Consider the following 72089-nt stretch of genomic DNA (forward strand, 5'->3'; position numbering starts at 1 on the left):
CCAAGCCCGCAATGCTCCTGCTGAGAATTTGGAACAACAGGAGGTGGATAACTACTACAAGCAGGATATACCTCATCCAGTCATGACCTTTTCTGATATGCACTTGGAAGAGTTGCACCCGAACCTGAGATTTGACAGACTTTGGATAGATTATCCAAAATATCAACGGGGTTTGCATACTCTTCATTTCAAGGTTGTTGAGGTACCGAGGGTCATAGAATGGGGACCCTTAGAAGCTGTAGAATTGGCCGGGCCAATTAGGGAATTACTTGTACAGAGGTATGGTAATTCTTCTTTTAATGACTGGGTATGTTTATTCACCATACGTAGACCTGTATATAAAGTATGGTGTGAAGAATTGTTATGTAGTATAGAGTTGAATGATCGGGTAGCTAGTTTAACCGATCGTTCTTTTATTAGATTTTTGTTAGGCGGTTCGATGCGCCACATGTCTTTACTGGACATGGCTCAGGCTTTACGTATATATACGCCTGAGGAGTTAGCGTCTGCCGATTGTAGAGGATTGATACTAAACGGTAGAAAGATAGATGAAAATTTTGATACACACGGTGTGTGGAGTCAAATGACAAGCCATCACCGTTTCAAAGGGGGAAATTACTCTTATTTGGATATAGATAGAGCCGAATTAAGAGTGATACATAGGTTTTTAGCTAATTCGATTACACAAAGGGGTAAGAACAAAGAAAAAGTAAATGAACAGGATTTGTTTTACCATATGTGTATTTGAGACCCACAAAGCGCTGTAAGTATACCATATTGTGTGGGTTATTATTTATCAGCTATGGTTCGGGGGATGCGACCACATAGCATAATAGGAGGTGGTATTTTTATTACTTTGATTGGTGAATATCTCGGTGTGGATATAAGTCGGGGGGGATTATTAGTAGAAGAACCAGAACCCCGCGATACTATAGGTTTAAATGTATATCATGGTGCGAAAGTTTTGAAGAGGCGAAATAACGCCGCAGTACGATACCATGGTAGACATCCACAGGTGGAGAGAAACCAGCAGCAAGGTAATGTAGGAGGGGGGAATGAGATGCAAGAAATGCATAGGTTTATAGCTTCTCAGGAATACGAAAATGCTAGACAGAGAGCATTTGAAGATTGGCAAGTTCATCAGAACCAAATCATAGCTCATTGCCAACATATAGGTAGAAACTATATTCCTACACCGAAACCCATCTTCCCTCCTTGGTCTATAGAGATGCAGCCACCATATCCTACGTATGACCCTGCCGAAGCATTCTATAGCACCTATGGTTATGCCTGGAACCCCTATTGGTACCAATATCATCCTTAGTTTACTTATTATTTTTTTTTTATTTTTTATTTTGTAATTTGTATTATTGATACATTTAATACTTTTGTTAATATTGTAATCATTTTTATAATTGTCTAACTTTTATTCTTAGATTTTAATAATTTTTGAATGTGGGGTAATATACCAAACTTCAAAAATATGTATATATATTTGCAGTTTATCTTATGTACACAACAGGGTAAAACAACGCATTTTCAAAGACTGACATTAAGTCCAGCAAAAGCAACTAATTTTGACGACAAGATGCAAAATATATGTGAAATAACAACAAGACGGAATGAACAAATGATGTGCACCATTTATCATTCAGCAAACAAACGCCAATATATTTGGAAACTTTGGTAAAATTTAATCATTTTCACACTAATCACCCTCAATAATTTAAATTGTTACTGATTTCTTGCAAATGAGGGCATTGCAAGATCTTAAGTGTGGGAAGGGGTTAAATTCTTTCGGATTTTAAAAATTTTTATCTTAAACACTTGGTTACCATTAAAAATACTAGTAAAGCAGTAGTTGTATTAGAATCTAGTGCTCTCTGATAATAAAGAACAGCCCTAGTCTTATATACTAACTACCCAATTCTAGTAAAATTTTTAATGAAAAAATTTTTTTTCAATTAAATGAACTCAAAATCATGTTTATACATATTTATGAACGATAAAACTAGGTTTTAACACCGAAATTATTGTTACCTCGGAAAGGACATAAATTGAGAAACAAACTAAAATGTTAAAATTCATTTAAAATGGAATAGAGGACGATAAAAAGGAAAATAAAAGCCAAGTGTGGGAAAATTTACCAAGTTATCTTAAACATATGTCACATATATCTGTAACAAATAACTGAAAATACTTTTGCTTTGGACTAAACTAAACTGTTTTACCCAATGAAAGAAAAGAAGAGATGGATCTACACGATGAATCAATTCCATCATTAAAAGGAAGTAAAGTCTTCCGAAAAAGACACGCGCTTCTTGATTTAGGTCATGAAGTTGTCGTCCAGACCAGCTGTAGGTTGACGAAAAATCTAGAAAAGTCATCACTAAAATCAGCAGGAAATCCACGGACCTCAGCATTAAACAGGGTCGCCAAGTGGTCAGATTTATCCTAACCATGAGAAGGATTTATCTCGTACAATGGGGGGGCACCATGCAAATTAGTTGGATAAGACTAATGAATCAGATCTCCAGAAAGGATAATCTCCTTAAAGATTAAAAATCAGCTTTTAAGCCTGATATTACTTAATCCTTGAGATTGACTTTAAAGATTGAGAATTACAAACTCATGGAATTCAATGATATCTAAACTCGAGCTTGAACGAGAAAATATTTTGATCAAAAATACAAACCGATTTGTTTTCTGAAAACCCATTTTCAATGCGTTCATTACCATTGAACGTAAAATCCTAGGAATTCACCTGGAATTCATTAGGTCACCTGAACTAAATCAGGTGTCAACCGTAAGAACGGTGGTTGCATAGTGGTCAAAGACAGGACCTTGTGCCAGACCGAAAAATTATAAGGGTGAGCTTTACTTTTGCTCCTACCAAGGATAGTAATTGCGTCCGACACGTTATAGACCATAATCAAAAGCATGTCACGGGACATTGCCTTAACAGTTGCTTGTTCAACGCTTTCCTTTACAACCGGACGGTAGTTTGCCGAAAGGTAATATACGGAACAAGTAAACTGGACGTGTTGCTTTCCAAATACAAGGTTAGCAAGTGGGTGACACAAAACCGCAAGTTTTGAGCTAAAATTTTCAAATCTAAAACCCACCAAACCCACAAAAAAATTTTGCAAACACCGGTAAAGGGTTATCCCGGAAAACTTATCTAGGGTAAAAACTAGATTTAATTTTCAAAAGATCAAATGTTTTCATAAAGATCCAATTTCCTTAATGAATCTAAATTTTTATAGTCATGTGGGACTGTAAACCATATCGTTACTACCATTGTTTTTACCGCCGTATAGAAATCACTGATGTACAAAGAGTGAAGAATAAAGAAGTGATTCTAGTATTTCAAGACAATATTGCTTGAGGACAAGCAACGCTCAAGTGTGGGAATATTTGATAATGCTAAAAACGAACATATATTTCATAGCATTATTCCTCAAGAAAGACAAGCTTTTAGTTGCAATTGTTCTATTTACAAGTGATATTCGTTTAAATAATAAAAGGTGAAGACAAAAGACAGATTCGACGAATTGAAGACGCAAACGACCAAAAAGCTCAAAAGTACAAAAGACAATCAAAAAGGTTCCAATTATTGATAAGAAACGTCTCGAAATTACAAGAGTACAAGATTCAAAACGCAAAGTACAAAATATAAAATTGTACGCAAGGACGTTCGAAAATCCGGAACCGGGACCAGAGTCAACTCTTAACGCTCGACGCAACGGACTAAAAATTACAAGTTAACTAGGCATATAAATATAATATAATATATAATTAATTATATTAATTATATATATATTATATATATATTATAAAACCGTCGGCAGAGAAAGACTCCAAGGGTGTGAGCTGTAAATTCATTCTCCGTGACTCGCGGAGTTTGAAGAGGATTTTGCCGCGAGTCGCGGAGCCCCAAAAATCGAAAATCCCTATAAAGCCAACCGAATTCTGATCACAATTTACAATCTTTTTCTTCTCTTATCATACGTAAACAATATATATATATATATAATTTATATTTTAATTTTAATTATAATTCTAATAATAAGGGTATGTTAGCGAATATTGTAAGGGTGTAAGTCGAAATTATGTCCGTGTAACGCTACGCTATTTTTAATCATTGTAAGTTATGTTCAACCTTTTTATATTAATGTCTCGTAGCTAAGTTATTATTATGCTTATTTAAAACGAAGTAATCATGATGTTGGGCTAATTACTAAAATTGGGTAATTGGGCTTTGTACCATAATTGGGGTTTGGACAAAAGAACGACACTTGTGGAAATTAGACTATGGGCTATTAATGGGCTTTATATTTGTTTAACTAAATGAAAGTTTGTTAATGTTAATATAAAGATTTACAATTGGGCGTCCCTATAAATTACCATATACACTCAATCGGATACGATGGGCGGGGTATTTATATGTACGAATAATCGTTCATTTAACCGGACACGGGAATGGATTAATAGCCACTAGAATAATTAAAACAGGGGTGAAATTACATTCAAGGGTAATTGGTGTAATTGTTAACAAAGTAGTAAAACCTTGGTTTACACGCAGTCGATAACCTGGTGTATTCATTAAACAAAGTATTAAAACCTTGTTACAATTCGAATCCCCAATTAGTTGGAATATTTAACTTCGGGTATAATAATAATTTGACAAGGACACTCGCACTTTATATTTATGACTGATGGACTGTTATGGACAAAAACCAGACGGACATATTAAATAATCCAGGACAAAGGACAATTAACCCATGGGGCATAAAACTAAAATCAACACGTCAAACATCATGATTACAGAAGTTTAAATAAGCATAATTCTTTTATTTCATATTTAATTTCCTTTATTTTATATTTAATTGCACTTCTAATTATCGCACTTTTATTTATTGTTATTTAATCGCACTTTTAATTATCGTACTTTTTAATTATCGCAAGTTTATTTTATCGCACTTTTATTATTCGCAATTTCATTATCGTTATTTACTTTACGCTTTAATTTAAGTCTTGTATTTATTTTATATTTTACATTAGGTTTTAACTGCGACTAAAGTCTTAAAATCGACAAACCGGTCATTAAACGGTAAAAACCCCCCTTTATAATAATAATATTACTTATATATATATTTGTATTTTTATAAAAGTAAACTAATATAGCGTTGAGCTTTGTTTAAAGATTTTCCCGTGGAACGAACCGGACTTACTAAAAACTACACTACTGTACGATTAGGTACACTGCCTATAAGTGTTGTAGCAAGGTTTAAGTATATCCATTCTATAAATAAATAAATATCTTGTGTAAAATTGTATCGTATTTAATAGTGTTTTCTGCTAAAATTGATAACTATTTTATATACACCTCGCATAACATCACTTACAGACGCAGAGTATACGGGTATCTGAAAAGGTGCCGAAACCTGTGGCGCAGATGCCTGCGAGACCTGAGGATATGCCGCTATAAGCCCAACCGTATGCGCAGTGCTTTGCTGTTCTGCGGTTATCGGCGTCCAATGAGAATTGGCATCCGGAATGACACCGAACCCCCAACTATTAAGTAATGCCTGCGCATCCGCAGGAGTTAAAAACTGCGAAATTGGACGCGGTGGTTGCCAAGGTTGCAACGGTGTAAACGATGAATTCTGCTGAACACTCTGCGTCTGCAGAGGGATTGAAACCGTGGTACTATAAATAGGTACCTGGCCGCAGTATACTACGTGCGGGCCTACTGTTTCACCGCCAGTGCTTACCAATATGACCCTTGGATCCACTGTGGAAAAATCCAACCGTGTGGTGGTAACCGGCGAGTTTGCCCTTGGCGGTGTAATCCCATCTGGATATATCGGCTTATACCTCTGAAAAGGCTCGCCGGATACAGGTGAAAGATATGGCGCGTACCCCGCCCCCGTAGTCATAGCCTGCGTATGCTGACTGCCAGATGGTGTGTTTTGATTATCCGTGTGAGTACGTTCCGACGAGTCCCCAGAAGTCATGATACTGTTAAAAGAAAAAATTCAAAAAATTTCGTGAACAATAAGCCTTATAATTCAAAACCTTTTAAAAGAGAAAGCAATTAAACAGTCTTGAACTAATTTGACTCTCAATGAAAGCACCACTTGATCATGCATATTTTTACCATAGGGTTTAACATGTCTGCTCAATGCGTTAGTGGGGTTTAAGGATCTTAGAACAAGGCTCTCCGATCCGGCTACCGTGAATAACCCTGGCCGACATGATGATGTCGGCGGGGTGGCCAAGTGATTAAGTCCACCTTTGATAGCGATCGCTGATCAGAAGGCCCCAAATAAGGTTGTAGGTGCTAGTTTAATGAAGAACTAACCTGTTAACCTTGAAAAGACGAGGAATGATGCTTAATTGCGTAAGGCGTGTGGCAGATGATAGTTACGTAATGTGATGATGCTTAGAATGATAGATAGGGTTTGTATATATAGGCAAACCCTAATTCTAGAACCATCCGAGATATTGGCAATCCTTTCCATAACAAACTCTCCCGAATCACGGATGTAATTATGGAAAAGATATTTACTTGTTAGCCAAGTAATCGCTGTACCGAGAACAAAGGCATCAGATACGAATCCGCATACCGCATAACGCACACAAACACACGCATACGCACACTAGTAAGCGCCCGCATACATATGAGGTGCGCATGCGGGTTGCGGTATCATTAAATCTGAATTCGAGATTCTATTCGAGATATTTATTCATCTTCTTCAATCTGTGCAAATCGTTTTTCTTATTCATTACTCAATTATTTCATTTTACTTACATTGTTATTAATTTATGTATGTAATTAGGTATTCATCTTCTTTCTTCTATTCTTGAATTTATATACGGAATTAAATATTGTCTTCTTTCTTTTAATGTAAAAATTATATAAGTTTGTTAGTATAATCATTGGTGCAATGTTGGTGGTGGATTAGTTGCTGTAAGTTATTTTATCAGTGTAATAAAATGTCTAAATGAAAAAAATATTATAAATCAAGAGTTAATCGTTATAATCATTCGTTAATTTAGGCTATGAATAATATACACAGATTTTTATTCTAATTGTTTTTACATGTTTGTGGTGTTGGCTAAAGATAGAGCAGTCACAAGAAAGTGTTCTTTTAAGAAAATAATGTTGAGCACTTAAAAGTGTTTATGAGAATTTGTATTGGTTGTTTTTAAGGCTCAGATCTGTGAGTTGGCTACACGGGTCATTGTCATCATTTTTTTTTTCTTCACATTGTGCTTCTTGCTTGATATTGTTGACTTGATGGGTAACACCCAAAACATTGACTAATATAAAAGGTTGTACCCTGATTTCATACGATGGAAAAATTCAGATGGGTATATTTTATGATTATTGTGTTGACTAACCTATTACCGTTCCACTTATTCAATATTTGTAAGGTATTACATCCAAACAATTTATCCTCCTATTACTCACTTATGGCTTTTATTTTTTTTAGCTACAACCCCTTAAACGTATCGGGTGAGCATGAGAGTTTTTGTGATACATGATGCAACAAATTCACAAAAATTTTATCTTCTAAATTTTTTTCACTTATACCATCACCACCACATTAGTAATTAATGATACCGCAACCCGCATGCGCACCCCATATATATGCGGGCACCCACTAGTGTGCGTATGCGTGTACTCACGTGCATTATGCAGTATGCGGATTCGCATCTAATGCCTTTGTTCTTGGTACAGCGATTACTTGGCTATCAAGTAAATATCTTTTCCATAATTACACCCGTGATTCGGGGGAGTTCGTTATGGAAAGGATTGCCATTATCTCGGATGGTTCTAGAATTAGGGTTTGCCTATATATACAAACCCTAACTATCATTCTAAACACAACCACGTTACGTAACCATTATCTGTTACTCATCTTACGTAATCAGCATCATCTCTCAAGGTTAACAGGTTAGTTCTTTATTAAACTAGCACCTACAACCTTATTTGGGGCCTTCTTATCAGCGACCGCTATCGAAGGTGGACTTAATCACTTGGTCACCCCGCCAACATCATCATGTCGGCCAGGGTTATTCACGGTAGCCGGACCGGAGAGCCTTGTTCTAAGATCCTTAAACCTCACTTTACGCGTTGAACAGGCATATTACTTCTATGGTTAAAATATGCATGATCAAGTGGTGCTTTCGTTGAGAGCCGAATTAGTTCTAGACTGTTTAATTGCTTTCTCTTTTAAAAGGTTTTGAATTATAAGGCTTATTGTTCACGAAATTTTTTGAATTTTTTCTTTTAACAGTATCATGACTTCCGGGGACTCGTCAGAACATACTCAAACGGATAATCAGAACACACCATCTGGCAGTCAGCATACGCAGGCTATGACTACGGGGGCGGGATACGCTCCATATCTTTCACCTGTATCCGGCGAGCCTTTTCAGAGGTATAAGCCGATATATCCAGATGGGATTACACCGCCAAGGGCAAACTCACCAGTTACCTCCACGCGGTTGGATTTTTCCGCAGTGGATCCAAGGGTCATCTTGGTAGGCACTAGCGGTGAAACAGTAGGCCCGCACATAGTATGCTGCGGCCAGGTACCTATTTATAGTACCACGGTTTCAATCCCTCTGCAGACACAGAGTGTGCAGCAGAATTCATCGTTTACACCGCTGCAACCTTGGCAACCACCGCGTCCAATTTCGCAGTTTTTGACTCCTGCGGATGCGCAGGCATTACTTAATAGTTGGGGGTTCGGTGTCATTCCGGATGCCAATTCTCATTGGATGCCGATAACCGCAGAACAGCAAAGCACTGCGTATACGGTTGGGCTTATAGTGGCATATCCTCAGGTCTCGCAGGCATCTGCGCCACAGGTTTCGGCACCTTTTCAGATACCCGTATACTCTGCGTCGGCAAGCCTGCCTTCTTTTCCAAATCAGCCTTGGTTGTATCCGCAGACGCCAGGGCAGCCCTGGCAAAATATTCAGGGGCAGGCAAACCTCGCAAGCCAATTTATGCAGGCGGCACCTCCTGACATGGTCCACCTATTTTCACAACCTGATTTTGTTCAGGATATGATGAGGCATTTCTTCGCAGGGCTCAAAGGTGACCCTGTTAAACCACCTTTTGAGCTACCAACTACTTTCGATAAGTTTCCTCCACATATAACTGCATATCCGTTTCCAACTGCGCCAAAAATACCTCATACGTTGGGTACTTACAATGGCTTAACTGATCCAGATGACTTCTTACAGCGTTTTGAAGGCGCAATGCGCACTCAAGGTTGGGTGGATCCGGTTGCGTGTCAGATATTTCCAATGATACTGCAGGGTATTGCTCGTGAATGGTTTAATAAGCTGCCGGCGGGTAGTATAGCCGGGTTTATGGATCTGCGGACGGAATTCTTGTTGCAATATCAGAATCAGAGGTCACGCAAACGCACTCATATCGAATGTCATGATATTGTGCAGAAATCCAAGGAATCTTTGGGTGAATTTCTCACAAGATATACTAATGAGTATCTGTGCATACTAGATCTCAAGCCAGAGCAACAGATTTCCGGACTCATACATGGTATAAACTCAGAACGTCATCCAACACTGGTAAGGCATCTGCGCCATACGGTCCCAACAACTTATGCCGAAGCGCTTAATGAATGCCATGACTATATGCGAAGTGGCGATGATAATGATTTTCCAACAGCTAGTTCACGCAACGAGAGGAAAGACGATGATGATCGTTCGCGTGATCAAAATCGTGGCAACAACTCTCGCAGAAGGTATCCTAGCGGTGGTCCTATCAGGAATGATAAAGGGAAATCAAGTGGCAATTATCGAAACAATAATCAGCGCGGCATAAATAATCAGAACTATGCGCTGCTTAAAAGTTTGTCTAAAACGCCAAAAGAAATTTTGGCAACCGAACCAGTGTGCGCGACCTTTGCGGTTCCAACTCCGCTTACAGAATTTGGTAAGCGGGATAAAACAAAGTATTGCGAATTCCATGACGATTACAGGCATGACACTAATCGATGCAAAAACTTGATGGAAAGAGTACTTCAAGTGCTGCGCGCAGGTAAATTGGATCACCTGAAACCACCTAAGAAGGACAAGGGAAAATCCGCAGAAGAAGGGTCGAAGGCAAAAACTTTCGCATGGCAAAAAATTGATAAAACAAAAAACGCCGACTTAACCATTAATATAGTCGATGCAGAGAAAGTTAGCCAGCAGAGAAAGTACAATGATCACCATGACTAGGAACTTCTCCCAATCATGTTTCCTCCTGTAATGTCAATCAACACAGTTAACGAGCCCATTATCATCAAGTGTCGCATCCCTACTTGCGGAGTACAAGTTAAACGCATGCATATTGACACTGGGAGTCCCGTGGACATTATGTACGAGCATTACTATCGTTTTCTCCCTACAGAAGTCAAAACTCAGCTACGACAGTCTGATATTACATTATCTGGGTTCTCTGGAGAAAGCTCATGGCCACTAGGCCGGACAGAGCTAATGATAGAACTCGCAGATGATAATAATCCGCAGTTGGTCAGACATGAGTTAGTTGACTTTTATGTGGTTCGTTCAACTTCTCGGTACAATGTGCTGCTTGGTAGAAATTTCATACTGCATTTTAACATTATACTGTCGGTGGTGCATGGTTTGATTAAGTTTCCTACGAAGGGAGGGGTTGCCACAATTGCGTCACATCAAACAACCGAGTTGTGTGGTTCTGTTGTGCCTGTAAACATTCCCATCATGGGAGAATAACTCGCAAGCAGTACGGTCATAGTAAAACGTTTACATCCGGATAAGCGGATTAAAATCGGCGCAGGCTTGTCAACCGAAACAAAGGCCAAATTGCACGGAATATTGACCGCCAACGCAGATGTTTTTGCGTGGCGTGAATCAGACATGATGGGGGTACCACGAGACATTGCGGAACATAAATTGAATGTTAACCCATTACTCACGCCCGTTAGACAAAATAAGCGGTATATGGCTCTTGAGCGCAGTGATTGGTTATGCGCAGAAGTAGATAATCTTGTCAAAGCTAACATCCTGCGGGAGGTGCGGTATCAGACATGGGTTGCTAATCCTGTGTTAGTCAAAAAGGCTGATGGTAATTGGCGGATGTGCGTTGTTTTTAAAGACATTAATAAAGCGTGTCCTAAGGACAACTACCCTCTCCCGGAAATAGACTGGAAGGTGGAATCACTGTCAGGGTTCCGGTACAAGTGTTTTCTAGATGCGTACAAGGGTTATCACCAAATCTTAATGGCTGCAGAAGATGAGGACGAGACTGCTTTCCATATGCCGCAAGGTATTTACTGTTATACGAAGATGCCCTTCGGATTAAAAAACGCAGGCGTAACCTATCAGCGCGTAATTGATGCGGCGTTCAAACACCAAATTGGTAGGAATCTTGAAGCGTACGTTGACGACCTGGTAAATAAGAGCAACACTGAAGAAGAAATGCTCGCGGACATCCTAGAAACGTTTGCGTCTCTACGCAGGATAAACATGAAGCTTAACCCGCTCAAATGTAGTTTTGGGGAAGAGGAAGGCAAGTTTCTAGGTCATGTGGTGACAGCGCGGGGAATTAAGGCAAATCCCAAAAAGATTGAAGCCATTGATAGTTTACCATCTCCGAAGACAAAGAAAGACATGCAGAGTCTGACCGGGAAGCTTGCGGCGATCACGCGGTTTTTGTCGAAGGTCGCAGAGCGACAATTGCCATTCTTCAATACTTTGAAGAATTGTTTAAAGAAAAAAGATTTCGTGTGGACTCAGGAAGCAGAATCAGCCTTTCAGGAGATGAAGAGGGTGCTCGCTGAATTACCAACACTCACCGCGCCAGTATCAGGTGAAACGCTTACGCTGTATCTTGCGGCATCGAAAGAGGCTATCAGCTCGGTCCTTATCGCAGATCGCGAAAAGGTAATCCACTTTTATTTACATGCATTATTTATTCCGCAGAAATATAACGCTGAGGTTTTCTCAGACGCAAATGCCGGTCTACTTCGTAAGCAAGACGCTGACATCAAGCGAAGTAAACTATTCACCAATAGAAAAGCTAGTATATGCGCTAGTCCACACGGCGTGGCGTTTGCGCCGTTACTTTCAAGCACATCCAATCGTGGTTCTAACTGATCAACCGATCAAACAGGTTGGTACATACCTAATTTGCGGCAATGTCCGGGGTTACCGCATTGACTAATGCAATCATTTTTCTTTCATGTGTTATACAAGCCTGAGATTTCTGGCCGAATGGCTAAATGGGCAGTTGAGTTAGGAGAACATGAAATAAATTTTTCTTCGCGCAGCGCGGTTAAGGGTCAAATACTTGCGGATTACCTAGCAGAGTTACCTGCGGATGTCGAGGCATCCGCAGAACATCAAGATACGCCTGCACCAACTATGTCACCATGGGAGTTATACATCGATGGTGCCTGCAGCGTAGCTGGCGCGGGTGCGGGTATAATTTTAACTGGTCCAGATGGCGAAGAGCATACATATGCGCTACGGTTTAATTTTGCTGCTACGAACAACGAGGCAGAATACGAGGCTCTGTTAGCGGGTATGCGTATTGCGCATAAATTGAATGTTAAAATTCTGCACGCTTATGTGGATTCAAAGCTGGTATGTAGTCAAGTCAGCAGGGACTTTGAAGCACACGACATTGCCATGCAGCAATATTTATCGCTTGTTCATAACCTCGCTGGCCAGTTTGAAGCTTTTCAAATCTCCCACGTAATGCGGGGGCAAAATAAGAAAGCGGATGCGCTTAGCAAATTGGCCGCTTTGGCTTTTGATCATCTGGGGAAGAAAGTTCTTATAGTAGAACTGCATGCAAAATCTATCGTTATGATGCCTTTGGTAGCACCTGTAGAAGAATCCAGCTCAACATGGATGACACCCATTATTGCTTTTCGGCGGGACGGCACATCACCTGCGGACTCCGTTGATGCGAAGAAGGTCCGCACCAAGGCACCACTATATGCCCTTGAGGGTGATGTCCTATATCGGAAAAATTATTTAGGGCCACACTTAAGGTGTATTGGCCCGAAAGAGGCAGAGGAGGTTATACGCGAGGTGCATGAAGGTGCATGCGCTCTTCATTCGGGGCACAGGTCTATTGTGTCAAAAATTATGCGGCTAGGTTATTATTGGCCCACTATGTATGCAGATACAGCGCGAATAGTTAAGCAATGTGAATCTTGCCAAATACATGCACCCATCAGCAGGGCACCTACGCATCCTATGATACCGGTCTCCTCACCGTGGCCATTCTGCAAATGGGCAATTGACATAGTCGGACCATTTCCAAAAGGCCGAGGTAATACTTTTATTTTATACCGTATGCTATTTCTGTCAGTATCTTACGCATACTCTGCACATGCAGGAAACATCAAATTCTTGATTGTTGCAATCGACTATTTCACGAAATGGGTTGAAGCACGACCGCTGGCGACAATATCAGGAAAAAGGGTGCGTAATTTTGTATGGGAAGACATAGTTTGTCGATTCCGTATACCAAACGAAATTGTTAGTGATAATGGTACACAATTTGCGGGAGATCCTTTTCGCAGCTGGTGCGCGGAGCTTAATATTAAGCAAACTTTTATATCCGTTGCGCGTCCGCAGGCGAAAGGCCAGTGCGAAGTCACCAACCGGGACATAGTGGCTGGAATCAAAGCTAGGTTGGGCCATGGTAGAGTTGGTTGGGTGGACGAACTGCCAAAGGTTTTGTGGGCGCATAGAAGAACGCCCAAAGCAAGCACTGGTGAGACTCCGTTCAGTTTGGTCTATGGATCAGAAGCTGTTGTGCCCGCAGAAATTGGGGTACCAACGTTCCGCATACAGAATTTTGACGAACAAAATAACTCAGAAGCTTTGCGGGAAAATCTTAATCTGCTTGAAGAACGCAGGCTCTCTGCGGCGGTAAACGAAGCCAATAACAAGCAGAAAATTACAAAGTACTACAATCAGCGTGTGCGTTCGCGCTCTTATAAGTGCGGGGACTTAGTTTAGCGTCAGAATGACGCAAGTCATGCGGAGGATACTGGAAAATTGGGCCCCCGCTGGGAAGGTCCGTATAGGGTAGCAAAAGCAAGCAACACCGGGGCATACCATCTCGAGACATTAGATGGAAAACCTGTGAAACGCACTTGGCACGCGACATTGTTTAAAAAATGTTATATGTATCTGGATGGACCTGATCACTCCAATTTATTTTAGCGCATTATTTTTTCTATGTATTTTATGTCCATTTGGATGTGTCGCGGTTGTAATCATTATTAATGCCAATTAAATATTTACCCGCGCATACTTTTGATATGTATTTCTCTTTTTTATATACGTTTCCTGCCTACTTAAGGGGTGTCCTCTAGCCCCCGTGCGGCAGAAGCCTGTTTGGTTACAAGGCTAGATATTAATGGCAGGCGAAGGGAATTGGCTTTCCCCTAGCCAAGCGCCACGCAGACTAGATGGCTGCCAAGTCGACTTAAAAATACAAGCATTGGTTTGCTTGTGCGTAATTACTCTCGCATTGGTTTGCTTGAGGAACTCTTAAGTATAAAAGCATTGGTTTGTTTTTAGTTGCGTTGCTTACCATACAGCTAAAGTGCACCTCTAGCACATGACAAAGCAATAACGCAGTAGCTTTTGAGTCTAAATTGTTAAAGGTAAAATTGCTAAAATGTTGGTTTATTTTAAGCAGTACCTGCGTATGCGCATGAGTTTTGGTTAACTATGCGCATAGACATGCGGTTCATCTTTTGTTTTGATTCGTGATATGTAAACAATTAATAGATAACGCATGCATAACACAATAATGTATAATATAAACTAATGTTATTACAAATAAATCGTTTCAAGTGCCTACCCAACACGGGACTTAGGGCCCCAAAATTGTATTTACAATTGCCTGCCTGAACACAGGACTTGCGGCGCAAACGAATACAAGCTAACACTAATAATCTTCCTTGAGGAACCCGTCAACCGGCATATTCGGGTCCGCATCAAAAGCATTGATCAGGGGGATTGGGATGGCTGTGATGTCTTCTTCCGCCTCCATTACCACCGTAGTCGTACCCTCCTTTAGCTTCTTTTGTACGATGTCAGGGTACGGCGGTGTCAAACCGCAAGCTTGGATCACCTCCAGCACTGCCTTGTTGATTTCGTGGTCCTTCACCGCTTCAACGTAGGCGTTAAACTTGTCGGATACGGGCCCGGAATCCATCTCCTTCTGCGCAATGGTAGGAAGGGCGGTGCGAAGCTTTGATAAGTCCGCCTCTGCCAGTTTGCGGCAAGTCACCGCGTCATCCTTCTCCCTGTTCACCCTTTCCAGCTCCACCCGCAGACGCTCAGTCTCCCCCTTAGCTTGGTCAACCGCACCAACCAGCTCGCGGTTTTTCTTCCTTTCCTCAATCAGGGCGGTTTTTGTTTCCGCCGCAGTCGCCTCCGCCGCTTTGCGCGCCTTCTCTGCGGCATCCCTGTCTTTCTTAACCCGATCAACCCCCGCTTGCAGCAGCCCTAATTCTGTTTCTTTCCGCACGGCCACTTGATACAGGTTAGTGGAACGGCGGACTTGATCTGCAACCATGCCAAAAAAGACAAGGCCATTTTGAATGAAGGCGTTGAGCGCCTGATTAAATGGCAGTGCGGCTAGTTGGTTGCGGAACTCAGTCGGGAAGATTTGTTGGAGGAAGGCGGATTGCTCTGCGGCGTTTTCCGCCGATGACTGGGTGAGCTGCGCCAGGTTCGCCAATCGGAAACTGCCGTGTGGCGGGGTTGGTGTAGACTCAGAGTCAAGGTGTATCGTCTTGTCCTTTGACTCGGCGGTAGATTTAAGGTCCGGATTGACCCGCGGTGGGTTGTGATGCATCTCTTCAGCATGCTCTGCGTATTAATAAATGGTTAAATACATGCAAACTTAAGTATGCGGTATGCGCGATGGGGGAACGCTTACCAGAAGATGGGGGAGGTAGATTCGCTGAACGGGGCTCGATGGGAACGAAGTTGTCGTTCAGCTTATCCTCCCTCTGCTTGGGAGTGAGTTTTTTCTTCTTCAGTTGGGGTTGGGAGGCTTCGGCGGCCTTGCGTTTATTACCGGAGGTGGCAGGTGCATTCTCGCCAACATTCTCCTGCTCCAACTGCTCATTCACATTCTGCTTGTGGAAGGAAATGCCCGCAATCACCTCTGCAGTCAGTACTTTCTCCATCTTCATCTCTGCAAACATGTACGCATGCGTTAGCATATATAAATAGCAAACTGTTATATTAGTACGTGATCATACTCTTCCTACCCTTTCCATCCGGTCCGACTATGACTGGACGCACATCTTCCCATGGCCAGTGTGCGGAGATCTTCCCTAACCGCAACATTACGTTCCCGTATGACCGGTGCACCATCTGTGCGTTAGCGCACTCCGCCAATAGCTTTGTTTCCACGTCATCAAGGACCGGGGTTTTGTTCACATCCTTCTCCACCTTCTCGCACCATATAAGCGTTTGCGGAAAATTGGTACCAACTACAGTTTGGTCAATGTAAAAGAACGTTTCTTTCCAGTTACCCGCATTCGACTTTGGGGTTTTTGTGAAATTTTGTCGGGCGAAGAAGGTGAACCAGGATTTGTGGTGATTGGCCAAGCGGTATAGATGATAGAAAACTTTGACAAGCGGTACCTTGTTGAGTGCGACGCACCACATCTCAAACAGTACTATTTTACCTATGGCATAAGGGTGTAGTTGCCCTAATCCCACTCTGAAGTGGTCTAGTACGCCTAGGAAGAAGTCGGAGGGGGGAACCCTAAAGTTGCCGTGCTTGAACGCATGTTCGTAGATGGCCACCTTCTTCTCCGGTGGCTCGTGAGCACGCTGATTAGACAAGGGTGGCACCGGATTGTACTTCGCTAACGGTGGGTATTGTTTGACTAAGTAATCAATGTGTTTATGCTCTATAACCGATCTAACACTATCTACATAGGTTTCGTTAGCCTTAGTCATTTTCTATAGAGTGGTTGGAGAATTACTAACCTTTAGACGGTGACCAGAATATTTAGGATTTGATCAGAATTAAATATAGCAGCGTATTGGGGAAGCTTGGAGCTGAAAAATGGAAATGTGTGTGAATTGGGGCTATTTATAGTGAAAATTTGGAGTCATGGGGTGGAATGGTGTGATCGTGGCTGTACACGTGTTACGCGATCAACGGGTTGCATTTTCAGTGCGCGCGTGGATGTCAGTTGGGTATTGTTACCTATGAGCGCGTGGCTGACACGCGCCTGCCAACTGCCACTTTACGTCTTGTCAGCCGAATGGGATTCTGCGACAGTGACAGGCATTAAATGACCTCGAAACGCACGCAGAACATTGAATGCTAGCCGTTTTCTTGTTTTTTCCGCTTAATAGTTTGATATCATATGTCTTGCGCCATATAACATCAAACTGGGGGGACATAATGATACCACAACCCGCATGCGCACCCCATATATATGCGGGCACCCACTGGTGTGCGTATGCGTGTACTCACGTGCGTTATGCGGTAAACGGATTCGCATCTAATGCCTTTGTTCCCGGTACAGCGATTACTTGGCTATCAAGTAAATATCTTTTCCATAATTACACCCGTGATTTGGGGGAGTTCGTTATGGAAAGGATTGCCATTATCTCGGATGGTTCTAGAATTAGGGTTTGCCTATATATACAAACCCTAACTATCATTCTAAACACAACCACGTTACGTAACCATTATCTGTTACTCATCTTACGTAATCAGCATCATCTCTCAAGGTTAACAGGTTAGTTCTTTATTAAACTAGCACCTACAACCTTATTTGGGGCCTTCTGATCAGCGACCGCTATCAAAGGTGGACTTAATCACTTGGCCACCCCGCCGACATCATCATGTCGGCCAGGGTTATTCACGGTAGCCGGACCGGAGAGCCTTGTTCTAAGATCCTTAAACCTCACTTTACGCGTTGAACATGCATATTACTTCTATGGTTAAAATATGCATGATCAGTAATGATCCTTTCTCCCAAAATCGTCATCTTCATCTGCAGCGATTATCATCATCTTCATCCGTCAATCATGTAACGTCTCTGTCGTAGGTGATATTATTCAGCGATTATTCATATTAGTATCAACATGTATGAAAACACTTACTACAAATGAGTATATCTTTTTAAAAAGTTTCGTTTTAACAAACCCGTGAATTCACGGGTCTTTTAACTAGTTTTAAAGAAATATGTAATATGTAATTTATGAGTTTAAGAGGGTAAAAAAATGATATTTTCACTAAATTTAACCAATAACAAACAACAACAAAACCCGTAATACAAGTCATTTCTTCACTCAAAGTGAAAACACTCTCAAAATAGAAAGTCATCTCCCTCTTCAACGGATAGAGATATTGATTCCGAGTGAACCGCCAATGAGTAGAATTTTTTTTTTATAAAAATAAAAATAAAATGAAGACACCATTTTGATAAAATCAAATTTTCCATGAGTTTTAAATCCTGCTAAAATTTCCATCTCTTTCACTAAATTTAACCGTGACTTTATTACTGTACTAGATAAACTACCCCTTCAACCTAACTGTTTTATGTTTGCTACGAGTAATTGTTTAATTTTGTCTCAACTGAAGTAATCGTTAATATATACTTGTATGATCTACACTATCAGTCAGTCCATAAGAAGCAATTGTGTAAATAAAAGAATACTTTTGTTCAGTTTAAGACTTTCATCTCCAATAGCAACATAATAAAGCTCAATTTCATACTGGAAACTCTATGTTAATGTTGTTAAACCAAGTCTCTCAATCCATGACTACGAATCAATACACATCTGGTTAAAATCAGATTGGAAATTGATATGAATTACAGGACTCATTTGATTAATTTGTATTCGAAATGTAGTGTTTTTGAGTTTGCACGCAAGGTGTTTGATGAAATGCCTCAAGTGGATTTGGTTGGTTGGTTAGTCTGCTTTGATATCTGGTACGTGCAGAATGGATATGGTTAAGAGGTTGTCACTACCTTTAAGAGAATGCTTTGGTTGAGTATTGGATTACAAGTTTTCATTTCCTGGTGTTTAAAAGTGTATGCGATGAACAAGGATATCATTTGAGCTATATAGATGCATGAAATTGTGGTGGTGGCTGGTTTTGAATTCGATGTTTTTGCAAATACTTTGGTGGTACTATTATTAGGAATTTTATTACTTTTGTAACCATCAATATAGAACAGTCAATGGAGGTTATACGATGAACACATCGGATAATAATCAAAAGGGTAGAATTTTTATCTTCTTTAATTTGGTGTGTTCTGACCAAAATCTAGTGTGTGGGGATTACCTCCCTTGTAAAATTGGTGGATCAATATCCAAGTAATTTCTTACCTTACTCATTTTGATTATATGTTTTGTGATGTGATTATCATCATGTTGACCCAATATTAAATTAGTGGTGGAATAAATATAAGGTTGAAATAAGATAAACTATATTAGTTAACAATGAAAATGATGATGCCTGACATATATGTATGTATTTGAAGTTATTAGACGACTTTTGAGTAGTTCATATTCCATCTTATTTTCACAGATCTTACAGTTTTTTAGTTCCATCTACTTTCAAATGGCTTCCTTTAGAAACATAGCTCCTCCAAGAGCTAATGGTAGCATGTATGACGTATTTCTAAGCTTTAGAGGCGAAGATACTCGTCATGGTTTTACCGATCATCTTAATGAAGCGTTAAAGCTAGCAGGGATTTTGACATTTAGAGATAGTGATGATGCCGAAAGAGGTGAAAAACTGAAGCCAGAAATTGAGAAAGCAATCAAATCATCTGATGCTTCAATAATTGTATTGTCTGAAAACTATGCAACTTCAACTTGGTGCCTTGATGAACTTTCATTGATCCTTGACCAAAGGAGAGATTGTAATCATTTCGTTTTACACTTTTTTATCATGTGGATCCTTCAGATGTTGGTAAACATAGAGAAAGATTCATGATTGAAGCTAAGCCCTCCGGACGGTGGACCGAAGATAATGTCAATAGGTGGAAGGCCGCCCTTACAGAGGTTGCAAGTGTGATTGGCATGCCTCTTGTTGGTACGTTATTTGTAATATCACTTTTCTTTTTCGTAATATAATAAAAGTATGCCTGGGAAACGGGTCGGGTTGGGTCGGGACCCAAATGGGTTTGGGTCGAAATGGGTCATGGGTCAAAACGGGTCAGAATTTAAATGGGTCAAACGGGTCGGGTCGGGACCCGGGTTGGGTCTGAGTGGGTCGAGACCGAAACGGGTTAGGTCGGGTCGAGAACCATTTTGTTCAATAAAAAATCTAGTTTTAAATATTATTTTTATCATTTTTATTAATTTTTATTATTTTTATTTTTTATTTTTATTAATTTTTATTTTTTATTTTATTTTGAAAAATTACATCGTGCAACTAAAATTCAAAATTTTACAATTCGACCCGTTGGACCCATATACTAGACCTGTTGGACCCGTTTCTATTTGTTGGACTTGGTGGATTTGAACCCGATTGACCCATTTCTTATTTTTTGTCTAATATCCAATATGTTTTAAAAAACCTCATTGGACCAATTTTTTGGGATGCACATCTCAAAAACTGGAAACTTTACAACTCGCCCCGTTGGACCCATATGCAAGGCCCATTAGACCCAAATTGAGCACTTTGGGTTTGGTTTGCCAGGTATAAATAAAAGTAATAATTGTTTCAGGCTGTATACTTTGGATCATGATAGTTCATAAGTAGTCAACAATAGGAGGGTAGCAGTTACAATATGTAAATCGAGTGTTTCGGGTCAACTACTAATCTCTACTATCAAGTTATAGGTTGGTTTGGGTTCATTGTATTTTGTGCATTATTTTTAAACATAAAAAATTGGTTATCAAAATTTATTTTGTTGTCAAACAACTTCTAATGCCATGTGCTGAAGTACTCATTAGTTTTTTTGTGTGTTACAGGTCCGAAGTTATATTTGAAAAGGAGGTTGTCAACCTAATTTACAATAGACTTGCTCGTAAACATATTTATATTCCACACAACGTAACAGGGATGGATGCTCGATATGAAGAGATATTTGATTCCTGGTTAAGACAATCATCTGAAGATGAATTTTTGGTAATTCACGGCATGCCAGGAAGTGGCAAGTCAACGTTGGCCCGCTACATCGTACAATCTTATGGTCAGCATTATGAAAGTTATAGTATTGTTGAAAATATTGGAACTAGATGTGGACATGAAATGATAAAACTACAACAACAACTTTGCTTTGATATTTCAAAGGGCAAGGACATAAAAATACTTTCTGTTTGTCAGGGTACCGCTCAGATTGAAACGCTCTTGAAAAAGACAAAAGCACTTATTGTTCTTGATGACGTTGTTAAAGAGGATCAATTGGAAGATTTACTTGGCTCATGTAATATTAATAAAGAAAGCAAGGTTATAATCACCTCGGACAATAATATAGGTAATTGGTTTACGTCTCGATCTAAGAGGTGTCAAGAGTACAAGATGGAAAAACTGAGCAATGATGAATCGTTAGAGCTTTTAAGCCTTCATGCTTTCCGGTCTAAGATTCCAAAAGATGGTTACAATGAGCTTGCTCAACAAGTGGTACAGTATTGTGATGGAAATCTGCTGGCTCTTAGAGTGTTAGGATCCTCGTTGTCTCAAAAAGACACTATCGCATTATGGGAGAGTGAATTGAGTTCATTTGAAAAAAGTTTTCATGACGATATTTATAATGTACTAAAAAAAGTTCTTCATTCGTTACCTGACTTGGAGAGAGAGTTGTTTTTGCATATTGCTTGTTTCTTTGTTGCCGAAGATGTGGATTACGTGGTTAATATACTGGAGCCTGATTACTCTGCCAAGTCTAGAATCGAAACTCTAATTAAGAGATCCCTTTTGTGTGTTACAGCTGAAAATAAAATAATGATGCATAGTTTGCTACAAGCTATGGGGAGAACCTTTGTGGATCGAGAATCTCCAACAGCTGCCAAACGTAGTAGAGTTTGGCGTAACAAGGACTCTTATGATATGCTGAGAAGAAAAAAGGTGAGATGCTTATATTTCTATGTGGAAGTTTTTACTTACTTTTTCTACTTAAGCTAACCCCTCCAGTTCATCCAGGGGCGGAAATAGCTTAAAATTTTGGATCTTTTTATTTTGCCCCTAACTCAAAAGTCCATGACCCAAAAGCCTCCGTCGTTTTCATTGTTGGACTCTTTAATTTGAAGAAAAAAGGTTGTATTATGCCAAAAAGCCTCCATATTTTGCCCCTAACCCAAAAGCCCATGACCCAAAAGGTTGTATTTTGCCCAAAAGCCTCCATATTTTGCCCCTAACGCAAAAGCCCATGACCCAAAAGTTTGTATTTTCATGGAAGAATGGAAGGAAAAAATTTACACTGAATGTGAGCGCTTTTATAATAAATTTCGCCTCCGGTGAAATAAATTCTCGGTTTCTCCTCTGGTTTCATCTAACAGTTGGTTCTTTTGTTATTTTGATTTAGAGTTCAAGAACCTTAGGTCTAGCACTTGATATTCAAATGATGATGAAAGAGAACGGTTTCGAATCTAGTCAATTACAAGAGGTACCATTTACTTTTTTTAACGGCCTTAATTTGATTTATTAATATCTAATTTTCTTTAAACAAAAAGGAATACCTCTCCAATATCCTGTTTATACACTAGCTTATTCATATTGGTCATTTGGATTCCTTAGTTACGTAAGTGATTGTCCGGTTAGGTTGACTTATTCTTCATTTGATTGCTCTTAAGGGTAACTATCTTTTAAAAAAATATTTTATAAGTTATTGCACATATGATTGTTTTTAACATTTAAAAGTGATTTTAATTTTACATATATACTAAAGCATATTAAATCTATTCCGCTGTATGTTTTTTTTCTCTTAATCTTGATTATATATATATATATATATATATATATATATATATATATATATATATATATATATAGGGTCATAATCAAGAGGGAAGCACTTTTTTGAGGGGAAGGGGGAAGCAATTTTTTTTTTCTTTTTTTGAAAAAACTTTGTTCACGAACATTATAGATTAGATGAAAATATGAACATTTAAAAAAGACACTTTGTGATGAATGTCATTATTTTGGCGGGAAAACGCTCGAAGAAAAAAATAAAAACATTCAATGCATTGAATGTTTTGCTGCTGAGTTTATTTGCATCGTTCTGTTTTCATCTTGTGTGAAGTGTTTTTTTCGAATTTAGCCCAATTTAGAGTTTAGGGTATAGGGTTTTCGGGTTTACGGTATATATTGGGAAGATCCGGCGCTAAGTACCCCTTTGGGGGATAAGGGATAAACAAATTTGATTTTTTTTATATCTTTAAGATTAGAGTTCAAATTACAAAAAAAAAAAAAAAAAATGAGATTAGTATACATTGTGTAGATTCAGGAAATAAATAATTTTTTTTTACACCTTGTTATCACACATTGATGTATGATAGGAGGTTATCATACATCCGATGTATGATAACCAAAACTAATGAAAAATGACTAGATGAAAAACAATGTTTAGGGTTTAGTAATTAGAGTTTAGGAATTAGGGTTTAGGGTTTAGATTTCGGGTTTTGATTGAGTTTTTAACACGAACGGTTTAGAGTTTAGGATTAAATCCAAAGCCCTAAACTCTAAATCGAGCTAAATTGTAAATAAATAAAAACCTCACAGTAGTTTATCATACATCTGATGTATAATTATAGTATTATTATTATTATTTTTATTTTTTTTTTTTGTATTATTTATGAATCTAAACAATGATTATTAACCCCAGAAATTGAAAAATCTAAAATCTAGCCTCTAATCTTAAATATATAAAAAAACAAATTTGCTTATCCCCTTATCCCCAAAAGGGTCCTTATCCCTTGATCTCTCCCCTTGTTAGTACATGCGTGTCATAGGCTATAAAGTGGGATCTAGTTTAATTTAATAGAGATGATACAAAGATTTTATAATTTGAATAGCGAGAAAGTGGGATCACTACCATACTGAATATGTTGACATGTCTTGATAACTAGGATATGTAGAAAAGCTAACTAGGACAAAGTATTTGTACATGATCATAAAATTGAAAAGCGGTACTAATCTAATCTGCTCATATTTACTTGTTTCACTTTCCTGATTTTATCTCACATTTTTGTGTACTCAACAGCTTCCAACCGATGCACTTGAGAAGATGGATGAACTGAAGTTGCTCAAGCTCAGTTTTGTGAAACTCAGGGGATCATACAAGGATTTATCTGTACATTTAAGATTGCTCTGTTGGGTTGGATTATGTGAAAGTATGATCCATACTGAGATATTCATGGGGAACATGGTTGCTTTAGATATGAGCTATAGCTGCTTGAAAGAATTTGAACCACCTACGGTAGGAAATTTATAGCCTGCTTTTTAGGGCGTGGACTTTTGAGCGCTCAGTTTTTTAAGGTCCTCATATAGATGTACAATGCTAACTTGATCTTGTAACTTCTGCAACAGGTTCTTCATTCACTAAAGATTCTAAATCTTAAGGAGTCGCTTAGTCTCTTTAAAATACGCAATATTGACCTGATCCCTAATCTTGAGAATTTGATTCTCTGCAACTGTCGCAATCTGTTTCATGTTTGTAGATCCATTGGTAACCTTGAAAGTCTGTATTGAACATGACAGGGTGTTTAAAGCTGAACAAGAGGGAGCATAGACATACAACGGTAGACATCGAAGCTTCCACTTCTGGTGAAGCAAGTACAGAAGAGCCGCCCTTTCCCTTGCCACATTTATTACAAACGTTATTTCTCAATGAATGCAATCTTGAGTCCACTGATCATTTTCCTCTGAGTTTCAATCATCAATCATCTTTGCAATATATGAATCTGGGCAGTGGTCTATTTGATATTCTGCCTAGTTACAGTCATCTTAGAAACCTGCTGGTTCTCGACTTAAGAAACTGTACAAGACTTAAAACACTTCTATTTCTCCCAATTCAACTTGCGGAACTGTATATATATGACTGTACATCATTAGAGAAAATTACTTTTGAATCAGGTCTATTCGCATTGTAAGAGTTTGGTTATGAAGGCTGCTGTATTTTGTCTGAAGTTCAAGGCTTTGTTAAGTTGTTCCTGGTTTCCAAACTTGATGAAACTGATTTGGGACACTTGATTTGGGTGAAAGAATATCAAAATCATGAGGTGACCCTGGTTGGTGATTGCCACCTCACCAAAGGTAGAAGTTGCTATCTTCAGGTAATATATTTCTCTAAAACTACCACCCTGCTAAGTTGTTAATGTACAAATGAATGAAATTTTTTGGCCTCGTGCTGCAGATGTTGTATGAATTCAATATAATGAGCACATCTCTACCAGACATAAATCATCCAAAACTGACTCCTAGTTATACATCACAATCGACAACTTTGTCCTTTAGTGTGCCTTCATGTCCAAGGAGCAGTTTTCTCAAGGGAATGAATGTAATTTTCAGATATGCAGTATCCGGTGAGGATATGGTGTGGTCTGCTAAAATCAGTATGACTAATAATGATGATTTGATCTACAGTCCTAAAGTATTTGGGAAACCTGAATCTGGTGAAGTCGGTATATGGTTAAGCTATTGGCCAATTGGAAACATTTTGGATGTTGGAGATGAAGTTATTGTGTCTATTGTTGTCATAAGCGGTTTGGAAATACTTGAATGTGGTGCAAGCCTGGTGTACACTGATGAAGATGTGGCAAGTGATGTCTCGGAAATCAAAACGGGGTGGGCAGAAACATTTGGAAGAGACTTGTCTGGATTTCAACTAAGCAAAGGATCATACTTTCTTTGTCAGCGTGATTTTTACAAGTTAATGGAGATTGGGAGACTTACTCCTGGATGGTTAAGTATATTAGTTGGTTATACCATTGACGATACAGGTACACATCTCTTTCAAGAATCTAAATTTGTGTTTTTGGTAATCTAATCTCATGTAAAATACTGAAAATGTTACCAAATAGCTTCTTGTGAGTTCGAGTCCCGTCATGGACAAAAAGGGTGTGTGTGTTTGCTGCTCCAAAAACAAGTACTGAAAATGTTTCTGATACCAAATGTTGCTCTAGCGGTACGTGGATGGAGAATGACGGGCCGACCTCAACAATCATATCAGTCATTTACAGGACTGAAAACTGGTAGCTTCATCGTCAATAATTCAGGAAAGGTAAATATATCTCTAAATGTTAAAACAAAATCTCTTTGATGATTCTAAAACAGTCAACCACTTATAGTTAAGTTACCTAAAAGAACATGAATTCATCTAAAATAGTTGTCAATTCGCACGGCGTGAATGAAGGCTGAGGAAGATGAGATTAAAAAATATTGTTTGAGGAAGACAACATGCCCTATGTATTTTATTTTGGGCCAAACTTCCTTTATGTATTATATTAACAGGCCTATTAGGAATAAAGTAGGTTTTTCGATCAAATTTAGTACTTTGTTTAATTTAATTTAGTTTTTTTCACTTTATTTAGTTATAATATTTATATTTATTTTAGTTGTTATTTGTTTCAGTTTATTATTGATTATTTTAATTTCTTAATTAAAGAATACAAAGAAATTTTTCTCACTTCACTTTTTCAGCATCAGTCTTCTCACACAACAACTACGAACACTGACAGTGAACTAGTCATCATTCCTGTTGCTCTATGGGAAAAAATGATTTTGACTTCGAGTTCATCTGAAAACGATGACCGTAGAGGTTCCAAGGTATATATCTTCTCTCTATGTTATTTTGTATTTTTAAATAAATGCAGCATTGAGAGTATGGGTGGGTCACGGTTCTTGTTTGATCTATGTGGTTATTTAGTCACCTTTTATTTCTCTTCCTAATGCTCTTCCTTTTCGTTACTACCGTTTGAGTCACTTTCATCACTAGTAGATCCACAAGATGAATTCTTGACTTCATCTTGTAGTTATAAAAGGATCGAGTTGCATTTATTGGGGTTGTAGAAATGTAAAATTGGATTTTCAAGTTGACTCGGGGCCAATCTTATCAAAAATATATACAACAACAACAACAACAACAAAATCCAATACCACATAAGTGGTGTATGGGGAGGTGAAATGTAGACAATCTTTCCCCTATCCGAGAATAAAGACAAGTCATTTCTCCACCCAGAGTGAAAACACACACCCTCAAAAGTACAGAAAGTCATCCATCTCTCTATTCGATGGATAGAGAGATTGCTTCCGAGTGGACCTCCGACCAATAAGTAGGAAAAAAATTGAAAAACAATAATTAAAAAATAAAAGTGAGACACCATGAAAATGGTAAAATCAAATTTCCATGAGTTTTAAATCTTGCCTGAAATTTAATTTAGGCTCTAAGAGTCAGTCAAGTCGCCAATAAATATACGCTTACTGTTGACTCAATAACTAGAGCCGTTTATCAATATATATATATATATATATATATATATATATATATATATATATATATATATATATATATATATATATATATATATATATATATATATATATATATATACACATATACATATATAGTGGTAGGATCAAGAGGGAAGTAACCAATCGGGGGGAAGCAAAATCTTTTTTTTTTCTTCGTTTTTTGAAAAAACTTTGTTCACGGACATTATAGATTGGATGAAAATATGAACATTTAATAAAGACACTTTGTGATAAATGTTTTTATTTTGGCGGGAAAATGCTCGAAGAACTAATATATAACAATTATCGTGTTATTCGAGCGTATGTTGAGGTTTTAGATATTAGGGTTTAGATATTAGGGTTTAGAAATTTAGGGTTTAGGGTTTATATTTAGGGTTTAGATTTAGGATTTAGATTGAGTTTTTAACACGAACGGTTTAGAGTTTAGGGTTTAGGGTTTGATGTTTTGGGTTTATTCCATAAACCCAAAACACCAAACCCTAAACCCTAAACCCTAAACTCTAAATCGGGCTAAATTTTACTTCACAAAACATGGAAAAAAAACGTTAACATTCTTCACGAACAATATAATCTTGAATGTTATTTTTGTCGATCGTTTTCCCGCCTAAATAATAACATTCATCACGAAGTGTCTTTTCTAAATGTTCATATTTTCGTGTGATCTTGATGCCTGAAAAAAAAATCCAAAAAAAAGGAAAAAAAAAAAATTTTTGCTTCTCCCCGCTTCCCCCCGATTGGTTACTTCCACATTGATCCTGCCTATATATATATATATATATATATATATATATATATATATATATATGAGAAAAGGGAATGTGTGGCTGTTCTATAGGCAAGTTAAGTATAGAACTCATTTACTAGTGGTTACTACAATTTGTATTTTATATTATTAAAAAAAATATAGATATACCATTTTGTTAAAAAGAAAACAAATAACCCGCTGTACCCTTCTCGACCCTTCAGTTTCCATTATATATATATATATATATATATATATATATATATATATATATAGAGAGAGAGAGAGAGGAGGGTTCAATTGAGAACTAAAGAAAAAGCAAGAACTGGAAGAATCATTTTAAACCACTAGATTGATTAGATCAATGGCTTGGATTGAATGGAATATTCATCATTATTAATCTATTAAATCTAAACTAAAAAGGGTATTTCTGGAGACTAAAATTACCCGGAGCATTCCATTTGCGTATTCGTATAACATAACTGTAGGAGCAGTTGAGAAAAAATCAGAAGCGGTTTCAAAATCAAATTAAACATGATAAAACTACTTTTTTGAATGATTAAACTGGAAATCCCCAATTTGTAGTCTAATTATCTATCTGGGTGTGATCGCCACTGAAAAAAAAAAACCATGTAAATCTAAATCTACTTTTTAAGAGTTCACATCTGCATCGTAAGCATTCAAGGATTGTTCATTCAAAGGCTAAAAAAAAGTCTACATCCAAACGATCAATAAGTAAGGTAGGATATGTTCATTTGTTTTATTTTAATTAACATTCTATTGATTTTATTTGGTTTTATGTTATAATCATTGTTTTTTTTTGTTACAGTGAGTAGTTAGTGGATGCTGGAGATGAAAAGCCTAAAACTAAACAAAGTGGTTCATTCAGGTTAACGACATATATTATATTTTATAGAAAATATTATGTATATCTTTTATTGTTTATTGATGATTGTACGTATCATGTAATTTAGGCAAGTTGTTAGCCTTGTACATTTTGGCGTCATGTGGGCGGATGCTCCTGTATCAACATACCAATCTGGAGCAGATGTATTACATTGAGCTTGAAAGGCCTGAGCAAGATTTGCATCGATGACAGTAGGATTCCGACCAAACTTCTTAATAACAAGTCTCCATATGAGTTGCTATTTTCATCTATGCCAAATTATGGGAATTTTCGGGTATTTGGATGTTGTGTATACCCGTATCTTCGTGATTACTCATCAAATAAACTTTCTCCCCGAAGTGCTACATGTGTTTTTCTTGGTTATTGTTCTCAATACAAGGGTTACAAATGTCTTGATTTATCTACGAATCGGATTTATACTACTCGTCATGCTCAGTTTGATGAGCAATCGTTTCCGTTCAAAGGAACTTCGGCATCTAAAGTTACAAAAGACATTTTACTTTTGTCTACTTATTGTGATGGTACCATATTACAACCGGTACAAACTGTTTCCTGTCCTGATTCGACTACATTGGTTGAAACTACCCCATGTGATTTGTGTTCTGATGAGCCTCTTTGCACTCCTGATACAACATCAACTGATAATATACCTCCTACTATGCCTTCACCAGCTCAACCTAGTCAACCTACTGTTGCGCATTTAAATGAGCAACCCACAGCTCCCACAAATAACCATCCAATGCGTACTCGTTCAAAGGCAGGTATCTTTAAACCTCGTCACATTGCGAATCTTTCACATGTTTCCACATCTCCGTTACACCATGCTCTTTTCACAAATGTTGAGCCCAGAGGTTTTAAGTCTGCCGCAAAAGATCCCAAGTGGTACGATGCCATGTGTGACGAGATGAAGGCTTTAAAAGATAATCATACTTGGGATTTAGTTCCTAGACCTGCGCACTCTAATATTGTAGGGTCAAAATGGGTATTTCGTACCAAGTTTCTTGCAGATGGTACTGTTGATAAATTTAAAGCTCGTCTTGTTGCTCAAGGGTTCACTCAGCTTCCAGGTCTTGATTATTCGGCCACTTTTAGTCCCGTAGTTAAAGCTTCTACGGTTCGGGTTATTTTGTCTATTGCAGTACTAAACAAGTGGTCATTACATCAGCTTGATGTTAAAAATGCTTTCTTAAATGGAACTCTTTCGGATACTGTTTACATGGAACAGCCCCCAGGGTTTGTTAATCCACAGTTTCCTAATAATGTTTGTCATCTCAAAAAGGCTCTTTATGGTTTAAAACAGGCACCGAGGGCATGGTTTCAACGCTTGAGCTCTTTTCTTACTAGCATTGGATTTTCTTGTAGTCGAGCAGATACTTCTCTATTCATCTTCAAAAAGGGTCCAAATGTTTTATACTTATTAGTATATGTTGATGATATTATCCTTACTGGAAATAATCATAGTCTCATGCGGATGTTTATTTCTCGGCTCAATAAAGAGTTTCTCATTACCGATCTCGGTAAACTTAGTTATTTTCTTGGTCTTGAAGTATCATACCATGGATCTGGTCTCTTTCTCAGCCAATCTAAATACGCTCATGATATTCTTACTCGAGCTAAAATTTTAGATGCCAAACCTGCTACCACGCCTCTATCTACCTCGACATATTTTACTAGTCAAGGTTCACCTTTTTCAGATTCTACTCTTTATCGTTCTCTAGTTGGCGCTCTTCAATATCTCACTATTACCCGCCCAGATATCTCATATGCGGTTAATCAAGTGAGTCAATTTCTTCAAGCTCCTACGATCGATCACTACCAAGCTGTTAAAAGAATTCTGCGCTATGTTAAAGGCACTTTGTCGTATGGTCTTAATTTTTCACATGTGTCTTCTCCGAATCTTTTGGGTTATTCGGACGCAGATTGGGCAAGATGTATTGAGACCCGACGATCTACTTATGGTTACTCCATCTTTCTTGGTGGTCGTCTTGTATCATGGAGTGCTAAAAAGCAGCCTACGGTATCGCGTTCTAGCTGCGAATCCGAATGCCGAGCCTTAGCTAACACTGCTTCTGAAATCATATGGATTACTCATCTTCTTCGTGAGCTTTTTGTTTTGCCTTCCGGACGACCAACAATTTTATGTGATAGCCGTAGCGCTCTCTTCTTAAGCCAAAATCCAATATCTCATAAGCGTGCTAAACATATTTGTAACACCGGCAATTTTTTTTTTTTTTTTTTAAAAACACAGCGGAAGACTTTATTAACAAACACACTATAAGTCGCGTCATTACATTAATCTGAGTAATTAAGTTTAAGTTTACACAACGGTGTTACGTTATCACAAAACATTATTTATACAAAAGACCACATCAGAGTTGGGTTGTCAAACGTGTCTTCTGCAACAGCACCCATCCCGACTAGCAGTACCTAAACCTGCAAAAGGGGGAAACATGTGGGGGATTAGCGCACCGCTAAGTGAATGAAATCTATCTAACAGATATAGCTTAAGCCACACACAAGCTATATACTAACAACAACACTTGCTAACTACCAACTAGCATACAATAAGACAATACGAGGATCGGCGGCTTGTACGAGCACACGACTCTCAGCTGATCGGGCCTGAGTCTACCGATAGTCCCTGCTACTCAATTCACAGTATAGTTATCCAGATGCAGGGGATGCATCATTCACACTATACTCCACAATCAGTAGCCTATGGACCCAACCTCCCCTAGGCACGGTTGACCTCATACGGGCTCTAACCTCTCCTAGGCACGGTCTCGAGTCCCCAGTCTCCCTAGGCCCGACTGGTGCCATTCACACAGTGTACACATAATTCACATACAACATCAGGCAAACGATATTATTCTATCATAGCAATTCCTACACTATGCATGGTAAAAGAGTCAACCACAGTAGCATGATATGCTACTTAAACTCTATCCGTAGATAGACCCACTCACCAATTACCAGCAACTGCTCAGTTATTATTTCTGAGCTTCCTCCTTGTCCTTATAACCTGAGAACAACACAAACAAAGTTAATATACATATCCAATAAATAATATAATCATTTCATACGATTAACTAGGTCATAACACCATATATTCATAATTTTATGAGTCTACATCATGACTCCACTCAATAATGGCATACAGGTGCGTGCAAAACACGACATACACACTAAAACTCCTTTTTCGGCCCAAAAACAGTTTGATCTAGTTTCTTAAAAGTTCACCATTAAAAAGTATTCTTTATTACGATTCCAACGATAGTTTATTCATCAAAAACGGAGTTACGTTTTGAAAGTTACGCCCGTTTCAATTTCATAAAAGGTACTGTAGCAAATAGTGGCACTGTAGCAACTCGGTACTGTAGCAATAGTGACACTGTAGCAAATCGGTACTGTAGCAACTCGGGTACTGTAGCAAATAGTGACACTGTAGCAAACACCGAACACTGTAGCAAACACCGAACACCGTAGCAAATACTGTAGCAACTGGTTCGAACACATTAGCTGATTTCGTGATTTTTTCGCCCAAAACTCGATTTTTGAGTGTTTTTGATCCGTTTTTAAGCACATGGAAGCTACTAAACATATATACAACCTATTTCTAACATCAATTAAGCATAACAAACACCAAAAATGAAGATTCAAGCTTAAAATCACACTTTTATTCAAGAACACAAAAACTCAATTAATCAAGAATCAAAGCAAGGATTCAAGTAAACAAACCTGATTAGATGATCACAAGGATACAAGAAATTAGTCACTTAAGCTACTTGATCTAATTTCTTACTTGGATTTGATTAGGGTTTTGAGAGTGAAAGAGTTTAGGTACGTTCTAGTTTTGGGAAATTAGGTGAAATGGATGGAAACATCCAGATATTACACTCTTATGTGTTAAAAAATAATACCCCATCACACACGGGTATTTACCAGTTATCTAAAATCTTTCGCACAAGATTAGGTAGCCCAAACGAGGTCCAAATTAAATAAACAAACCTGTTCTGGGACCCTTGTCACAAACTGGTCACAACACAATTATAATAAAATACTAATAAAATAATTAAAATAAAAGCACTTAAGACTAAGCATAAACCCTAAGGGCAAAATAGGCAACTTACAACTAGCCCGGGTTTCAGTCTGTTACAATATTGATATTGATTATCATTTTGTTTCGGGAATTGGTTCTTTTAGGAAAGTTACATACCAAGTATGTCTCCACGCATTTGCAGCTCGCGGATATTTTCACCAAAAGTCTTCCACGATCGCTTTTTGAAGATTTTCGGTCCAAGCTTCGTATCGGTCCTCCCCCAACTTCGCTTGAGGGGGGGTAACGACATATATTATATTTTATAGAAAATATTATGTATATCTTTTATTGTTTATTGATGATTGTACGTATCATGTAATTTAGGCAAGTTGTTAGCCTTGTACATTATATATTGAATGGATACAACTCTCACATGTGAGGTGAGATTTCTAAACCTAATACAGGTATAAAAAATTGTTGATTTTATGTATTAATGATTTGCGTTATTTTTGTAATTAAACTAGGATAATATGCTTATTATGCAATTGGTTTTCCTTTTTTTATTTGAGCTTGTATGTTTAGTAGTGTGGTATGTTGTTGTTCATTTAAATAACTATGTTTATTTGTTCTTTTGTTAACAACGTTTTCAAATGTTAATATGTTACCTCTGAACGTGTTTTGAGTTCTATATGTGGTATTGAGTTAAGTTGGTTATGAACGCACTGGAAGTCATCCGATGTGGTGTTGGTTAGCGTGTGTTGTATAGTTGTGTATATGACATAATTTAAGTTTGGGTGAATATGTATGTCAACATCATGTTGTGAACATGTTGAGATGTGTAGTTATGATTATTTGTTTACATGTTATAATTTTGTGAATATGTTAGTTTGTTAATGTTGAACATGTTGAGCTGATTGCTTATGAATTCACATGTTAATTTTGTGTGCATATGTTTACTTGTTTAATGTCAATGTGCTATGGTCCTTAAATCTGAAGGTGTTGATGTGTGTACTTGTGTCAACGATTTTACGTCGTAATACTACGTTAATATGTTAACTTGTGTAGACTGTTTGAGTTTGGTGTTGAATTACGAGTTTTAGTTTTTGTTGTTAATAAAAGTAGTGTGTTATGAAAAAAGAACTTTATGAAATTAACAGAAAATTTTATTACATTTTGAGACAATCTGATTAATTGTGAATATGTTAGTTTGTGCATTATATTGTTGAAAATACGAGGTTATGTTAATTTGTGTATGTGTTACATTTGTTAACATCTGATATGAAAGGTATGTGTGGTTATGCTTTAATGAGTGATTTAGTTTTAATTTTGTTTATTTGATAACATGTTAAGATGTTGGTTTGTGAGTTTGTGTTTAGTTGATAACATGTTAACATAGTGTGAACATGTTAAAGTGTGTAGACCAAACTTGTTCGATTTTTTTGGCTTATGAATTGTGAGTTTAGTTTTGTAAAAATTGCAGTGTCAATGTGTTCATTTGTTTTTTTTTTTTTTTTTTTTTTTTTTTTTTTTTTTTTTTTTTTTTTTTGTGTATTAGTATATGTGTTATCATCTGATAACATGTATTGTACATTTGTTTAGTAAAACCTTGTTAAAGTGGTATAAGTATGATTATGAGGTAGTTTGTTAACTTTGTGTGAGTATGTTAACTTGGGAATTCAGAATTTGAGCACTTGTTTAAAAATATGATCTTTACATTAGTATTTTTGGTTTGTACTGTGATCTGAAAAAAAAAAAATGTTTATGCAGTTCATGTGTAATTATGTTTATGAATTAACTATTTGTGATGTATGTTAACTTACGCGGATGATGTAATTGTAGGTATTGACTTAAAAAGTAACAAAAGAGCAAATGAATAAAAAAAACGTTCGGCAAGCTTTGTAGATGAAGATGTTGTAAGTTGTCTCGTAAGATTGAAACAAACTAAAAGAAAGTGGGAAAGTAAGAAGAAAGGTATTAAAGATAATCTTGAAAATAGGGATGATGATAGTATTACCAAAGTAGACTGTGACGCAACAATATGGGTGAAGGAGATGGTTTTGAATGAAAAGAAACGTAGGTTATGAACTTGTCAATCAGATGATCGTGTTATTTGTAAACTAGCTTTATACGATGCTGATGAAGACAAAATGACGGACATCGGATGTACTTTTATCTAACATTTAATTTGGTCATTTAGACACAATACCTTAGTCAAAAGCATGATAAAAAGTGGACATTTTGTCCCAAACAAATTGACCAGATCAGCCACATTAACAATTCAGACCCAAACAAGGAAAAAAGTGGACTATTAGTTGCATTCATAGAACGTAATGATATAGTTGTTCCAGAAGTTCAATTCATCGTTATATTTAGTTGTATAAGTTGAAGAGGATCACAGTCAACCACTTAATGCACTTGACGTTATTTGTTCACATTTGAAGAAGTATAATTTGTCACTCATATTATCCATATAACATTCGTTAACGCAAAACGGAAACTCAATGATTTTTTTTTTCTTCTTCTTTTTTTTTTTTTTTTTGTATCCAACTTTTGAATTGTTCATTATAGCCACAATAGCATAATCATACACATGAAAAAAGGTGGACAAATAGACCCAAACAAATTGGTCATTTAAGCACAAATAACATGTCAGTACAAGAAACTTAAAAAATGGACAATTTGACCAATTCCTTGAAGTTATAATAGCCGTGTTCCAGAAGTTCAAAACATCATCAACATCGACCCGCTCCAAAATAGTATCTATTAGTGACCCATGAGTTATATTGAAGTGTCATGGAAGGACAACAATATCTATTAGTGACCCAATATTAAAGTGCCATGGAAGGACAACAATATCTATAGTGAACAACCGACGCATGAACTTGTTTACATGAACAATGGCAGCACAACAGTATCTATAGTGACCCATACCTTCTATAAAAGTGCTAAAATATAACAGAAAACAAATGCAGTTTAACTATGACCCATATGTGATACACGACTACAAAGTTGGCCCGTTACTTAATAGCATACGGGTAGCTGTGTAAACTCATAAAGTTACACATAATTCACAATACATATACATTTATAACTTAGTATTAGTTCACAATAGCTTGATTATGAACACAATACTCTCAATGAACAATAGATACGAATTATATGAACAAAATTGAGAGAACACGAATTATGAATTAAGAGATATGAAAGACACAATATTCGTGATTAAAAGTGATACCAAGTTCAAAACCATCGATCCCTATTTATACATGATAAACCAAATCTTTATGATTTGGTTTCCAAAACAAACTAGCTACAATAAAGGAAAAGATAAACTAAACATATCAAATATTCGGTATTAACTAATGTTTATCCTTACAGAGATAAGATCAAATCTTCTTAAACTAAAAACATATCTCCAAAATCCTCTGTAGCTTAATCACCAAGAAACGTCATACTTCAAACAGATTCTGCAACTCCAGACTCTGATCGCCAGACTCTAAACTTCTGTAAAACACTTTTGACTCATCAGATCATATACTAACAATCTCCCCCTATCTGATGATGTCAAAAACTACCCTTTCTACTTCTTCAGTTTTGCAAGCTCTTTTTCGATCAACCTACATTTGCTCTTCATTGACTTAATGCTCTTCAACATAAACAACTTACCTTCCAAATGTTTCAACAATTTAACCCGAAAAGGATGATTCTGTTCATTCGTACACCTAGTTAACAGTCCAAGCAACAAGTTAATGTCAGCACCTTCAAACTGCTCTACTCTAATCAGCATCCTTTGGTTTCTAGTCGTTTTAATCATCAGAGCATCTAAATATTCAACATAACATTCATCAATGAACTGCAAATGTTCTGGAACAGAGTATCTACCAACATGTCCTCTAAATCTTCTCTCTTTCATCTCCAAATTGAACATACTACAGAACACTTCATAATCCTTCGAGCTAATAAAACCTTCTTCAAACACAAGATGAACTAAATTACAAACTTTCTTAAACACTTCATCAACAATTTCCTTATCTCCCTCACATCTTTGAATACAAATAGCCAACCCTCTCCATTCACAAAAACCAAGTCTCAAAATATGACTCACTTTCACCTTTATTCTTCTATCAGACAAATGAGTCATAGTCAACAACAAATTCACCTCAGTTTCTGACTTCACAATCTCAACATTAACTACATCTCCTTCATACCTCTTAAACCTGAATCTTTTGTTCATTAAAAACCTCAATTTGTCTTGAGCAGCTGCAACCATAACAACATTTTCTTGATCATTGCCATCACCACCCTCTTGAACATTCACCTGTATATCATCACTTGGTTGAACAACACCACCACACAATCTCATCTTCAACCATTGGAACAACTTCAGCATCAACAACTTCAGTTTCAATAACCTCAGCTTCAGTTTCAGTTCTTTCATTATCATTATTCTCCCCCTCAACCTGTAACTCCCCCTCAATATGAGCCCGTTTAGAAGACTCACCATCACCACCTGCAGCTAACCTCTTTCGTTTCTCCCCCTTTTTGACATCATCTTGAGAGAGAGCAGATAAGAATCTCCAAATTTCAGCTTGATCATCCTTAATAGACTTGATATCTGAGGCAAAACCAGCAAAACACTCTTTAATTTCTTCAACACCCTGCATCTTAGCCTCCAAACTGCTCAATCGATCACCAAAACCTGCAATATCACCAGAACCCTGTACAATCCCAACCAACCTCCTAACCTCCAACACCTCATTATTTGAAACCAAATTATTATTAAAGTTAGAATGAAGTTTATTAATTTGTGACTGCACACCCTGAAGCTTGTCATCAAACTCCTGAGCCATAGAAGTCAAAGCTTGAGAAAAGCCAACCTCTGTGACTGGTGCCTCAGCCTGCAATGTAGAACCAGTTGGGATTAATAAAGGTTGTATGTCCTCAACACTTACCTGTTGTGAAGTAGAGTGATCCTTGGACAAAGAAGTTATTGAGACTTGTACTTCATCCTGTGATCTGAATGAAGCATTGGCAGCCTGTGCAAGAATGTGTAAGGATTGGACATTTGGAGAGTGGAGTGGCAGACTGATGTCTGAGGTAGGTTTAGCCATAGATTGGTCTTGAGTTTGGTTTGATAAGTCCAGGATTGGGACTTGATTTAAGTTATCTGAGGGGGTTAATTCAGTAACTGTAATGAGGTTATCCAAGCTCACTATCCTAGATGGTTTAGGCTGGGTTAAAGTACTCCCCTCACCAACCTCTAGCAGAGGTGATGAAGTTGCACTTGCAGCACCTTGCCTAATAGATGTTTGATGTGCATCTATGGGTGCTGAAACAACTAGGTTTGCAGACATGTGAATATTCTCAATATGAGTTGGTAAGCTCATAAGGTTGTTTAATGGAGAGTGTACCTCTTGAGCAGTGGGAGAAGGTGGGTTTGAATCAAGTTGGAGTCCCTCATTCATGCCTTCTGCCTGCTCTGCTTGTTGATCATTATGTGGTGGAGTAACTGGGGGGGCAGAATCAGAATGATCAGATTCTATAAGTGGTTGATCAATGTTTTGATCACCTGCAGATCCTGGATGATCAGACCCTGCATGTGATTCCCCTTCAGACCCTGATTGCTCATGATCTAAAGGTTGATCTGGTTGACCAGGTTGAGCTGGTTGACCATTGTTGATCCACTGAAGCATAGCTGGAGTGAGTCCAATTTCATTGTTGTGGATGTGACTGTGAAACATCCTTGTGCTACACTCAGGAACAGCTGTAAACTCATAAACCCTGAACACCCTCAACCCATCATACAAATTAGGAGTAATAGCCTGTTCTATCATCAAACTTAAAACCCTTATGAATGGAACATTATGATCTCTGGGTGTTCTTTCAGCTAACAACAACATCTCATGGAAATACAACCTTGCAAAATCGATATTCCTCCCAGTAACAATAGCATGAAACAAGTAAGCCTCAAAATCATTGATTTCAGTCAAGCTACCACTTTTGAAACTCAAACTCCTTACAACATTCGACAAAACAAACATCCATCGAGGTGAAAACATACTTGTTTTAACAGTTGAATCAGTCACTTGTTGACCTACCATATTAAAGCTTAATCTAGCAGCTGATTTAGAAGTCGTTCTAACATAATCGTTTCTCATTGGAAAGTTTAAAGCTAACCTTAGATGATCTTCAGTAAGGACAAGTGTGTTGTTACCGTTTCTGTAAGTCCCTGTAAGCGTCCATGCTTCTCTATCACCAACACAGGTGTACCAAAATTTGGCTAACAACTCAGGAAACATTATGGTCGTTTTGAAGAATGCATCCCTTAGTGGATGATTATGCATGAACTCGATCACCTCTTCATAACCTTCATTCGCAAAATTCTCTGGAATACTATCACAAGCAACTCGATTGTTTGCTGAAACCATAACATCTTTGTTTGCTTTGATCTCTACAGCTCGGATCATGTTTGGAGTGGGTACCAGAACATAAGGAATGTACTTTGTGCGTGCCATTATAATCGATCGAAGGAGAATTGCAGTAAAATTGAGGGGATTTTGAACTTGAAGATCGAAAAGGGGATTTAGGGTTTCAAAGATTGAAATCGATTGTGACAAATGGAGGGATATTTATATCCAACAAGATTTCAAAAAGTTACTTTTAACCCTCCAACTTATTTACCGTTTACCCCTTTTAAAATAACCCTTTTTCCTTTTAAAAACACAAATAAAAATATACAAAAATACATAAAAAAAATAAAAGAAATAAATAACCTCAGACTCTGGATAAATATGACGTCATCCAGACTCTGAAAATCAGACTTCTTTTTTTTTTTTTTTTTTTTTTTTTTTTTTTTTTTTTTTTTTTTTTTTACAACAACAAGATTAGAGAGTGTCTTCACATGTCAACATTTCTGTTGATGGATTTATCATACCAAGTTTTTCTAGAAGATAGAAATGCCTCTCTTCAGGAAGTGCCTTTGTAAAAATATCTGCTAGTTGATCTTTTGTGCCAATATGTTTTAAAACCACTTTGCCTTTCTCAACACAATCTCTTATAAAATGATGTCTGATCTCTATGTGCTTGGTCCTGGAATGAAACACTGGATTTTCAGTAATAGCAATAGCACTTTCATTATCACACATGATTGGAGTTTTGGTTAATGATAATCCAAAATCCAATAACTGATGTTGCATCCAAAGCAATTGAGCACAACAACTCCCTGCAGCTACATATTCAGCTTCTGCTGTTGAAGTAGCAACTGAATTCTGCTTTTTACTTGACCAGCTCACCAATTTGCCACCTAACAATTGACAACCACCAGATGTGCTTTTTCTGTCTAACTTACAACCTGCATAGTCTGCATCTGTATAACCAATTAGATCAAACCCTGAGTCTTTAGCATACCAAAGACCCAGGTTAGGAGTACCTTTCAGGTATCTAAAAATTCTTTTCACAGCCTTATAATGAGACTCTTTAGGATCTGACTGATAACGTGCACACATACATGTAGCAAACATTATATCAGGTCTACTAGCAGTTAAGTATAACAAAGATCCAATCATACCTCTATAGGTTGATTGACAAGTTGGTTTTCCAGATTCATCTTTATCAAGCTTTTCAGAAATACTCATTGGGGTTCTTAAAGTGGAACAATTTTTAAAACCAAACTTAGTAAGCATATCAGAAACATAATTACTTTGGTTAATAAAAATACCCTCTTGACTTTGCTTAATTTGAAGCCCAAGAAAATAGTTTAGAGTACACAAATTACTCATCCTATATTCTTTTGACATTATATCTGAAAACCATTTTCTCAAAGTTGGATTAGTAGACCCAAAAATAATGTCATCAACATAAATTTGAACCAGTAACACATCACCTTTCTCCTTTTTGATGAATAGAGTCTTGTCAATAGCTCCTCTAGAAAATTTCTTTTCTAGAAGAAATGTTGACAGAGTATCATACCAGGCTCTGGGAGCTTGTTTCAGACCATACAAAGCTTTCTTCAACCTGTAAACATGCTTTGGAAACTTCTTATTTTTGAAACCAGGAGGTTGTTTCACATACACCTCTTCTTGCAAAATACCATTCAGAAAAGCACTCTTCACATCCATTTGAAACACCACAAAGTCTTTATCTGAGGCATAAGCTAGAAACAATCTGATTGCTTCAATTCTAGCAACAGGAGCAAATGTCTCATCATAATCTATACCTTCTTCTTGTCTATACCCTTGAGCCACCAACCTTGCTTTGTTTCTAACCACAATACCATCTTTATCAACCTTGTTTCTATAAACCCACTTAGTGCCAATTGCAGTTTTACCTTCAGGTTTTGGAACCAATTCCCACACATCATTTCTTTCAAACTCTGTCAATTCTTCAGTCATAGCTTCAGCCCAATCATTATCTGACAATGCTTCATCTACTTCTTTGGGTTCAATGAGTGAAAGAAAATTTGAGAAGAAACAATAATTAGCAATTGCAAAATCAGACACAGGTGTCTGAGATGAAGAACCAGTTTTAGGTAAACCAGTAGGATCTACAACATAATCTTCAAGATGCTTTGGAATAACAATATTTCTAGAAGATTTTCTAATAGGAACAACAGGATTCACAGTAGTATTGGAAGGTTGATCATCTTCATGAATAACAATTGGCTCATCTTCTTGTTGAACTTCTTCAGTGAGAGCATTATCTGCAGAATGTTTCAGTCCAGACAAATTAAATTCATCTGTCTCAGACTCTGAATCTAGAGTCTGAGTATTGTTACCAGAAATTAAATTTGACAATTCACCAAGTGCAGAATGCTCAGAACTAGAGAATTGATCCATTTCAATGGGACTTTCATCAAAGGAAACATTAATGGATTCTTCAATCTTCATCCTCCTCTTATTATACACTCTATATGCTTTAGACACAGAAGAATAACCAATAAACACACCTTCATCAGATTTTGGCCTCATCTTTTCAAGCTGATCCCTTTGATTCAAAATATAGCACTTACATCCAAATACATGAAAGTAATGAATAGTAGGCACCTTTTTATGATACAATTCATAGGGAGTTTTGCCATGTCTCTTCACAATTAATGACCTGTTTTGAGTATAACAAGCTGTATTGACAGCTTCTGCCCAGAATCTGAGTGCAACATTTGATTGACATAACATGGTTCTGGCTGCCTCAATAAGTGTTCTATTTCTTCTCTCAGCAACTCCATTCTGTTGTGGAGTTCTAACAGCTGAGAAATTTTGACCAATTCCAGATTCTTCACAAAATTCAATTAAAGTAACATTCTTGAACTCAGTGCCATGGTCACTTCTCAATTGTTTAACAAGAACACCTTTTTGAACCTGCTCTTTCTTGATTAAATTAATGATTTCTTCAGGAGCATCACTCTTTGCAGCTAAAAAGATAACCCAGGTAAACCTTGAATACTCATCAACAACAACCAAAGTGTATCTTTTCCCACCTAGACTACTAGTGTTCATTGGACCAAAAAGATCCATATGAAGCATATGAAGTGGATCACTAATAGTAGCTAGGGATTTTGAGGGAAACTTTGTTTTGGTTTGTTTACCCATAATGCAAGCAGAACAAGGTTTATCTTTCTTGAAAGGTTGCTGAGGCAAACCTCTAACAAGCTTCTTTTTGGAAAGCTCATTAATATTTTTAAAATTCAGATGAGATAGCCTTTTATGCCAAAGCCAATTAAGTTCTGGAACAGACTGAGAATACAAGCATGTTTCAATTTCAGAATCAACAGAATCCAAATCCAGCATATACACATTTTGAAATCTCCAGGCAACAAGAGTTGGTCTTCCTTTAGGATCATAAATAATTCCAGCTTTCTTTCTTATTCTGATCTCACAATCTTCATCAGCAATTTGACTCACACTTAGCAGATTATGCTTTAACCCTTCAACTAAAGCAACTTTCTTGAATGACACACTTCCAGCAATAACAGTACCATAACCAATAGTTTTTGCAACAGAATTATCACCATATCTCACAGAAGGACCCTTTTCTTCTACAAACCCTACAAGATGCTCTTTGCATCCAGTCATGTGTCTTGAGCAACCACTGTCTAAATACCACTTATTACCCTGCTACACAAGACACAAGCAAAAGAAAAATGATTAAATCTTAGGGGGAACCCACTTTGCAGTGGGTTCAGATGGAGTGTCTTTAACTCTCCATACAAAAGCTTTGTTACCAATCCAGATCAACTTATCCATCACTGTTTTCAAAACACCTTTATTTTCACAAACTTTAGGTTTCCATACCTTTTTGAAATTTTCAGGAAAACAAGATGATTTTGAGAATTTTTCTTGACCCTTTAATCTTTCACTAAGCTTTGAAATTCTCCTTTTCAGTTTTTTAATAGTCTTAGCCTGTTTTGACTTTGACTTTCTTTTAGTTGACCATTTAGGATCTGGACAAGTGACACTATCAGAAGATGATTCAGTATCACTTATGCTACTTGATTCTTGGGTGTCAGATTCTAGGTCAGAACATACACTTTCACTTTTAGAGACTAAACTGTTAGAGTCTGAAGGTTTCAATAGTTCAGACTCTGATGGATTTCTACAATCTAAAATTATAGTCTCTGAAGGTTTAACAGGTTCTAATGATTTTACAAACTCAGTTGATCTTACAAAAGCATTAGTTAAAATTTTTCTCTCACCATCAAATTTTATAAAAGTATTTGGTAAAATGTCAGGCTTAAATATAATAGGATCAACTTCCACATTATTATCTAATGTGTAGTTTTCACCAAGTATAGCTTTGACATCATTTGGTACTTGCTTAGCAATAGCATCAGAATTCTTTTTGGAAGAAACACACCAAGATTTGCAAATATTTTCATAATGGTTTGCCTTTTTAATTGATCTTCCTAATTCAGTATTTAACCGTTTAGTTTCTTCTGAATATGCCATTTTGTATGTGTCAAGTTCTACCTCACATTCTTTTAATACTTTAATTTCAGCATCTTTATCTTTGATGGTGTTCTTAAGCTCAATGATCTGTGTTCTTAACCTGTCACTATCTTCTAAGCACCAATTGAAATCAAGCAACAAATACTGAAACATTCTCACTTTTTCATTATTAAGATAGTTTACAAAGTTTTGTACCTTATAGGCAGAACCTTTGTTACAAGTAGAGTCTTTATCCATCTTCTCAATAGCTTTCAAATCTTCCTCAAACTTGCTAGACTCACTATCCTTTTCAATTATAGCCATCAGACACTTATCCTCTTCATCATCAGATGATGAATCTTCATCTTCCCATGCTTCTGTGTACAATGCTTTCTCCTGTTCTTTATTCTTCAACTTTTCTGCTTCACCTTTCATCTTCTTGTACTTGAGTTTATACTTTCTTGCTCTGTCAACAGGTTTGTTGAAACTTGAACCTCCTTCACTCTTGGACCAGCAATCAGCAGCTATATGACCTACCTTGCCACACTTGAAGCATTTAGCTTTCTTTGGATCAAAAGAACTCTTGCCTTTACCCTTCTTAAAACCAAACTTCTTCTGCTCAATCCTTTGAGTCAAAAGAGCCACTTGACTTTCCAGATCCTGAATCTCCTCATCTACATCAGAATCACTATCATCAGAGGTCTCATCACTTTCAGAATCAACCCTACTAGAGTAACTAGAGAACAATTGCTTGTTCTTCTTAGTAGTAGCTATCAATGCAGCTTCTGGATCTTTAACAACTCTCTTAGCATTGATCTTGTTCTTCAACTGTGATTCTTCAAAGTTTGACAATATGCCAAACAACTCACTTAGTTCATAAGTGTCTATCTTTTCACTGATTACCATTGATGTAATCACAGATTCAAAGTTTGAAGGTAACAGTTCAATGAACTTTTGACACAACACTTGTTGTGTTTTCTCTACACCAACACTTTCAAGATCATTAATCAGAACCTGGAATCTTGAATGAAGATCACTCAATGATTCTTTAGGCTGAGCAGCAAAATTTTCATAACACCTTATCAGATTCTTTTTCTTCTGAGTCTTAACAACTGTGACACCTTCATAGTCATTAAGCAAGAGATCCCACATAGCTTTTGCAGTTTTAGCATGACTGATCTTCCTGAGAATTGGAACAGTAACACCATTACCTATAATACTTCTTATCTTGCTATCAAGCTTGAACTTTATGGCTTCTGCTTCTGTCCACTTATCTCTTGGTTTTTCACGAAGATAAGCAGGTTGAGCAGAAGCAGTACTTGTAGCAGGAACAGCTTCAACCATTGTACCAGGTATAATAGGTCCTACTGTAAGGACTTGTTCGGCATCTTCATGAATCGAACCAAGAAACCATAGAACTTTTAGTTTCCAGGTTGCAAAGTCTGTGCCATCGAAAATTGGCACTCCTTTACCAGCCATAACTGGAGTTGGGATGGTACTGGAGGACATCTTTTAACAATATATGGATCGTTTTAAGATTACCGAATTGGATTTACACCAAACCCGCTCTGATACCAGTTATTAGTTCACAATAGCTTGATTATGAACACAATACTCTCAATGAACAATAGATACGAATTATATGAACAAAATTGAGAGAACACGAATTATGAATTAAGAGATATGAAAGACACAATATTCGTGATTAAAAGTGATACCAAGTTCAAAACCATCGATCCCTATTTATACATGATAAACCAAATCTTTATGATTTGGTTTCCAAAACAAACTAGCTACAATAAAGGAAAAGATAAACTAAACATATCAAATATTCGGTATTAACTAATGTTTATCCTTACAGAGATAAGATCAAATCTTCTTAAACTAAAAACATATCTCCAAAATCCTCTGTAGCTTAATCACCAAGAAACGTCATACTTCAAACAGATTCTGCAACTCCAGACTCTGATCGCCAGACTCTAAACTTCTGTAAAACACTTTTGACTCATCAGATCATATACTAACACTTAGTAATTTAAATAACAATCTAATATTGCACCAAAACAAAAAATCACAATATTAATAATGTTAAAAAAACATTACACCCCAAACTGATTCAAAGTTGCTGGATACATAAAAACATCCTAATTTGGTTACTGAAAAAAACACATTCTGATGTGTTCACAACATACTATAAATACTAGTAAGACCTATCGTGTAAATAAAGATGACACTTACTACGCTTCTTTTTCAAAATTTTCTATTTGAACTTATCGCAGTTGCGTGCGTGGTGTTCATCCTTAAATTCTCCACACTGATTGACCATGATTGAATTCATATTATATTTTCAAATATTTCTAGACATTTTACATTCAATTGGATTAGGGCTAAAAAATTCATGAATAACAATAGATGCTTCCAATTCCCGGGAGTCAAAAACCCCGTGCATCTCCAAGAATAATTTGTCGAATTCCATTATGCAGTTCAGGCGCCTGTTGTTGAAGGTCAGACATTTGAAACTAATAGACAACAATAATAATAATAATAACCGTAGTGAAGAATTTAATTGTGGGTTTAGAAGATGTTCGTGAAGAAAACTGATGAATTGTGATATGGGTGATAATGGTGGCGATACTCATTCTCAAAAACTGCATTCCTACATTTTAGTGTTGTAACCGCTGTTACTGAAATTGAAATTAATTAATTAACAAGACATTAAATTAAAACGGAAATCAGTATATATATATATATGTATTTTACATATTTAACCCATGTATTTTGGTTCTTCCAGTTCTTGCTTTTTCCTTGGTTCTAATTTGAACTTTTATCTATATATATATATATATATATATATATATATATATATATATATATATATATATATATACTAGCCTCTAAGAGCCCGTGCGTTGCACGACAACTCTTAATCAAACAAATTGAAAACGTATAATGTTATATAAATTAACGGTATCATAACAATTTGTTTTACACAAAAACATAGATTAAAGAATAACAAAAACCGCTTAATTGTTATACAAACGTAAGTGGCGTAAAGATAAAATACAAATAAATTAGGAAAAAAAAATACTAACCATAAAGAATGACTAAAGATGTTGCAAGACTTCCTTGCAACGACGTTTTTTGTTGAATTCCATAAGTGGTATATATCAACAAATTACATAGCATCATATAAACTATTACATTTAAAGTAATATATATACAATCAGGACAAAATACATAGTTATACTACAATGGGTCATTCAGACCTAAATACAAAAACATGAGGTAATACATAACTAAAACCTAAAGCCACTTTAGTATTAAATAAACCTGCTTTTCAAAAAAAAAAAGTATTAAATAAACCTTGGTTACTAATAGATTGTTGACTACGATTACCTTGTTGCATGGAACCTCTTTGAGCTAATTGTCTTGAAGACATAGACGACAGCAACAAATCTTATTCACCAGAACCACCTAGCGAAGCAGATGAAGCAGGATTCGACAAAATTTATCTACGCCATTTTAGGCGGCATTGTACAAACTTATTTCTTTAAAGAACAACAAATTCAAAAGAAAAACTATACATACGAACACACAATTGATTACTGCAACCTTAAACACCCAAAACATTATATAGCCAACAATTTGAACTTATATATAAAAGTGATAATAAACTTCAATAATAAAACAAATAAGTAAAAAAGAGCAAGAAAAATACCACAAACGATTACTAATTACTAACCTCCAAAATCTGCAATGAGAAAACATATGATAATAATCAGCAACTTTGAGTCGTGAACTGGCGTTAAGAACCAAAAACAAACCTACCTGTGAAATCAATGGAAGCAAACGCAAAAGAAGAAGGTTTGTCGGTCATAAACATAAAAACTAAAGGAGTAAATTATTCTCTATTCCTTCATCTGGGTCAGCATCATAAATCCCGTCAAACATAAGTTAGAATCTACTAAAGGAGTGAATTATGTACCTTTAAGAGCTAGTGCGTTACACGACAGCTCAAAATATAGTATTCGAATAAGTTAATATTGGTACAAATTTCTTGTATTATACACTTACACTAAAGAAACAAATCATTAATGAAATTATCTTGTTTTGACCAATGCCTTAAGTTAGCCTACTAAGTTATGGTACCAACATTAGCATATCGAGTTTCCCTTAATTTTCCAGGATCTTCGCCAACAACTTACAGTACCTTGTTGTGTTGTGTTGTGTAATCTTCTGCTAAAACAACTTAAAGAACTAAACCCCAAGTTTTATAACCTGCAACAAAAAAGGGCGTAAAAATATTTAGTTTTCATAACTTAAAAGGTAGATAATTCAACTGACTGCACATGATGATCATAACCTAATAATACTAAAAATTACATGTATCGTCCACATTAATGGTACCTAGTTTTATGGGCGCATGCGTTGTACGGTAGCAAAAAAATAATTACTTTATTAATTATAAAAACAACAATTCATGTTTAGTTTTTAAAAATAAAACAGATTAGTTGATATGCGTAGCAAAGATATTATAATTGATGATGTAAATCAAACATTATCTCAGCATTCATAACTATGATATATTTTCAAGAAAGTCAATAGTTATTTCTTTGAACATAAAAAAAAAATCAGCAAAATAAGAGATATTACATCACTTAGTTTGGTCAGCCTCTTGAACATACACAAATGGTAGTAGGAGTGATTTTCAGTTGACTACTCCTTTTTGTATTTTAATTGGGATGCTTTCTCTTCATCTGTCCAAACTCATGTCCAACACACAAAATGAGTCATAAATTCTGGTTTCAACTAAAATATTTTAATTATCTAAGTGGGTCATATTTATCATCTATACTTGTCGAGATATAATTGAGTCATGTAAATGAGTCATAAGTTCTTACTTCAATTGTAATATTTCTCATACGCATTTTCAACACACTAAAGTGTTGAAAATCACTTAGCTTCAGTATATAAATGTAAGAGGGATATAACGAAGGTTGAAGCCATGAAATACACATGTAATGCATTAAATACATTTAGGTACATTATTTTCAGCATACTAAATGGGTCATATTTAACATACCTATACAGGTCGAAATATATTTAATCACCTAAATGGCACACCAAAGTTTTGAGAATTAATTAAATCAATATACGTGGCATGCTTTCTTTAACAATGAATTTTTTTATTAATGCCTATACCCTCAAACAGGTCAAGTGTCTAAACTGTAGTGACCCAAACTTTTCCATGTTTATATATATGTTAAATGAAATTGTTATTTACAGAATTAAGTGTTTCCAACATGTTAAGCAATCAAACTTGTTAAGACTTGATTAATTGAAATAGGTTTCATATAGACAATTGACCACCCAAGTTGACCGGTGATTCACGAACGTTAAAACTTGTAAAAACTATATGATTACATATATATGGATATATATATATAGTTAACATGATATTATGATAAGTAAACATATCATTAAGTATACCCGTAGAGTTAGGGAGTTTTGATGTAATAGTTGGCATGGACTGGCTGAAGAAGGTGAAAGCAGAGATCGTATGTTATAAAAATGCAATTCGCATTGTACGAGAAGAAGGAGAACCCTTAATTGTGTACGGAGAAAAGGGCAACACGAAGCTACATCTTATTAGTAATTTGAAGGCACAAAAACTAATTAGAAAAGGTTGCTATAGCACACGTCGAGAAAGTACAAATTGAAGAAAAGAGCATCAATAATGTTCCCGTCGCAAAAGAATTTCCCGATGTATTTCCGAAAGAATTACCGGGACTACCTCCACACCGATCCGTTGAATTTCAAATAGACCTTGTACCGGGAGCTGCACCAATAGCTCGTGCTCCATACAGACTCGCACCTAGCGAAATGAAGGAACTTCAGAGCCAATTAAAAGAACTTTTAGAGCGTGGTTTTATTCGACCAAGCACATCACCGTGGGGAGCTCCTATTTTGTTTGTCAAGAAGAAGGATGGTACATTTAGGTTGTGTATTGACTACATAGAGTTGAACAAACTTACCATCAAAAACCGTTATCCACTGCCGAGAATTGACGACTTATTTGATCAACTACAAGGCTCGTCGGTTTATTCGAAGATTGATTTACGTTCTGGGTATCATCAAATGCGAGTAAAGGAGGATGATATTCCAAAAACTGCTTTTAGGACGCGTTATGGTCATTACGAGTTTATGGTTATGCCGTTTGGATTGACTAACGCACTAGCTGTATTCATGGACCTTATGAACCGAGTGTGTAGGCTATATCTTGACAAGTTTGTCATTGTTTTCATTGATGACATAATTATTTACTCAAAGAATGATCAAGAGCACGAAGAACATTTGAGAAAAGTGCTAGAAGTATTGAGGAAAGAAAAACTGTATGCTATATTTTCAAAGTGTGCATTTTGGTTGGAAGAAGTTCAATTCCTCGGTCACATAGTGAACAAAGAAGGTATCCAGGTGGACCCGGCAAAGATCGAAACCGTTGAAAAGTGGGAAACCCCAAAAACTCCAAAGCATATACGTCAATTTTTAGGATTGGCTGGTTACTACAGAAAATTCATCCAAGATTTCTCCAAAATAGCAAAACCCTTGACTGCATTAACGCATAAAGGGAAGAAATTTGAATGGAAGGATGAACAAGAGAAGGCGTTTTAATTATTGAAGAAAAAGCTAACTACGGCACCTATATTGTCATTGCCTGAAGGGAATGATGATTTTGTGATTTATTGTGACGCATCAAAGCAAGGTCTTGGTTGTGTATTAATGCAACGAACGAAGGTGATTGCTTATGTGTCTAGACAAATGAAGATTCACGAGCAAAATTATACGACGCATGATTTGGAATTAGGCGCGGTTGTTTTTGCATTAAAGACTTGGAGGCACTACTTATATGGGGTCAAAAGTATTATATATACCGACCACAAAAGTCTTCAACATATATTTAATCAGAAACAACTGAATATGAGGCAGCGTAGGTGGATTGAATTGTTGAATGATTACGACTTTGAGATTCGTTACCACCCGGGGAAGGCAAATGTGGTAGCCGACGCCTTGAGCAGAAAGGACAGAGAATCCATTCGAGTAAAATCTATGAATATAATGATTCACACTAACCTTACTACTCAAATAAAGGAGGAAAACAAGGAGTTTTAAAAGAGGGAAATTTAAAGGATGAAATACCCAAAGGATCGGAGAAGCATCTTAATATTCGGAAAGATGGAACCCGGTATAGGGCTGAAAGAATTTGGGTACCAAAATTTGGAGATATGAGAGAAATGGTACTTAGAGAAGCTCATAAAACCAGATACTCAATACATCCTGGAACGGGGAAGATGTACAAGGATCTTAAGAAACATTTTTGGTGGCCAGGTATGAAAGCCGATATTGCTAAATATGTAGGAGAATGTTTGACGTGTTCTAAGGTCAAAGCTGAACATCAGAAACCATCAGGTCTATTACAACAACCTGAAATCCCGGAATGAAAATTGTAAGGACCCAACCCGTTAACCATCCGAAAACGTGTCACAAAAAAAAAATTCTGAAACAGTTGATCTGGACGGCGTCCAAAAGCTTGGACGGCGTCCAGAACTTAAGACTGGGACGGCGTCCAGCCATCTGGGATGGCGTCCAGATGTGTTATTGAAGACATGCTACGAGCATGTGTTATTGATTTCGGAAACAGTTGGGATCGACATCTACCGTTAGCAGAATTGTCCTACAACAACAGCTATCATTCAAGAAATGAGATGGCGCCGTTTGAAGCACTTTATGGTAGAAAGTACAGGTCTCCGATTTGTTGGGGTGAAGTGGGGGATAGACAGATTACGGGTCCGGAGATAATACAAGAAACTACCGAGAAGATCATCCAAATTCAACAACGGTTGAAAACCGCCCAAAGTCGACAAAAGAGCTACGCTGACATTAAAAGAAAAGACATAGAATTTGAAATTGGAGAGATGGTCATGCTTAAGGTTGCACCTTGGAAAGGTGTTGTTCGATTTGGTAAACGAGGGAAATTAAATCCAAGGTATATTGGACCATTCAAGATTATTGATCGTGTCGGACCAGTAGCTTACCGACTTGAGTTACCTCAACAACTTGCGAATGTACATAACACTTTCCTCGTCTCGAATTTGAAGAAATGTTTTGCTAAAGAAGATCTCACTATTCCGTTAGATGAAATCCAAATCAACGAAAAACTTCAATTCATCGAAGAACCCGTCGAAATAATGGATCGTGAGGTTAAAAAACTTAAGCAAAACAAGATACCAATTGTTAAGGTTCGATGGAATGCTCGTAGAGGACCCGAGTTCACCTGGGAACGAGAAGATCAGATGAAGAAGAAATACCCGCATTTATTTCCAGAAGATACGTCAACACCTCCAACTGCTTAAAATTTTGGGACGAAATTTATTTAACGGGTAGGTACTGTAGTGACCCGAACTTTTCCATGTTTATATATATGTTAAATGAAATTGTTATTTACATAATTAAGTGTTTCCAACATGTTAAGCAATCAAACTTGTTAAGACTTGATTAATTGAAATAGGTTTCATATAGACAATTGACCACCCAAGTTGACCGGTAATTCACGAACGTTAAAACTTGTAAAAACTATATGATTACATATATATGGATATATATATAGTTAACATGATATTATGATAAGTAAACATATCATTAAGTATATTAACAATGAACTACATATGTAAAAGCAAGACTACTAACTTAATGATTTTGAAACGAGACATATATGTAACGATTATCGTTGTAACGACATTTAATGTATATATATCATATTAAGAGATATTCATACATCATATTATCATGATAATATAATAATTTAAAATCTCATTTGATATTATAAACATTGGGTTAACAACATTTAACAAGATCGTTAACCTAAAGGTTTCAAAACAACACTTACATGTAACGACTAACGATGACTTAACGACTCAGTTAAAATGTATATACATGTAGTGTTTTAATATGTATTCATAGATAAAAATCATTCATATGGTGAACACCTGGTAACCGACATTAACAATATGCATATATAAGAATATCCCAATCATTCCGGGACAACTGAAATGTCCCGTTCTTATTGATTAAAAACGTTCCATATTAATTGATTTCGTTGCGAGGTTTTGACCTCTATATGAGACGTTTTTCAAAGACTGCATTCATTTTAAAACAAACCATAACCTTTATTTCATCAATAAAGGTTTAAAAAGCTTTACGTAGATTATCAAATAATGATAATCTAAAATATCCTGTTTACACACGACCATTACATAATGGTTTACAATACAAATATGTTACAACAAAATAAGTTTCTTGAATGCAGTTTTTACACAATATCATACAAGCATGGACTCCAAATCTCGTCCTTATTTAAGTATGCGACAGCGGAAGCTCTTAATAATCACCTGAGAATAAACATGCTTAAAACGTCAACAAAAATGTTGGTGAGTTATAGGTTTAACCTATATATACCAAATCATAATAATAGACCACAAGATTTCATATTTCAATACACATCCCATACATAGAGATAAAAATCATTCATATGGTGAACACCTGGTAACCGACAATAACAAGATGCATATATAAGAATATCCCCATCATTCCGGGACACCCTTCGGATATGATATAAATTTCGAAGTACTAAAGCATCCGGTACTTTGGATGGGGTTTGTTAGGCCCAATAGATCTATCTTTAGGATTCGCGTCAATTAGGGTGTCTGTTCCCTAATTCTTAGATTACCAGACTTAATAAAAAGGGGCATATTCGATTTCGATAATTCAACCATAGAATGTAGTTTCACGTACTTGTGTCTATTTTGTAAATCATTTATAAAACCTGCATGTATTCTCATCCCAAAAATATTAGATTTTAAAAGTGGGACTATAACTCACTTTCACAGATTTTTACTTCGTCGAGAAGTAAGACTTGGCCACTGTTGATTCACGAACCTATAACAATATATACATATATATTAAAGTATGTTCAAAATATATTTACAACACTTTTAATATATTTTGATGTTTTAAGTTTATTAAGTCAGCTGTCCTCGTTAGTAACCTACAACTAGTTGTCCACAGTTAGATGTACAGAAATAAATCAATAAATATTATCTTGAATCAATCCACGACCCAGTGTATACGTATCTCAGTATTGATCACAACTCAAACTATATATATTTTGGAATCAACCTCAACCCTGTATAGCTAACTCCAACATTCACATATAGAGTGTCTATGGTTGTTCCGAAATATATATAGATGTGTCGACATGATAGGTCGAAACATTGTATACGTGTCTATGGTATCTCAAGATTACATAATATACAATACAAGTTGATTAAGTTATGGTTGGAATAGATTTGTTACCAATTTTCACGTAGCTAAAATGATAAAAATTATCCAATCTTGTTTTACCCATAACTTCTTCATTTTAAATCCGTTTTGAATGAATCAAATTGCTATGGTTTCATATTGAACTATATTATATGAATCTAAATAGAAAAAGTATAGGTTTATAGTCGGAAAAATAAGTTACAAGTCGTTTTTGTAAAGGTAGTCATTTCAGTCGAAAGAACGACGTCTAGATGACCATTTTAGAAAACATACTTCCACTTTGAGTTTAACCATAATTTTTGGATATAGTTTCATGTTCATAATAAAAATCATTTTCTCAGAATAACAACTTTTAAATCAAAGTTTATCATAGTTTTTAATTAACTAACCCAAAACAGCTCGCGGTGTTACTACGACGGCGTAAATCCGGTTTTACGGTGTTTTTCGTGTTTCCAGGTTTTAAATCATTAAGTTAGCATATCATATAGATATAGAACATGTGTTTAGTTGATTTTAAAAGTCAAGTTAGAAGGATTAACTTTTGTTTGCGAACAAGTTTAGAATTAACTAAACTATGTTCTAGTGATTACGAGTTTAAACCTTCGAATAAGATAGTTTTATATATATGAATCGAATGATGTTATGAACATCATTACTACCTCAAGTTTAGTAGGTAAACCTACTGGAAGTGACAAGAAATGATCTAGCTTCAAAGGATCTTGGATGGCTTGAAAGTTCTTGAAGTAGGATCATGACACAAAAACAAGTTCAAGTAAGATTTTTGCTCGAATTAAGATAGTTTATAGTTATAGAAATTGAATCAAAGTTTGAATATGAATATTACCTTGAATAAGAAAGATAACCTACTGTATATAACAAAGTTTTCTTGATCTTAGATGATTACTTGGAATGGATTAGAAAGCTTGGAAGTAAATTAGTAAACTTGAAGGGATTTTTGAAGTATTCTTGAAGTGTTCTTCCTATGATGATTATAGCTTGATTCTTGAAGTGATTTTTGATGAAGATGATGATTAACTACTGGAAAAATACGTTCATAATAGTGTGGGTGTGTTGAGAGAGAATTAGAAAGAGATTTGGAAGTGAAATGGAGTGAATGATGAGTGTTAATTGGTGAGTGGTGAGTGGGGTTAAAAGGAGTTCTAGTTAGTTGACTAGCTCATGGTAGAAGTTAAAATTGATTAGTCATACATGACATAATCAAGAGTGGAATCCCATGCTAGTTCCTATTGGTATATACCCATAGTAAGTACGTTTTGAAGCTGTGTATAATACGGGTAAGAATACGACTAGAATTCTTGATGAAAGAAAAGAATGGGAAAGTAACTGTAACCATTTTTGTTAAGTATGAGTGTTTCGATATATGTCTTGAAGTCTTCCAAAAGTATTTTAATACATCTAAATACACTACATGTATATACATTTTAACGGAGTCGTTAAGTCATCGTTAGTCGTTACATGTAAGTGTTGTTTTGAAACCTTTAAGTTAACGATCTCAATTAATGTTGTTAACCCATTGTTTATTATATCTAATGAGATGTTAAATTATTATATTATCATGATATTATGATATATTAATATATCTTATATGATATATATACATTTAAATGTCGTTACAACGATAATCGTTACATATATGTCTCGTTTAAAAATCATTAAGTTAGTAGTCTTGTTTTTACATATGTAGTTCATTGTTAATATACTTAATGATATGTTTACTTATCATAATATCATGTTAACTATATATATAACCATATATATGTCATCATATAGTTTTTACAAGTTTTAACGTTCGTGAATCACCGGTCAACTTGGGTAGTCAATTGTCTATATGAAACCTATTTCAATTAATCAAGTCTTAACAAGTTTGATTGCTTAACATGTTGGAAACGTTTAATCATGTAAATATCAATATCAATTAATATATATAAACATGGAAAAGTTCGGGTCACTACAGTACCTACCCGTTAAATAAATTTCGTCCCGAAATTTTAAGCTGTTGAAGGTGTTGACGAATCTTCTGGAAATAGATGCGGGTATTTCTTCTTCATCTGATCTTCACGCTCCCAGGTGAACTCGGGTCCTCTACGAGCATTCCATCGAACCTTAACAATTGGTATCTTGTTTTGCTTAAGTCTTTTAACCTCACGATCCATTATTTCGACGGGTTCTTCGATGAATTGGAGTTTTTCGTTGATTTGGATTTCATCTAACGGAATAGTGAGATCTTCTTTAGCAAAACATTTCTTCAAATTCGAGACGTGGAAAGTGTTATGTACAGCTGCGAGTTGTTGAGGTAACTCAAGTCGGTAAGCTACTGGTCCGACACGATCAATAATCTTGAATGGTCCAATATACCTTGGATTTAATTTCCCTCGTTTACCAAATCGAACAACGCCTTTCCAAGGTGCAACTTTAAGCATGACCATCTCTCCAATTTCAAATTCTATATCTTTTCTTTTAATGTCAGCGTAGCTCTTTTGTCGACTTTGGGCAGTTTTCAACCGTTGTTGAATTTGGATGATCTTCTCGGTAGTTTCTTGTATAATCTCCGGACCCGTAATCTGTCTATCCCCCACTTCACTCCAACAAATCGGAGACCTGCACTTTCTACCATAAAGTGCTTCAAACGGCGCCATCTCAATGCTTGAATGGTAGCTGTTGTTGTAGGAAAATTCTGCTAACGGTAGATGTCGATCCCAACTGTTTCCGAAATCAATAACACATGCTCGTAGCATGTCTTCAAGCGTTTGTATCGTCCTTTCACTCTGCCCATCAGTTTGTGGATGATAGGCAGTACTCATGTCTAGACGAGTTCCTAATGCTTGCTGTAATGTCTGCCAGAATCTTGAAATAAATCTGCCATCCCTATCAGAGATAATAGAGATTGGTATTCCATGTCTGGAGACGACTTCCTTCAAATACAGTCGTGCTAACTTCTCCATCTTGTCATCTTCTCTTTTTGGCAGGAATATTATGTCAAATTTATTATCTTAAAACGTTATTATAAATCTTGTTCATCTGATTGGAATGAAAGCTACGAAGGTTAGATGATAATTTTTGAGACAAAAAGCCGCAACATGCGAAACCCTAGGGTTCAATCGGAACCGTCGCCGCCAAACCATCGGAGAGAATAACGGTTCTCCCACGAAATTGAATTAATTCGCATAATTTGGAGGTGAATCAAGAAACCCTAGATTTAGAAAAGAGGCGTAGACAGATTAGGGGAAAGAATTCAAGACACTTATCAAAATACTTCTACTTAACAAAAATGCTTACAATTACATCCTCGTTCAGTTTCATCAACAATTCTACTCGTATGCACCCGTATTCGTACTCGTACAATACACAGCTTTTAGATGTATGTACTATTGATATATACACTCCAATGATCAGCTCTTAGTAGCCCATGTGAGTCACCTAACACATGTGGGAACTATCATTTGGGAACTAGCATAAAATATCTCATAAAATTACAAAAATATGAGTAATCATTCATGACTTATTTACATGAAAACAAAATTACATATCCTTTATATCTAATCCATACACCAACGACCAAAAACACCTACAAACACTTTCATTCTTCAATTTTCTTCATCTAATTGATCTCTCTCAAGTTCTATCTTCAAGTTCTAAGTGTTCTTCATAAATTCTACAAGTTCTAGTTTCATAAAATCAGGAATACTTTCAAGTTTGCTAGCTTACTTCCAATCTTGTAGAGTGATCATCCAACCTCAAGAAATCTTTCTTATTTACAGTAAGATATCTTTCTATTACAAGGTAATACTCATATTCAAACTTTGATTCAATTTCTATAACTATAACAATCTTATTTCGAGTGGAAATCTTACTTGAACTTGTTTTTTCGTGTCATGATTCTGCTTCAAGAACTTTCAAGCCATCCAAGGATCCTTTGAAGCTAGATCCATTTTTCTCATTTCCAGTAGCTTTATCCAGAAAACTTGAGGTAGTAATGATGTTCATAACATCATTCGATTCATACATATAAAGCTATCTTATTCGAAGGTTTAAACTTGTAATCACTAGAACATAGTTTAGTTAATTCTAAACTTGTTCGCAAACAAAAGTTAATCCTTCTAACTTGACTTTTAAAATCAACTAAACACATGCTCTATATCTATATGATATGCTAACTTAATGATTTAAAACCTGGAAACACGAAGAACACTGTAAAACCGGACATACGCCGTCGTAGTAACACCGCGGGCTGTTTTGGGTTAGTTAATTAAAAACTATGATAAACTTTGATCTAAAAGTTGTTCTTCTGGGAAAATGATTTTTCTTATGAACATGAAACTTTATCCAAAAATCATGGTTAAACTCAAAGTGAAAGTATGTTTTCTAAAATGGTCATCTAGACGTCGTTCTTTCGACTGAAATGACTACCTTTACAAAAACGACTTGTAACTTATATTTCTGACTATAAACCTATACATTTTCTGTTTATATTCATAAAATAGAGTTAAATATGAAACCATAGTAATTTGATGCACTCAAAACGGATTTAAAATGAAGAAGTTATGGGTAAAACAAGATTGGATAATTTTTCTTGTTGTAGCAACGTGAAAATTGGTAACAAATCTATATTAATCATATCCTAGCTAACTTATATTGTATTATACATGTATTCTAATATATTATGTAATCTTGGGATACCATAGACAAGTATGCAAATGTTTTGACATATCATATCGACCCATGTGTATATATTATTTGGAACAACCATAGACACTCTATATGCAGTAATGAGGGAGTTAGCTATACAGGGTTGAGGTTGATTCCAAAAAATATATATACTTTGAGTTGTGATCTAGCCTGAGACGTGTATACACTGGGTCGTGGATTGATTCAAGATAATATATATCAATTTTTTTCTGTACATCTAACGTTGGACAACTAGTTGTAGGTTACTAACGAGGACAGCTGACTTAATAAACTTAAAACATCAAAATGTATCAAAAGTGTTGTAAATATATTTTGAATATACTTTGATATATATGTACATATTTGTTATAGGTTCATGAATCGACTAGTGGCCAAGTCTTACTTCCCGACGAAGTAAAAATCTGTGAAAGTGAGTTATAGTCCCACTTTTAAAATCTAATATTTTTGGGATGAGAATACATGCCGGTTTTATAAATGATTTACAAAATAGACACAAGTACATGAAACTACATTCTATGGTTGAATTATCGAAATAGAATATGCCCCTTTTTATTAAGTCTGGTAATCTAAGAATTAGGGAACAGACACCCTAATTGCCGCGAATCCTAAAGATAGATCTATTGGGCCTAACAAACCCCATCCAAAGTACCGGATGCTTTAGTACTTCGAAATTTATATCATATCCGAAGGGTGTCCCGGAATGATGGGGATATTCTTATATATGCATCTTGTTAATGTCGGTTACCAGGTGTTCACCATATGAATGATTTTTATCTCTATGTATGGGATGCGTATTGAATTATGAAATCTTGTGGTCTATTGTTACGATTTGATATATATATAGGTTAAACCTATAACTCGCCAACATTTTTGTTGACGTTTAAAGCATGTTTATTCTCAGGTGAATACTAAGAGCTTCCGCTATTGCATACTAAAATAAGGACAAGATTTGGAGTCCATGTTTGTATGATATTGTGTAAAAACTGCATTCAAGAAACATATGTCGATGTAATATATTTCTATTGTAAACCATTATGTAATGGTCGTGTGTAAACAGTATATTTTAGATTATCATTATTTGATAATCTACGTAATGCTTTTGAAACCTTTATTGATAAAATAAAGGTTATGGTTGTTTTAAAAATGAATGCAGTCTTTGAAAAACGTCTCATATAGAGGTCAAAACCTCGCAACGAAATCAATTAATATGGAACGTTTATAATCAATATGAACGGGACATTTCAGTTGGTATCCGAGCGTTGGTCTTAGAGAACCAGAAAATTTGCATTAGTATGTCTTATCGAGTTTGGTAGGATGCATTAGTGAGTCTGGACTTCGACCGTGTTTTCTTTAAAAATGATTGCTTAACATTTTTGTTGGAAACTATATATTTTTAACATGTGAATATTATGTTATATATTAATCTCTTAACGTGTTTGATATTATGTGATAGATGTCTACCTCTAGAAAAAGTCCCATTGACTCACCTAATAATAATGAAGAGTCAAATGTAAATTGGAATGATTCGTGGACTGATTCACAAGTTCCCGAAGAGGAACCGGAAGAAGAGTCGGAACCGGAAGAAGAATCGGAACCGGAAGAAGAATCGGAGCCGGAAGAAGAAATAGAACCAGTGGGGGAAATAATAAAACGGTTAAGTAGAAGAAAATCCTTAACCAACCGATCAAAGTTAATTATGGTCAATGGTGTTTCCGCCAAGGAAGCAAAGTATTGGGAGGATTACCAATTCTCCGATGAATCGGATCCCGACAAGGATTCCGACGATGTTATAGAAATTACCCCGACACAATTTAATAAGGCAAAAGAGAACAATAAGGGAAAGGGCATAAAAATAGAGAAATTTGATTCCAAACCCGATGAACTTTATATGTATCGTCAACACCCGTATTTCTTAAGTTGTGACAATAACCCGGGAACCTCTAAACCACCAGGTTTTTCTAAACCAATGTGGAAAACGACGGCTCGTATTAGGGGAACATCACATATCCCTAGAAACTTGGCAAAACGAACCAAAACCGAAGAAGAAGAAATGAGCGAGTCGGAATAAGATAGTTGTATTCGTGTGGTGTAATATATGTAATATAGTGTGCTTATGCTTTATGATATATGTAAAAATTGCTTGTATTAATAAGTATTTTTTTATGAATCTAACTCTTGTCTATTTTACAGTATAAAAACACAAAATGGATAGACAACCCAATATTTTAAGAGACCTACCCGGAGACATGATTGATGAAATCTTGTCTAGAGTCGGTCAGAATTCCTCGGCACAACTATTTAAGGCGAGATCAGTTTGTAAGACATTCGAAGAACGTTCCAAGAATGCCTTGATTTATAAAAGGCTTTCGTTCAAAAGATGGGGGATATCACATTGGGAAATCCATAAGTTACGATGTGTTTACTTTGACGCATATATTGAGGGGAACCCAAATGCTATTTTACGCAACGGGTTAAGAAATTATTTTGACTCAATATATCCGAATATAGGACTTCGTAATTTAGAAAAAGCGGCTAACATGCAACATAAAGAAGCATGTTATGCTTACGGGTTAGTAATGTTCGCTTATCACCAAAGTGAGAACAAGAACATCGGGCTACAACTATTAAACAAAACGTTCCCACAAGTGACGGAGTCGGTAATTGGGGTAAGAAATGAGGTTTTTAGGTTATTACGAGACTGTTGGTCATTACGTAACCTTCATATTTTTGATGACGTTACAACACATTGTCTTACTATCGGTCACAACGGTTATGTTCCACAAAACCAAGGATGGGAAGTGGTATTAGTAAAACCAGAATGCATGACTTGTTTCTGGACGTATGAATTACGTGTCTTTATTGCCTTTGCTGAACGCCTTATTTATTAACTAGAATTATCTTCGCAACTACTTTGTATCAAAGTTTTATGTGCTATATTTCATGCTATATGTAAAAAAAAAAAGCGGTATTGTAAGTTTGCAAGTTATTGTATAAAGGTTTGAATATGATATTTTTTTTTTGTGATTAGTTTTTCATATAGAATTGTAGTAGTTGAAATGGTATGTTAGCTACTAAGTATGAACTTAACGGGCAGGTAATACCCGAATTAAAGAGTATAAAATGCTAATATGAAGAAAGAGCTTTTATAAATAAGTTCATATTACGCTACGAAATACTTGTAACATCCCGTTTTCCCGTACGTATCGAAAGGTACTTACTTAATCATTTGTACGTTTATAACTCGTTAGCTTATGCGTAAATGTATGAATATATGTGTTGATATATATATATATATACATATATGTATACTTGATAATGTGTGCATGTATAAGTTTAAACATGGGTTTGGTTAGCGTTAAGTCTTGTGAGACTATTGTTAAAGGCTAGGTGAATATAGGATGCGGGTTTGGAATGTACAAATTAAATAACATCGAAAATTGTTTAAGGTGGTCAAGCTGTTCAGATGCAGCCTTAAGCCGCGCCGCGGCAAATGGTTCCGCGGCGTGGCATATCAAGCGAACCAGGATCAGGAAGTGGGTTAAGGAGGGCCTATTTTCCCTTTATGTGTCGCGCCGCGACGATTGAGGCCGCGCCGCGACAGTTCTGCTGAACTGGTGTCGAACTTAGCTCATTTTAAGGGATTTTAAGGGGCAAAATGGTAAATTGACATATGGATCTGATGGGGGCATTAACTCTCCACCACATATCCATTTATTTCATTTCCTTTTCCATTTTCTTTCCAATTTCTCTCCCAAAACACAAAACCCACTTAGTTTAATCTTGAGATTTGGAGTTGGAGATTTGTGAATCAAACCTAGGAGCGAGAAATAAAGTTGTTCTCCTTGTTACTAGCTACAAGAAGATAGTCTTGGTAAGTTCTAACTCTATGTTTCGAGTTTTAATTAGTTATGCTAGGGTTTTGGTTCATTTGAAACTTATGTGACCCACTTGGGGTTAAAATGGGTGAACTTGGGTTGTGTTGATGAAAGGAAACCCTAAGTAACTATAATCTAGGGTTTGGACTTAAGATTTGAAGGTGAAAGTGTTAAATGGGTTCTTTGTCACTAATACACTTGTTAATGATGATGAAAATAGTTAATGAACTAAGTATGACTAGTTTGTGAGTCAAAGTGTTAAAATGAGTCAAAATGGGTAATGTTGACCTAGTTTGGGTGAGATGGGTATGAATTGCCCTAGGTTGTGCTAGTTAATGTTAGTAGACTTTAAATCACTAGCTTTGGCGATTTAATATGAGTCTTGGCATTTAAGGACGGTTTTGGGTGTGGTTGAGTCATTTAATGCGATTTGGGTCATTAAATGCTCAAAGTGTAAGTAATGTGGTAAATGCCATTAGTTGTGTATTGAATGTGTACCTATGTATTAGGTACTTTGCTCGAGGTATACGGAAGCATTTAAATCACCACTGAAGTGCTAAGGTGAGTGAAATAATTATATATGCATGTATATGATTTATTTGTTTGTGGGGTATGGGTTAAAGTTCGATGTTGACGATACCAAACCCTAGAGTATATTACGTTGTGGATGAGGGTTTAAAGTTCGTTGTTGACGATACCTCATACGTATGGAATTAAAGTTCGATGTTGACGATGCCATACGATTATTGTAGTGACGTTGATGAGGGTTTAAAGTTCGTTGTTGACGATACCTCATATGTGGGTTTAAAGTTCGGTGTTGACGATACCACATTAATATAGGCGAATGGGATTTAAGTTCGATGTTGACGATACCATTCGTTGGGCTAGCCTTGAGATCTTGAGTACTACGGATGTTGTGAACATCATCGTTATACTTGTGTTTTAGCATATTGTATTGTTGTGTTATAAGCTATTGTTATACTAGCCTTGTTATCGTGATACTTAGCGTTATACATGTGAAAGGTATGCTAATTATGTAACTAGTATGTATGCGGATTTGGTAAGTGTTTGCAAGTAAGTAGGTTATATATATGTATGTATAATTGTTGCACTCACTAAGCCTTGCTTACCCTCTCGTTGTTTATCATTTTATAGGTTCCGGCTTGGACAAGGGTAAGGGCATACGGTTGGATTAGTTGTCTCCCGTTTATGTTGACAGGGGGTGCTTTTGGCATAGCTTTTGAAGTTTGGCCTAACGTTTTGGGTAGTTTAGCCCCAAACCGTGCTCGAGTGTCGTTTGGATTATAAACTATCATTGTCGTGGGTCAAACTTGTATAAAACTTAATTAATGGCCTTCGTGCCTTTTGTAAACGTTTAAATTGATGTACGTTTAAATGGAACTTGTGGAATGGTTTACATATTTAATTGGCGCGTAAATGTGTATTATATAAAAAAAAAAATTATCGTATGGAATACGGGTTGGGTTGTTTCAAGTTTTCATATAGAATTGTAGTAGTTGAAATGGTATGTTAGCTACTAAGTATGAACTTAACGGGTAGGTACTACCCGAATTAAAGAGTATAAAACGCTAATATGAAGAAAGAGCTTTTATAAATAAGTTCATATTACGCTACGAAATACTATTGACTACTCTTGATATTCTATATGATTAACTCGTTTCATTTGACTATTTTGAAGGAAATGGCACCAACTACTCGACACACCTTGAATATGAGCGAAGAGGAATTTCGTGCCTTTCTTGCTTCAAACATAGCCGCAGTACAGGCTGCGCTACATACCAACAATAACTCCGAATCTAGCAATGCAGCTAACGGTGCAAGAAATCGTGTAGGATGCACCTACAAAGAATTCACTGCCTGCAAACCTTTGGAATTTGATGGAACCGAAGGAACGATCGGATTGATACGGTGGACCGAGAAGGTCGAATCGGTGTTTACTATAAGTAAGTGTACTGAAGAGGACAAAGTGAAGTACGCTACGCATACCTTCACTGGTACTGCGTTAACATGGTGGAATACCTATCTAGAGCAAGTGGGACAAGATGATGCTTATGCACTACCGTGGTCAGCATTCAAGCACTTGATGAACGAGAAGTACCGTCCCAGAACCGAGGTCAATATGCTCAAGACAGAACTTAGAGGGTTACGAACCCAAGGATTTGATATTACCACGTATGAAAGACGATTCACAGAATTGTGCCTATTGTGTCCGAGAGCGTTCGAAGATGAGGAAGAGAAGATCGACGCGTTTGTGAAAGGATTACCGGAAAGAATCCAAGAAGATATAAGTTCACACGAGCCTGCCTCCATACAACAGGCATGTAGAATGGCTCACAAACTAGTGAACCAGATTGAGGAAAGAATTAAAGAACAGGCGGCTAAAGAGGCCAATGTGAAGCAAGTCAAAAGAAAGTGGGAGGAAAACGGTGATAAGAATCACCAATACAACAACAACAGCAATTACAACAATAATCGCAACAACTATCCCAACAATCGCAACATCAATCACAACTACAACAAACGGCCCAACAACAACAACAACAACAACAACAGCAACTACAACAATCATCCTAACAACAATAACAACCGCAACAACAACAACAATCAGAAGCAGCTATGCCAAAGGTGTGAAAAGTATCACTCGGGGTTCTTCACCAAATTTTGCAACAAGTGTAAAAGAAATGGTCATAGCGCGGCGAAGTGTGAGGTCTACGGACCAGGGGTTAACAGAACGAAAGGAACAAATGGTGTCGGAACGAGTAATGGCGGAGCAAGTAGTATCGGAGCAAGTTATGCCAATGTAGTTTGTTATAAATGTGGAAAACCGGGGCACATTATTAGAAATTGCCCGAACCAGGAGAACACGAATGGACAAGGTCGTGGAAGAGTTGTCAATATTAATACGGCAGAGGCACAGGAAGACCCGGAGCTTGTTACGGGTACGTTTCTTATTGACAATAAATCTGCTTACGTTTTATTTGATTCGGGTGCGGATAGAAGCTATATGAGTAGAGATTTTTGTGCTAAATTAAGTTGTCCATTGACGCAGTTGGATAGTAAATTTTTACTCGAATTAGCAAACGGTAAATTAATTTCAGCAGATTATATATGCCGGAATCGAGAAATTAAACTGGGTAGCGAAATATATAAGATTGATTTGATACCCGTAGAGTTAGGGAGTTTTGATGTAATGGTTGGCATGGACTGGCTGAAGAAGGTGAAAGCAGAGATCGTATGTTATAAAAATGCAATTCGCATTGTACGAGAAGAAGGAGAACCCTTAATAGTGTACGGAGAAAAGGGCAACACGAAGCTACATCTTATTAGTAATTTGAAGGCACAAAAACTAATTAGAAAAGGTTGCTATAGCACACGTCGATAAAGTACAAACTGAAGAAAAGAGCATCAATAATGTTCCCGTCGCAAAAGAATTTCCCGATGTATTTCCGAAAGAATTACCGGGACTACCTCCACACCGATCCGTTGAATTTCAAATAGACCTTGTACCGGGAGCTGCACCAATAGCTCGTGCTCCATACAGACTCGCACCTAGCGAAATGAAGGAACTTCAGAGCCAATTAAAAGAACTTTTAGAGCGTGGTTTCATTCGACCAAGCACATCACCGTGGGGAGCTCCTATTTTGTTTGTCAAGAAGAAGGATGGTACATTTAGGTTGTGTATTGACTACAGAGAGTTGAACAAACTTACCATCAAAAACCGTTATCCACTGCCGAGAATTGACGACTTATTTGATCAACTACAAGGCTCGTCGGTTTATTCAAAGATTGATTTACGTTCTGGGTATCATCAAATGCGAGTAAAGGAGGATGATATTCCAAAAACTGCTTTTAGGACGCGTTATGGTCATTACGAGTTTATGGTTATGCCGTTTGGATTGACTAACGCACTAGCTGTATTCATGGACCTTATGAACCGAGTGTGTAGGCTATATCTTGACAAGTTTGTCATTGTTTTCATTGATGACATACTTATTTACTCAAAGAATGATCAAGAGCACGAAGAACATTTGAGAAAAGTGCTAGAAGTATTGAGGAAAGAAAAACTGTATGCTAAATTTTCAAAGTGTGCATTTTGGTTGGAAGAAGTTCAATTCTTCGGTCACATAGTGAACAAAGAAGGTATCCAGGTGGACCCGGCAAAGATCGAAACTGTTGAAAAGTGGGAAACCCCAAAAACTCCGAAGCATATACGTCAATTTTTAGGGTTGGCTGGTTACTACAGAAGATTCATCCAAGATTTCTCCAAAATAGCAAAACCCTTGACTGCATTAACGCATAAAGGGAAGAAATTTGAATGGAAGGATGAACAAGAGAAGGCGTTTTAATTATTGAAGAAAAAGCTAACTACGGCACCTATATTGTCATTGCCTGAAGGGAATGATGATTTTGTGATTTATTGTGACGCATCAAAGCAAGGTCTCGGTTGTGTATTAATGCAACGAACGAAGGTGATTACTTATGTGTCTAGACAATTGAAGATTCACGAGCAAAATTATACGACGCATGATTTGGAATTAGGCGCGGTTGTTTTTGCATTAAAGACTTGGAGGCACTACTTATATGGGGTCAAAAGTATTATATATACCGACCACAAAAGTCTTCAACATATATTTAATCAGAAACAACTAAATATGAGGCAGCGTAGGTGGATTGAATTGTTGAATGATTACGACTTTGAGATTCGTTACCACCCGGGGAAGGCAAATGTGGTAGCCGACGCCTTGAGCAGAAAGGACAGAGAATCCATTCGAGTAAAATCTATGAATATAATGATTCACACTAACCTTACTACTCAAATAAAGGAGGCGCAACAAGGAGTTTTAAAAGAGGGAAATTTAAAGGATGAAATACCCAAAGGATCGGAGAAGCATCTTAATATTTGGAAAGATGGAACCCGGTATAGGGCTGAAAGAATTTGGGTACCAAAATTTGAAGATATGAGAGAAATGGTACTTAGAGAAGCTCATAAAACCAGATACTCAATACATCCTGGAACGGGGAAGATGTACAAGGATCTTAAGAAACATTTTTGGTGGCCAGGTATGAAAGCCGATATTGCTAAATATGTAGGAGAATGTTTGACGTGTTCTAAGGTCAAAGCTGAACATCAGAAACCATCAGGTCTATTACAACAACCTGAAATCCCGGAATGAAAATTGTAACGACCCAACCCGTTAACCATCCGAAAACGTGTCACAAAAAAAAAAATTCTGAAATAGTTGATCTGGACGGCGTCCAAAAGCTTGGACGGCGTCCAGAACTTAAGACTGGGACGGCGTCCAGCCATCTGGGACGGCGTCCAGCCATCTGGGACGGCGTCCAGATGTACTAAAACATTCTGATCAGTTTTTTCGAACACACGCGGGCGAAAACCCGCTTCCCGACACATTTAAACCAAAACACTTTCACAGTAGATTACAATAGTTTAAACTAGTAGTTTTCCACAATAAAAATCGAGTTTTACGACACCGGGCCCACATCGACCCAAAATACCACAAGTGACTATTTCGACCCATTAGTTTATACAAAAACATAGACCGAGCATGGGATTGGGGACACGCTACCCAATCCTAATCAAATCCAAAAGCAAGTCTTCTAAAGCAACTACGCAAGTCCACTAGTCCCCGCGCTTACCCGAGCCACCGCATCCGTGCAATCTATAAAAATGTAAACAACGAGAGGGTAAGCTAACGCTTAGTGAATGAGAATATACTACATACATATATATGCATAAAATGAAATGCGCATCGCTAACATACAAATACGAGCCACATACCGCAATCCAAGCATAACTAAGCAATGTTATACCTAACGTACCACCAAGTCAAACCGCAAGATTAGTTACAACAATATAAGTAAATACGCGTACATAAATGGGTAACCAAACTACAAGGTTAACCCCTTAACCTCAATCATACGAACATTGGCCGAACAACCCGAGCCTTAGTGAATTCGCACAACCCGAAATTCACTTCTCTACCAATTCAACAACCGAGGTTGGCCGAACTACCCGAGCCTTAATGAATTCGCACAACCCGAAATCCATCACCTCATAAAAAGGATGACCGAACAACCCGAGTCATCATGAATCCGCACTACCCGAGATTCACTTCCCAAATACCAAAATCCACGGTCACGGGATTATAAAATCCACCACATCGGGGTTATCCACATCACAGCAATATCAACCCTTCGCCATTGAGGTTATAACATCCACATCACAACCACGTGTGATCACGTACACTCAAAACGTGTACCACGTCAAAGGTGGTCAACCAAAATGCACAACCGTGCCAATTGGACTCATACACAAGTCCATCAATCCACCTATATGTGAAGTGAGCTCTATAGCCGAGAATCACTTCACCCGACCCGCACCCATCCTACACATACATATGCACATAGGATATTAACACTCACCTTGTCGCCTTGATGAATGCTTCCAAATAAACCGCCACGCGCCAATGGAAAGTACCTATTCCATTATCACAAATACAACAACACAATTAGGGTTGACTTACAAACCAACCCAATTTACCCTTGGTGCAATTTCGACCCAAATGCACTTCTAAGCACGAAACGCGCCCAAACTAACCAATAATCACTAACATGAGTGAAAATGGTCCTAATACGCCAATTAAACCCGAACACAAGTGTTAAACACGTGTCATACCCATTTTGACACCAAAACCCTAATTTTGACCCATTTCAAAATTAGTTAGCCAAACTCACCCAAAAGAGTTTCAACACTTCCATAATCGCTAAACATAGTGATTAAACTCAAGATCAAACCCTAATCAAGGCTAAAACGTCAACCAACCCAAAACCCGCCAAGTGACAAGATTAACAAGTCACCATGAACCTACTTCATCATCTAAAAGGGTTTCACAACAATCTAGCTCAAAACCCTAACTTGAACATCAAATCTAACAAATGAAATTCGGAGTTTGAGCTTACCAATATCACCACAACGTAGCTAGGAGCGAGATGAACAACTTTAGAACCCGAGCTTTTACGAGAATCCGACTCCTTCTCCAAATCCACCTCTCTCTCTCTAGAACTTCTCCTCTCTCTCTAAATAATGTTGGGAGTGTTTGTGAAGATGAAATATGATCCACAAATGACCAAGGAACCAGCCTTGAAGGCTCCAAACCGGCATCTAAGTGATTTTACCATTTTATCCCTTTTAAAATAATTAAAACAGTTGGCTCGACAGACCGTTTGGACGGCGTCCCACCTTTTGTTGCTGGACGGCGTCCCCCCTATCGGGACAGCGTCCCACCTTTTGTTGCTGGACGGCGTCCCTCCTATCTGGACGGCGTCCCGACCTACTGTAAAATCTGAAACAAAAACAGGGTGTTACAACTCTCCCCCACTTAGAATCGATCACGTCCTCGTGATCCTCGTCACTTAACCAAACGGACCACACTCCACGGTCCTCAACATAAGTCCCAATCCGACTTTCCTAGTCAACTCTTCCCAAGGAATCACCCTTAACAACTAGAATCGTCTTCCGCGATTTATCAAACCCACTATCCGAGCACTAAAACCATGCTCACTCCCTATCATCAGGAAAACTCAACCAATCTCGGACCAAGATATCAATCCCCTAGCGTATCCTTACCGAGTACAATGCTAAAAGTAACCAAGTCAACCTAAGGTCAACAACACGAAATGATGGAGATCGAACCAAACGAATCCTTACGGATAACACCAATCACTAAACATCCCTTGTAGTGCGCAATACGACCCATACGCAACTACCGTAACATCATAACAAACGGTTAAAACCGATAGCGCCCAAAAAGACTATGGCAATGCTAATCCAAAGGTGTACCAAAATCGACAATTCGTCATACCTGTAACAACATGTGAGCGAAGCACGGCTATCGCATCACTAATCCTACAACATGGTCCTTACGATCCCACCATTGGTGCATAAAACAACCAATAGATCAAACCAAACGGTCCTTACGACCCCACCATCGGCGTATAAAACAACCGATAGATCACAACTCAACATGGCCGAAACAACCCGAGCCTGAACACATATGGAGGATGGTCGAAACAACCCGAACCTTAGTGAATTCGCACAACCCGAAATTCACCTACCCAATCCATATATCTCACAACGAAATGACCGCACAACTCGAGTCATCGTGAATACGCACAACCCGATATTCACTACCACCGCCACATAGTATAACCGAGGATGGCCGTACAACCCGAGCCTTAGTGAATCCGAACTACCCGACATTCACTACCTCAAACTATGAGTCCAACCAACAGGGACAATCGTACTACCCGAAATATTGTGAATACGAACAACCCGATATTCACGTCCCACAACACAACTCAGGAATGGTACTCGCATTTCCCACCGGTACTCGCATTTCTCGATAATGTTACACCATACCGACATAACACTACTCCCTTGATGAAGTCAGCGGACCCGAAGATCATGCTTCACCAATCAACAACCATGATGAAGTCAGCGGACCCTAAAGGTCATGCTTCACCAATCTCAATACCGGATGAAGTCAGCGGACTCCGAAAGTCATGCTTCACCGATATAACACCTCGCTCATGATGAAGTCAGTGGACCCCGAAAGTCATGCTCCACCAATCACGTACTACCATGATGAAGTCAGCGGACCTTGAAGGTCATGCTTCATCAATCAACGCCCTTTTGGCCTCGAACAACGAGTAGCGTAACATCGCGCTCTGCTACGCCATAGTGAATCCTAACGGATACCACTAACCATTCACACACTCAAGCAAGAACCACCTATATCAAACATAGGCACAAAACAATAATTCTCTAGAAGAGAATCCGACACACACCTCCCTTAACCGAAGGATTTCACCTTGCTCACCAAACACGTCCATTATCTCTCAACGAGATTTACCACATTACCACCTTGGTGATAATTCAAATCCAAACCATAAGTACAATTTATCCGAAAT

General features: G+C 36.9%; 1 pseudogene; it reads left to right on the plus strand.

Annotated features, from left to right (window-relative positions):
- Positions 1-19654: 19654 nt before the first annotated feature.
- LOC139855478 (disease resistance protein RUN1-like) lies at positions 19655-29318 on the plus strand (annotated as a pseudogene).
- The last annotated feature ends 42771 nt before the right edge of the window (positions 29319-72089 follow it).

The sequence above is a fragment of the Rutidosis leptorrhynchoides genome, chromosome 1 (genome assembly GCF_046630445.1).
Source record: "Rutidosis leptorrhynchoides isolate AG116_Rl617_1_P2 chromosome 1, CSIRO_AGI_Rlap_v1, whole genome shotgun sequence".
NCBI classification, from domain to species: Eukaryota; Viridiplantae; Streptophyta; class Magnoliopsida; order Asterales; family Asteraceae; genus Rutidosis; species Rutidosis leptorrhynchoides.